Source organism: Pseudopodoces humilis, chromosome 10, assembly GCF_049639895.1.
Source record: "Pseudopodoces humilis isolate 2021_Gansu_Grassland_sample_001 chromosome 10, ASM4963989v1, whole genome shotgun sequence".
Taxonomy (NCBI): domain Eukaryota; kingdom Metazoa; phylum Chordata; class Aves; order Passeriformes; family Paridae; genus Pseudopodoces; species Pseudopodoces humilis.
In genome coordinates this window covers 13,222,381-13,286,999 of record NC_142209.1, presented here as the reverse complement: position 1 = coordinate 13,286,999, position 64,619 = coordinate 13,222,381, and the positions used below count along the sequence as shown (strand labels likewise).

At 38.1% G+C, this 64,619-nt stretch overlaps 1 protein-coding gene across 1 annotated transcript; it reads left to right on the top strand.

Moving 5' to 3' along the window:
* Nucleotides 1–12,171: 12,171 nt before the first annotated feature.
* PLPPR4 (phospholipid phosphatase related 4) lies at nt 12,172–43,780 on the top strand. The gene is made up of 7 exons (XM_005520953.3): nt 12,172–12,283; nt 25,903–26,088; nt 30,383–30,512; nt 32,198–32,393; nt 35,666–35,723; nt 37,010–37,183; nt 39,165–43,780. The coding sequence occupies exons 1-7, from the start codon at nt 12,206–12,208 to the stop codon at nt 40,500–40,502; spliced, it is 2,160 nt and encodes a 719-aa protein (XP_005521010.1). The 5' UTR covers nt 12,172–12,205; the 3' UTR covers nt 40,503–43,780.
* The last annotated feature ends 20,839 nt before the right edge of the window (nt 43,781–64,619 follow it).

The following is a 64,619-nucleotide window of genomic DNA, read 5'->3' as shown; positions in this document are numbered from 1 at the left end:
ATAAGCTTCTATATGTCCCATATTCAACAGTTTTCCAAAATAAAAAAAGCTGATCTTACTCAGAACTGATATCCAAGACATTTGATCACTACATTGCTAACACTACTGATTCACCATATCTTCATAACAGGAAAGAATTGGAAAAATAGCTGATGGATATAAAAAAAAGTCAGCATTTCTCTGCCAACCCTTATTTCTTGTCTTTCCTATTTTACATTTTAAAACACTCCTTAGAGATTCAGAATATATTGAGGAAAAAAGTACTTGAGAATTTAAGTATAGTAAAAGATGACAAATTATTACATACATATAATAATCTTATGTGTTATGTTTAAAAGGAAAATCTATGAGATAATTCAAAGAACAGTGTTAATAATAATAACTCCTGTTTCTTATTTTGTGAAATTTCCACATGAAAAATCATCCCATTGTGTCATTTAAAATGTGGCATTGCATTAAAAAAGACACTAGCCACAGAAAATACCCATTGGAAGTCACAACCTCAGGTTCATTTTTTCCTAGGAGAACTTTATATATTATTTGGAAATTCTTCTGGAGACACAGAGCTAAGAATTGCTGTGTTGTCATTCAGTGGCAGTGTGACTGGGAGAGATTAGACAGAGGAGGGGTTGGACCTCTTGTTACCACACCTGATCCTAAAAATTCTAGGGACAGGAGAGTCCAATAGCTCCTCTGGGAAGAGGACTCAGTCAATGTGGTTAGAAATTGTACCCAGCTGAGTATCTTTAGAGTTACAGAAACTCAAAATAAAAGCAACAGACTTTCTTCTAATGGCCTCACAGTACTTGATTAATTATGGTTTACATAACACTCATACCATCTCCTAACAGAGCAAAGGACATTATCTCCATTTTACAAAGGTTAAACTTCATCACAGAGAGTTTATGAGGGACAAAAAAAAAAAAAAAGTGTGGAAAAAAGTTGATGACAGAAACAACTTTTTTATATTCTGTGCCAATGTCACCCTTCTGCTTTTTAGAAGTTGAGTTTATAATCCTATTTTTCTAGGATTTGGGAAGATCCCTCCTGGAAAGAGCCACATAAATAGTGGAAAATTGAACCTCTTGAGAAACAAACTAAATACACACCATGAATTGACATATGTAAAAATTAAGCAAACTGAAAAACAGACAAACTTTCCTCTGTGTAGAGATGTTATTTCATCAAACTGATGATGAAAATATTCCAGACAAGAACTGAGCCTACTTAATTGAGAATGCCCATGAAAACAGACAATTGTTTTGAACAAGGAGAGGTGAAGGTTGATCCCTTGTACCTGTCAATACCTCTCACCACATCTTTGATACACCAGATATCCATTACATATATTCTAAATAAAAGGTTGGGTCAACAGACTGGAAAAGTGTGCTTAGGTGACAGTTCACAATATTGATAGCAATGCACAGAAGCACATTTTAAATGTATTTTCCCAGCACTTAAAAGCAATCAAATTGGATGGTATGAATTTGATGTAGAACAACATACCTGTATATCTGAGAAATCTAACTAAGCAAGGGATTAGGGAAGCAGGACACCGGTGATCTGTTTGAAATTCCATCTCCATGCATAAACTGCATGTTTCTTCTGCCAAACCTTGCAATAAGAGATACGGCTTTCCACTGTGTTCCTTATGTTACCCAGCTAAAGTGGTGTTTGAGCTGCCTGCACTGCAACATCCTACTGATTCCAGCACCCTGAGATTGCTATCCTGGATTCCATTAGCTGGTCACAGATAACAGATACCGCCCCACACACAGCACTGGAGTTACTAGGATGAAAGAGAGGCTTCCTGGCTACAACTTCAGTCACTTTCTTGAAAAGCTCCGTGCTACAATGCCAAAGGACAAAGAGATAGAAGTACAGGACAAAACAGGATGGGACAAGACAGATGGGACTGCAGCCATACCTTGGACAGCTCCTCAGCATCACTTCTGTTGGTGAACAGGGGACGGTGCCGCTGGACAGCCGTGACCTGGCTGCAGGTAATATTTCGAGGGCTATGGTAAACACAGGGCATGGGCCCAAGTAAAGAGAAGGGTGTCATATTGCTCCTCACCTGCAGGCTCAGTCTCCTGGTTTCTGCTTTCTGTCTCAAATAACCCCTGCCCTAAGCAGGGCTGGTTGGCTGGCAGTACACAGGAGACAGCACAGTAGAGAAAAACAAAGAACTGGAGCACTAGGGAGAAAGGTGCAGGGAGTTTGGAAACAGATATGCCGAAAGTATACAGAAGAGGGTGAAAACATTAAAATGGAAGAGTGGAAGAGCTGGATGACAGAAAACTACAAGCAAGGGAGGATGGGGAGGAGGCAAGAAAAGTAAGAAACTGTAGAGGAGGGAGCAAATAAGACATTGAGGTAGAAGAAAAGAAAACAAAAGGTTTATAGAAAATTGAGTGATAGAACTGGGATGGTGAAATGGCAAGGAAAATGGGGAAAATATATGAAAGAGATACAAACGAGACACACAAGCATCTAGAGAGCATAAAATAAAATGTGAACATACAAAAATATGTGGCAAGAACTGAACTACTGAAACATGTAATCCATATTATGGGCAGCAATACCTGCTTCTGGAACATCACATCAAATCTCCAAACCTCTCACCTATATCCCAAGACAAATCAATACTTATTATTCCAGCCACCAATCCATTAACAAGTAAATGGACACACTTCAAGTCCTGGGAAAATGTTAATATTTTTCCTCTTAACAATGATCACATTCTTGACATAAGAGTGATTTAAAATGTGGCATTTTAACCTGTTTCATTTAGAGGATAGGGGTATTCATTGCTTTTAATTTTGCTTTTGTGCTATAAATAAACTAGCTGATGACATCCAAGAGTCATAAACAATTCTGGTACCAAAGATGGTGACAGGGTTCATCTGCATATTCATCAAGTTGCGTGCACATAAACAAGAAAGTTTTGCTGATTACTTGCCTTACTTCTTCTACTATAGTGAAATTTATAACATTAGGATCTTTTTACAGCAGATCAGACTCCCTGAACTAAATTCCAATGTGAATGAAAGGAACTATTCCCACACTCTTATTTAATTATTATCAATTAAATATATTACAGATATTACATCGTATTAGAATTACATAATATTAGAATATTACATCAAAATGGTAAACTTTTCTGTTACCAGAGCAGTAAAAATGTAGAAAGAATAGTTGAAATAAATTATTGCCATTAGAGAGACAGATGAGCCCATTCAAAGAACGGTAAAACCAAGTATTAAGCAGTTACAAAAATAATACCTCCTTCATTTATTTTCCTTGGATTTAGATATATAATTTGTCACTGGTCACATTTCCCTATATATCACTAGAATTCGTATCCAGAAAGCATTCTACTGGAGCAGGAAGGCAAACCATAGTAATGAAAAACACATGAAAATTACATTCTACCAAATAAGTACTTATATTGATATTCTGTTATCAAAGTCATTTAAACTCCAAACAAATAAATCCCTCAATCAACCTAAATTAACTCTTGGGAAAGATGAATAAAGCTACACTATTGTGTGTTTGAATTAATCTGGAATTAATAATATTTTTGTAAGGTTTTGCTTTAAAAATTCAACAGTTTGCTTTTTATTTTGAGTTAGATTAAAGCTATCAATAATTATATTTCAGTGCAACTCAGGGGTACTGCTGAAAACTGGTCAGAGTGATGTCCCTTTGTCCACAACAGGAGAACAGATTTTAATGAATTTCTGGTCTCTAATTAAGCTGCCATTTGAAATCCTAGTATGTAAAAATGCTGTGGGCCTTTTAAGATAATATCTCCAAGAAGGAATGCCTTATTTTTCACGGATTTGCAAGTGTTTGGATGAAGTTACTTGTTCTTGAAGTTGTTTTAGCTCAACACAGTTTTACTAAAGCAAATCGCTAAGGGCTCCCTTAACCTGTTGCCTCAGGCAATGCACAGCTCCTTGCACCTCAGTTAACTGACAGCTGTTTGTCTGTCCATAAAAGCCATTTACTCCCACAGCATTCAAAAGGAACTTCTCCCCTTTTGTAGATCTCACCACCTAATTCATAAAGCGTCCCCTCAAGGTGGAACTCCCTGGAAATGGCAGCTGAATTTTGCCAAATTTGAGCTACACAGCTTCTACCCTCTACAATATCTATAAAATCAATGATAAAAACGAATTCCTCCTAAGTTATATGAGCAAAGCTTTAGCCCCTGATTTGGGGGTTTCTCACACTGATATTACAGAAGCCACAAAGATGTCAGATCACCCTTTGGAGGCATTTCACTAGGCTGAGGGACACAGTGCAGAAGTACAAAGCCAGCAGAAGAATTTTCCACCAGCCAGTCTACAAAGCAGAGTCCTGCAGGAGTTATGCTTACTGTAATATTTGGTCTTTCTGAATGCTTCCACGGGCTATTGTGCAAGCAATAAAGTTGAAGTGCACTTGAGCTAAGATAAACTTCAGTTTATCTTAGATAACACTTTGAGCCCTAATTTCCCATTATTTTATACCATTTTCTCTATAGAATGTGTCAAATTCAGGAGCAACTACACAGCCAGGTGCTGAGTGGAAGAACCTGAAGCTAAAGGCACTCATTAAGCCATCAGATATGTCTAGTTCTCTGTTTTCCCCCATTCATTTTTATCCTGTTTGTTTTTACTGGAGCAGCAGTAACAAAACAAGAACTTACTGCCACACTATGCCATGACCTGCACACAGCTCAAGCATACGCAGTCTACACTTCTGCTTGCCCTGTTGCAAAATCATCTTGTATCTTCCAAATAGCTTCATTTTTTTCTGCAAGTTACACCTAATTGTTACAATTCTTGAAACTCAGTGAGAACTCTTAATGGCTTGACAGTGTTTAAGATATTCCAGTCAGGAGAGATGAAGAACTGCACCAGAAGAATTACCCCTTTACATTATAGATATCTTATTATTATTACAGTTGTCACTACAACTCTGTTCAGGCTTTGCACTCTGAACTTTAGCAAGATAATTCTATGGTGAGACCTGTTGACTATTCACATCTACATTTCCATTCTTAATAGACTTTTCCACATTTAATTCAGTAATGGTTGATTTTAACAGCCTTCTAAGCATGATCACAAAGGGGCTGAAAGCCACCTGACAGCTCTTCACTCTCACATTACAGAACCAAGGTACAAAATTATTGTATAACCTCTTATATTTTTGCCCAAGTGTTAATTTTATAATGAACACTGTCTCTGGGAATATTCAATTAATTTTTATAATCCATGTATTTCTATTCAACTTATTCATAGGTCAGATTTTATTCACTTTTATTCTAACAAGATGATAGACTGATTCTTGTACCGTGCCATTTCTTCATTTATTCAACATCTACTGACAATGAGTTTTTCTGCTGCCTGATGATGTTGATTTTTTTCAAGGAAAATGTTATACAAATAATAAAATAAGTATTTCATGGTTTTCTCCTTTCTGTTAGTTCAGTCAGAGTTTTCTGGTGCTATACAATATAAATATTAATCCTGGTATATATTGAGTGCTATTGTGGAATTGCAGTCATTTTTAGCTGATGTGATTTCACTCAATTGTCACATTGCTTTAAGACCTAATAAATACAAAAACCCATATTTATGTACATATGTACGCATTGGGTAGGTTTTTATGCCTTGGTTTTACTAACTAACAGTGAAAATTAATATTTAATAGTGTGAGACAGGACTTTTCTTCACTTGTGACTCTACGTCATTTGTGTCCTTGACAACAAAGAGCACTATGATTACAGACATCCAAAATAATAGATGTGCTCATATGGAAGTTAATACTGGACTTCAATATTATAAAAATAAAATATTTTTGTCTCTTTTGAATTTGGAGCATTTAAGAACATTCTGAAAAATACAAGTTTTAGTACTTTAGATATTTTTCTGCTATCCCCTATGAATAAGACTATCTTGTGTTGTTACAATTCCCTTGCTAAATTTCCTTTTCAAAGTCATGCATGCAGTTTGCCTTTCTCAAGGAATTTGAAACATGCATTTTTAATTAAAATTCTCCATTTTGAGAAGGAGTTTATTTAAGCTGAAAAACATGACATCAGGATCTTGGATATGGCAAAACTGTGTTGAGAGGCAAGTATGTGCAGTGGTTAGAAAGGGATGGACTAATAAATATCAACAGGCTATTGCAGTCCTGAAAATGTCAGCCAAGTATACCAGTTCTTTTTGGACATGGTATTTCATATAGACTGCAGGGCAAAGAGAATTTCTGCTGCAATTCCAGCATTTCCATTTAGACAAATGGGTTCTACTGTAAATTGCATGACTGTAGTTTCTTACTCAAACTCTCTCTGCCTGAGCTCATGCACCAAATGGCTGATATCTAATTATCTGTCTGTAACCTGCCCAGATTCAAGCAAAATATTTGTGACAGCTCATTGCACAATAATCCAGATTCATTTTTTGTTGATATCTACACAAAGTTGCTTTAAAGAGGCATTGATATTCCAGAAATGGGCTGGGAATTTCACATTCTGACATTTTCATGCCTTCATGCCTGTAACTAAGATCTTAAATACAGATGTGCGCAGGTAACCAAGAGTCTACCATTATCAGCACAGAAATAAACACACACTGGGCACAGGCCATAGTGAACACAGACTCAACATCAGCCAGCCACAAGGCAGCTTCACTAAAAAGCCACATAATCACCCAGACTAAATCTGACTTAAGGGAAAGCAGCTCATACAAACCACAGTCCAACATTATGCTTCTGCAGCCACATGGCTTGCAACATATAACTTGCCTAAGGCCAGAAAATACGGGCATGTAAGTCTGAAAAATACTATGTGGATGTGTTCATAAATAATATTTAAAGCCACAGAAAAATGAACCTAGCATGAGTCATGAAAAATATGCAAAATTCATTTTTCAAAACAAACACTACAGTGTAAATGGCAGCAGGAAAGCCAGGAATCATTCAGAGTCATCTGCTACTTTAAAGCTGTGACCTATATCTAGCAGCCAAGGAAAAGACATTAGAAGACAGAGCTTTACAACAACAGGAGATTATTAGGCATAGCAGAGAAACAATTGCTTGTTGTAATTACAACTTCAAAGCAGAGTTTAACTCTCCCATCTGCACTGTGCATCTCTTTTGTATGTTTTGAACTAGTTCCACTATGAATCTCCCAGTGCTGTCACATGCCATCTATCCAAGAGTGCTGTGTGCTGTCAACACGGGATCTACAGATGGGTCAAAGAGGAAGATATTTCCCTAACATGAAAAAGCAAGGAAAAAGTCCTGCACTTGAAGAAAGATAACTCAAGTGCTGATAATTAAGGGGATGCCCTTGATACCATTCAGCTGTAATTTTTCCCTTTCATAGCATTTATCACGTTCATATGTAAGGTACCTTGTTTACCTCCTGGAAAAGATGCTGCCATGTTGTCTGACATGAGCTTTGTCCTGGGAGCCAGCAGTTTTTTTCCTCCAAACAACAGACTAGACTGAGGTAGTTGCATAAATGATTAGAAAGCCTGTTCATAAAATATCCATAAAAATGTATCTATCTTATGACCAAAACAATCTTTGAAATGAATGACTAAAACAAGCAACATCCCCTCACTTGCTCAGCCCAGATTTACCTATGGAATAACATGTGAATTCAATACACACAAGAAATTCCCCCAAACAGATTTTCTTGAGGGACTGGGGGAGTGGGGCGGGGTAGGGGAAAGAAAAATATATATATACAAACACACATTGCTGCATTTTTGAATTCTGATATGGCAAGCAAAGCAGAACAAAAAACATCTGTCAGTTCCACACAGCAAAGCCCAGCTCCCATATGCCACCCTTTCTCATGAGAGGATTACTGTTTTAATATGCTGAGTTCACATCATCTATTCTGCATTCAGTGGGAAAACCAAACAAACAAAAAAAATCATCTATATAATATGATTTAACCCTGATCCATGCACACAGCCTCAGAAGTGGCCTTTTGCAGGGGAAATTATGTGGTGACCAGAAGAAAGCAGGTTTCCTTAGGCTACTAAGCAATGGTAACTGCAACTGCAGCTGCTGCTGCAGCCTCTGGCCAAACTTCTGCTTGCTAGAAACCCCCAGAACCACTCTCTGACCAGGTAATCTGCATAGCCATAGACTCACCAGCTCCTCTAAATCTTTGTCATAATATTTCATACTGCTTTTTCAAGTGGGTTTATTCAGTGATGTAACATTGGTCCCTGCTTCTGCAGTATCCTTTCTGTTGCCATGGAAGCAGTGAAACCACAGCCATTGCCTGTGTCCAGCACTTACCAAAGCCTGGGAGCAAAGGCAGACTTTGCTGCAGAGGGAAGACAGAACCTGGACAAAGAGACAATGACCTGCAGTCACATTTAATGCAGTGCAACTTTGCCAGATTGTATTGGAAAATAATTTCAAATCATGTTTCTAACAACTGTGGCATCTTTTGTCTGCCTGACAAGCACAAAGAAAGGTGCTTTATTCACCTAAAGAAGTTTTACCAACAATGCTTCTTTAGGGGGCCAAGGACTTGGGTCCAACTGAACTCTAAAAAATCATCTTGCACTCTCCAGGAGCACCCACTGATTCTTAAGTTTTCTTTTTGTTGACGGAAGAATAAATCACTCCTAAAAACTCACTCTAGGTGAGTCAGAAGAGGCCTATAATCCACATCTATGAATTCCATCTTTTAGCTCTCCAGGTCCTTTAAATGCTTTTATGAACTTGATTTGTTTTGCTGAAGCAAAGCAAAAACATAAACAATTTTATGCTTTATGCTAAATGTTCCATGACACTTCTCTGAGTTTGCTGGAAGGTGGGTAGAAAAGCTGTCAGGAATAATGCAGATCCTGTTCATATGACTATCCAACACATAGATGCATTCGTAAGTCACACATCACCACACTTTCTTGTAAGACTATCACAATTGAAATGGACAGGAGGTGTTTCTGAATTAATTACCACTGACACGTTTTCCTTTAGGAGATCGTGTGGATGAGACTCATTGTGGTGGACTGCCCCTAGACAAACCCCAGGTGTCTACCAAAGCCTCTCTATCACTGCCCTCCTCAGCTTGAGAGGGGACAGAAAATATAACAAAAGGCTCATGGGTCAAGACAAGAACAGAGAGATATCACTCACTAGTTACTGTCTTGGCAAAACAGACTAGACCTGGGAACATGAGTTTAATTTAGTATCAATTTATTATCAGATTTATTGCCAATCCTATTGGCAGCAAGGAATCCATTGCTGGCAGCACACCAAGGCTGAAATGGTGAAGCGGTGCCTAATCTGTACTTTGGTTACTTATTCTTGAGAAAGCGGTTGTTGTAGCTGAGTCTCAAGTGAGATCTTACATGAAAGCCCAGAGAGAAGGTGAGAAATGCACCCTAGACATGTCCATACTTACCTATCAATGTCACCTTTAGAGCAGTGCGAGGCAGACCTGCCCCACGCTGGGACGCAGGCATGGGTGAGCCTTCTCTCTGACTAGAATCACATAGCTGCCAGTCACTGAGCCAGCCATGCCAGAGCACACTGACAGTAGATGTGGCAGCTGTCCAGGTCACAGGTTTCCAAGAGCACCTGATGCCTCTTTGTGAGGCTGGGGATGACGAACAGTTCTTTTGTAGAAGGTGTGCTGTGAGTGAGGAGCTGTGCCACCAGGTGAAGGAACTATAGGAAGTGGACAGGCTACTCAGTATTTGAGTGGGAGATAGATTGATTCTTTTCAGAGACACTACAGTCTCAAGATTTTTGGGGGTCTTGAACCTTCAGTGTAGTGGAGAAGCAGGTGGACTGAGAACCCTACAGGTAATTAGTCAAAGGACTGTTAGTCAAGGGTCTGTTAAAGATGAAGGCTGGAACTGGGTCACTGTGCATACCAGGAGGAAGGCTCATCTTCCTTCTCAGCTTTTGACTGGCTCAGGGAAGCTGTCAGAGCCCCAAGCCTGACAGAGTTCAAGAAGCATTTGAACAATCCTCTTGGGCACATGGTGTGACTTCTGGAGATGGTCCTTTGCAGGGCCAGGACTTGGTCTTGATAATCCTTGTGGGTCCCTCCCAACTCAACATGTTCTGTGATTCTGTGGCAAGGTCTATCACTGACAAAAAGCAACCACTTCAGCTAACTCACATATAACCCCTCTCCTAGCTCTATCAGAAAAAAACACAGAGAATTAGCACAACTCTTTCTGCCCTTCCAGCAGTCACACAGCTTGCATGGTATCCTTCCCACCGGACACAACTTTATAGGGAGTTTGTAGACTACAGGCTAGCTATTACCTTTTGTTTCACTGTACCTATCATAAATGCACTCTTAACAGGCCTTTAGGCAGTCCAATGATAAAATATAATTTATAGGAGGAATTTTTCCAGTTTCTAAAGTTACATCATAATATGAGTTTTTTTGGTTCATTTTACCAGAGAAGCACCTGATCCCCCTTATTTGCCCAGAATGAAGCAATTGTGTGTGAAACAGACAGAACAAGTACTCTTGAATAATTTTTATTAGAGTGTGCTGATCCTTTTCAAGCCAGATTCATGATTTCACAACAATCAAGGCTGATACAGTAAATGCAATTGAAATGGTATCACTCACTACCCACTGTTCCAAATAATATATTTGGCAAGAACAAAATCTTATAACAGCTCCTCAGCTCTTGGTATTTTACTTGGGATGACCCACCAGCAAAATTAACAAAAAGAGTCTTATTTTATTTAAAAGTTAGTCTTGCACTGATGAGTATGAACCACTACTGGACATCCCTACACCACTTAATTTCCTGGAATTTAGTGCTGATAGACAGGCACAAACAGCTCCTCTGTTCCCAGTAACCCCCCTGACTACCTCCACTACCTGCAGGCCCCTGACCTGCCTTTTACATGGCTACCAGCAATTGCCCTGACTCCTGAGCCAGCAGAAACTCTGTAAATCTTTCCTAACAGGCTTAAGACAAGAATATGTGTTGGTATGGCAACGTGTGTTGCAGCTCTGAAAAGTCTTTTTCAATGATTTGGAGTCAGACTACAGATTTGCCTTCCACACCTGCCTGCAGGCATGAAGCACATTTTTGATTTTTCCCTCTCATGTAGCTTGTCTACTCAGTGCAGAGCATGGATTGGCATATCCACTCTGGATAAATGAAAAGAGAACAGATAGAAAAGAAAAGGGGCTGATAAGAATCTTGCCATAGCAGCTAAAATACTAGCAACCATCTGAACAAGAACAGCAGGTAATTTCTATTTTCACCCAAAAGGAGAAAGACAGGAAATAAACAATGACTGCTTGAGTCACACTGTTCTCCTTGTACATTAAAGCTGAACACCACAATGCAAGAATCAGCTTTTAGGCATAAGACAACTTTTACAGACCTTATTAATGTGCTACATAGAATGAAAATGCTCTTTCACAAAGAATTTCCACAGGCTGTATCCAGGGTACCTCTCATTGACATCAACAGGAGCTTGCCTGAGAAAAGGCTGGAAACTTTGATCCATAAATAGGATCTTGGCACATTTCACCATGGAAACAATTGCTCAGGTTAATTCTGTTCTCTTCAAGACTGTAGCAGAAACTGCACCAGATACTTCACGGATCAGAGAAATCACATGCCTCAGTATTGCACATGGGGTTGAAGAGCTCAGTTTGGCTCAGTCCCCAGTCACACTACTCCCCCTGACTGGCACAAAGACTGAGGTGAGCTGTCATTAGCATCCTGATTTCCAAAAGAGAACACCTGCGAGAAGAGAACATTGGTTGTATAGGAATGCTATTCCCTGGAGCCTTCTACCACTCTGTTTCAGAAAACATATTTCCCAGAAACGAGATAAACGCAGCACACTCCTCAAGGTGCATCCCGACCACCCCGACGCCCGCAGGGATCCCGCTCAGAGCTCTCAAACCCGTACGTGCGCGCACAAATCTGCCGCAGGCCGAGCAGCCGGTGTGTGCGCGCTCGGCGCGGGGCTCCCCCGGGCGCGGTGCCGGCCGGCCCGGCACGAAGGAGTTAAGCTGGCCGGGACCCCCCCCCCCCCGCCGAGCGGCTCCTGCCGCCAGCCCCGCGCACGGCGCAGCGCTCGGCGCGGCGGCGGCGGCGGGCGGAGGAGACCCGCGGCGGGCGGGCGGCTGCGAGCGGCCGGGGCAGCGCTTGGCCGCGGGGCCGCCGGCCGCAGCCCCGCCAGCATGTCCGCGAAGGAGCGGCAAAAGGGCAAAGTGACCAAGGACAGCGTCACCCTTCTGCCCTGCTTCTACTTCGTGGAGGTGAGTGGCCGCTACGCCGAGCGGGCTGGCCGGGGGCTGGCGGCGGGCGCGGGGAGCGGAGCCGATCCGCCGGGAGCGCGGTGCGCCCGCGGACAGCGAGCTCGCCTCGCTGCTCTTTCCGCACCGTCTGATGCAAAACCCTTACGTGACGCTTTGGCTCACCGAAATCAGCATCGAAGCTCCCTATAAGGAGCAGGCATAAATTAAGCTCATCTTTCGAGCCTTTTGAAGCAGGAATTATTTCTAAGAATTACTCGGAACATGAAAGGGTTGCTCAACTAAATCAGGCTATGTGCATGGGAACCTCTCGGGAGGAAGACATGTTTCAAGATGGGCTGCCTTCCAGGCAAACGCCGCTCGCATTGCTTCGATAGAATAAAAACCACGTTCATAAGGGAACGCTTAGATAAATAGAAATGTCCTCAATAGGTAATCACTGATATATTTTTACTGACCCCTGAGATCCTCTATCAGAGCTGAAAATGTGTGTTTGGAAAACAGAATAAGGTTCCCGGCACATCTTCTAGGGCAAAACCTGCTATGGCTGCTCAGCTGGTAGCAGGTGGAGTTGCAGAGACACTGGCTGCTTGGTGTGTCTCTTGGAGTCACTTAACCTCCCTGGAAAGTACAGTCACTCAGGTACTTCTGGAAGACTATGATTAGACACAGTTTAAGCTTAAAGAAACCATTGTGATGTGGATTTGTTTAACGGCACAGCAGAAAGAGGAAGGTAAAAATGTTTTATGGGTTGAGTATGGTGTTTCATGTGACCCTACTCACAGGGAAATGAGCTTGAGGCACTTCGAGGTACCTAACTTAGATAGGAAACAGATTGTGAAAATAATGTGAAGAATCTAATGGTAAAACATGGTGTAAATTAACTATACCTGTCACTCAAAAGCAGAAAATATATATATATAATACTTAATATATAAAAAATATTGAAATATGAGCATAGGGTGAAATATGAAACACAATGTATTTTCTCTCAGATGCTCTTGAAGGGCTCTGAAGGTTCTCTAGAAGGTAGAAGGGGGTTGGGTTCAGAAGGAATTTTAGGTAACAGTGGGGTGTCTGTTCTGTAAGCACCTGGATATGGTCAGCAGCGAGCACTAAGCTGCACCAGCTGGAAAGCTTAACAGAGACTGGTTATATGGAAGCATCAAGCTCATCCTATCAATGTGATTAGGCCTGCTCAAGGAAAGCCCCTTGATGGAAGGCACTTGTACCATATATCTTATATTAGCTTTGCATTAGGAGGGAGACGTCAAGCTTGGAGAAGCCCCTAAGAAAGGGTAAGGGGCCTCTTCACTCTCTGTGCTCTCCTTGCTGCTTTGGGAATCCATGCAGGAAGGGAGGTTGCTGTACTTCAGCCTGAGCAGGACTCTAATGCTGGAAATGATATAGTGGTCCTGCAAGACACAACAGAACTTGTGCTGTTAGGTGGGCTGTGCTTTGGCCTGCAGCAAGATGGGATGAAATGCAGAGCAATAGTACAAAGCGTGTGCCTGCTGCTCTTAAGAATTGCCTTATGTAATACTGACTGCATACATACACTTTCCCTAGAAGCTCCCTGCAGCTGTTCCAAAGAATAAGGTAAAGGATTCTGTGAGCAGTGAAGAACCTACACTGAGCTCTGCTTACAGTTCCCACATGAGGTAGGAGAGTTCTCCACTTAGGTCTGGAATTTTAGGTCACTCAGCAAGACATTTCAAGCTTCATTTAAAAACAGGTGGAGATCTTTCCAACACCCAGTTGCTCTGAGGTAGTCAAAGTCCTCAATTAACAGAAAGGTCTCCTGATGAACTTTTAAAGCTTCTATGTTATTCAGTCACAGGAGCAGTCAAGAGCCTGTGTGAGCCCTTCCCCACCAAGAGTAATTTCTTATAATTGAAGTGCAGACTTACAGCCCCTCTTGAACTGAAAAGTAAAAACAAAAGAAACATCAAGAGAAAAGCTGACTGCAGTACACCTAAACCTAAAGGTTGATTAGGAAACTTTTTGGTCAGTTATCAGCCCTGTCCCATTACATAGCAGGAGGATTTGAAACCATTTCCCACTTTTCAGTTGAGTACTCAAATCATTTAGGTGAAAGATTAACAACAATCCATGTGATACTTGAAAGGAGCATGTAGCTTGTGTTCCCTGTGAACGCCCACTCTGCATTTGCACACATGCGCACTAATTCTAATCAGACTAACGAGAATGCCTTTATAAAGCTTTGGAGCACAGTAAATGCCAGCACTTCAACAGCATCAGGGAAAGGACATGATGACTTAAAATTTTCTGTTGTGATTGGCTCAAACAGAACCAGATTAAGTTGTACTCCATAAAGAGGGATTTATTCAGAGATCATTTAATTGCAGTGAGAAGTTTGCAAGTATAAGGGATAGAGGAGTCACCCAGTGTGGTCGATGGCCATTACCATGTAATAAGGATTTCTTTTGTAAGCAGGAGGTAAGGTCCTAATGCAATCCAACAGCAGTCAACTACTTAAACCCAAAACTTACCTACTTTAAATAAGGCTTTCTGAATTTAAATATTTTACTTTCATGGATGGTAAGAAGCAGGCTTTCAACATCTTGTCTTTGAATACTGTCAATTCTTTTATGCTTTTTTTTTTCTTTTAGCACTCACCCACTTTTATTCTCTCTCTCCTGTTCATAGCAGACAGTGCCTTCCCACTCTGAATTGCAACAAAAAAACCCATAGCCCATTAAGTTTCCACCTTCAAACAAGAGAAGTAGGGCTTGCTGACATCCACTTTCCAGCAAGACCTATTTAGGAGGTCTAGACCCAAGGAAAAACACGTTGTTTAGAAAATACATTTCTAAAAATGTGCTTGCTTTTTCCTTTTGAATGCTAGACAAAAGCATAGACTTGGGAAAAAAATGTTGAGTTGAAAGTAAATTTTTTTCAGGTAGGAAAGGGATGTATTCATGTTATACAAATGAAATATACTTTAAGGAGTGGAATGAGTGAAATAATACATGTAACAATCAATATAATGCAGGCATGCAGAACATTAGAAACAGCAACAAATACAGTTCTGACACTTAGGTTTTCAACTGTTAAGATCCTTAAGAATGTGTTATGAATGAGATTAACTCCAGTAAACAAATGTGTTTAGTGGCAGTGACTTTCAGGCTTAGATAAAAATATGATTACATAGAATGTAGGCAGGCCAACTGCCCTGGAGAAAAGGAGACTGAGGTAAGACCTCATAGCTGTCTGCAGCTTCCTCACAAGAGAAAAGATGAGGGGCAGATACCAATCTCCTCTCCGGTGGTAAGCAACAGGACCCAAGGTGGGAAATTTCGTCAGGGGAGGTTTAGGTTGGATATTACACAAAGGTTCCTCCCCTAGAGAGTGGTTGGGTTCTGGAACAGGCTCCCCAGGGCAGTGATCACAGCACGAGCCCAGCAGAGTTCAAGAAGTGTTTGGACAGTGCTGTCGGGCACATGGTGTGACTCTTGGGGATGGTGCTGTGCATGACCAGGAGCTGGACTTCAGTGGTCCTTGTGGGTCCCTTCCAACTCAGGATATATTCTATGGACTTACAAAGTCAAACTGGCAGGTGTTTACAACAAAAATAAAACTAACATGCTCCTCTTAAGATCATTGGAGGTAGTCTTTATTTCCGTGGGAAAAGCAAAAAGAGAATCAGGCTAGAGCTTTGAAAGACAGGGAAATGGAAAGAAAATGAAGAGACAACTTCTGAAAAATGTGGATGGGTCATTCTCTAAAAGCATTAGAGGCAAATAAACATTACGAAGTAAATCTCAACACATTTTTAATTACATGTTTTCAAGTTTCATTACTCATAAAGTAAAATAACTTGATAACTTATCCTGTGTCTCCTAAGAATGTTTTAGAGGTTATTTTAAAGGACTGGCAATAGTTCTGCTTAGCAGAACCTCTGATGAGCACGCACTCCCAAGAGCTGAATAATTTTAGATTGCCTTGTGCACACTTACCTGAAGGACATAGTAATCATCACCGTCAGGCAGTTAGGCCTCTTTTATTCCTAATTATGCTTACAGCATTTTGGGGTTCTGTATGGGTTATCTGAATTTCATTTGCATAGTTGAGAAAGACAAAGCTTTCCATGAAAATTCATAGTCCCTCTGGCCTAGTGGAAATTACTTTTCATGATAAAAAGTCTACATACCTCTGGGAGATCTTGAAAATAAGTATTCCTGGAATAAGTTTTGGGTTTTGTTAACTGACTTTGTTTTCAGCATATTCAGAGTATATCATTATTATATTCACTCAGAGAAGAAATATTGATGTCTTGAATTTTAATGTCAATCTGGAAGACTTCCAGAGTTACACAGTTTCCATTCCTGGCAGAGTGGTCACACTTTGGAGTCAGGAAAGACAGATTTCTCTCTGTGAAGGAAATAGACTGTCTTTACTCATGCTCTCCCATTTCAAAAACTCTTGGTTTAAATCCTGTTCTCATGGAAATTGCATAAATTTTGCCTTTGACTTCGGTGGCATTACTGCTTCATCCAGTGCCTAATATGTGGGAAAGCAAAAGGTCAAGGTGTTGTCAATCTGCATGACTCTATACATTTATTCTCCAGCTAAATTGTTTTGTTGTAGCACAGCCTTCATCTGCTTGTTGTGTAACTTCCAGGGATTAAAACTGGAGATATTCTAGATGCTGTCCCTTGTGCAGTTAAATTTTCTTCCTTATGTTGTCTTCTAGACTCTGTGTTACGAATGCATATGGATACAGCTTCTTTTTCTACATTTTCCAGAGTTCAGTCAGACCTTGATCAGTTTGGAAATACTTCTTCTAGTAGTAGAAGACCACTTACTTTCCTTGTTCCCCAAAGGAGTTGGAATTCTAGCCAGCAGAAAGCACAAAGATCTGCTATCATTGCAGAACTCCAGGCTGCAGAACGCAGGAGGTCATGAGACCCAATTGGAATAAATGCAAGGGGCAAGTGTCTCAGAAACAGGTGCTTTTCCTCCTTTTGTTTCTGACTTACACTGAGAGAGCTGGGCTTGAAACATCATTTGATACTCAGTAGCACTTCTGAATCACATCTGGAATGCTTTTCAGCTGTTCAGCCATGCATGACCCACAATATTCAAATTACAATGACCTGCAAGTCATGTATAGGTGTGACTGCAAATGACAAAAAAAATCAGGGGAGTGCAGTGATTAGAATAAGAGAGGGAACAGGAGGTAGGAATAAATCTTTCTTCCTAAGAATGGGATGTTTGGATCTAATGTAAAAATTAAACTCTAATGCTGTGCCTTGGAGGCACAGTGTAGTCATATTCCTCTCTAGATTGGCTTTCTGTTAAATAAACTGGGGGCTGCACCCAGCAAAGATCCCCAATGACAGAAGATGAAATTATTCCTTTGATACTGTCACAGTAGCATAATATATTCTAAATATATCTTTTTCTCTCAAAAGAGTCAACCATGTGTGAGAGAAGGAGAAATACACTTAGCTCTGTGCTCATTGAGCTGACCCAGACGTGTGGCTGACTCTCAGAGTATAGATGTCAGTTGTGTTTATAAAGCTACATTACAGACCAATATCCCCAAAATTAGGGGGCTGTCCGAGACCTGAAGAGGCTGCTATGCATTATGTTATGCATATACAGAGCAGCTGTATAATTCGTGGGCCAAGTGATCAATGTTGCATCCCTCCCGTCACTTCTGTGCTCATGGAAGAGCTATACAGTCTAAACAATACCAGCTTTTGGCAGGAGATGACCATAAAAGAGGAATGAAAAGGGAAGTGTAATACCTGTGCCAAGGCTGTCTTTGGAAAACAAATGCAAATACCACAAGATAGATGTACCTTCTGGTTTTGGCTGTGTGCTTGCCAAGTGTGGAGTTAGAGTAGTTCTCAGTGAAAGAAGGCCCTGCTTCCTTTTCAGTCCAGCAGCATCCTCTTGACCTAATACTTCCAGCAGTAAAAGAAAGCCTGACTATGTTAGATATTAATGGAGATACATTTTTCCAAATTACTACCTCTTCCAAAAATTTATTATCCTACCATCTGTGATCTTCTTTTATAGTTGTTAAAAGTATATTACCCTGTAGCCAAAGTTAATAAAAACCAGCATATTATGGAACCTTAACATGCACAGGAGCTGAGCTATTACAAACATGGTATCTTGTCTGATGATCCTGTCACTTAAAAGTTCAGTTTGTAGGGAGTTCAGAAGTGGCCGAACAGCATGGGAGAAAGCTGCTGGAGAAGGGCTGGCACCTACAGGATGAAATATTTTTTTGTATGCATGGAAATCAGCATGCTTTAGAGAGTACAATAAATTGTAGCATTGTGTAGGGACTGGCAGCTTTGTCCCTTAGAGACTGGGTTTTTGAAAAAATGTCTGGCTGAAATTTCATGGCACTGCCTTTTGTTGAAGTGCTGCTGTTCTTGATTTACCATAACATTGCAGCAAGAGCATAAAATAAATTTTGTAATCAGCAGTACATGTAATATCCTAAATATCATTGTATGTAGTTATTAATTGATTACAACAATAAATTATTAATTGATTGTTATTATAATTGATGCAATCAAACAATAATTAAGATAATTATCAATTATTATCAATAATCATCAATTATGTTTGAAGTCACACTGAAGAAAATGCATTACTGGTGTTTTTGTGTTTTAAACTTCTGCCTGAGAATTTACTTTAAACAAACATTTAATCTAATATATATATATAAAATATATAATATAGAAAATTTGTAAAGTATTTATAGATTATTCCTTCCCAAAATATTTTTGTTAAACAATTTTTATTTTGTTGGTTTCTCCTTGTGTAATTGCTGCTTCACATATATTTATAAAAACAGAAAAATAAAAACCACTTTTAGGGTTACTGTGCATTCAGCATGACTGAGATTTCTGAAATAAATAGGAATTGTATCACTGATATATCAGCTCTGTTTTTGGTCTTACATATACTGAGACCTTTCTATTAAGATCTGGTAAAAGATAAGACATTTGAAGAATTGCAAGATAGCTGTTGTATTTCCAAAACTAGACTGTAATTGGTAGTCACAAAACAAATTCTAGAACCAGTGCTGGAAATATAGATAATTTAATTTTCTAAAATGGTAATTATAATAGATTTCAAAGACATCTGGGATTTGAAATTCAGCTCCAGGTTGAAATTAAATCGAATAGCATTAAGTCTGGGAGAAGAAAGACCATTAGATCATCTATCTGTACATAACTTCCACAGAAGTTAGAAAATGGTGAGGCACAACTACTCTAGAGAAAAGACTAATTCCTTATAGCTTTCGGTCAGATGAAACCTTCATCCAGAAAAGGGACAAGGAGCAGCAGAAACTCAAGTTCAGGCAGAAAAGCAAAAAGCCTTTATACAGATGGAAGCATTAAATTTCTGAAAAGACTGAATGTCTTCTTTAATAAGCCTGAGACATTTAAGAATTAAGTTTAGAATATAAAAATAAATCTAAAAATCTCACTTTTCTCTCAAGCCAGTCCCCTGCTCTATATGCATCCCATGCTTAGTCCTCTCTCTTCAGAGTCATGGGTTCTCAAAAATGAGAAAATAGCAGAATTTGGCTGATGCCGCTTCTTAATACTGACCTATTCTGGAAGCTGTCCAATCACAGTAATGACCTCAGTATTCATACCTGTCCGGATAAGAGAAACTTATCCTCTTTCCATTCTCTCTTCCTGTCCGTTGTGAATCTCACAGAAAGTACAACAGGACAGCAACCAGGGAGGATTGAAAGCTGCAGTTGCTGTTAGTAGCTGGCTAAGGAACACCTTGTCTCCTCCAACCACTACAGCCCTCTTTCTTGTCTCATCCATCTGTTATACCTTGTCATTTAGACCATGAATTCCTTGGCACAAGGATTGACATTTATGATAAATATAATAGAATCTTCCACAATGCCACAGCCTTTTCATGGGAACTAAACATAGTTACTAATTAGACCATCCTTCTCTCAAAGACTTGGCTGATATTGTTTTGTGCTGGGAAAGCAATGGCATTAATTTGCTATCTCTTTGAGGCAATCCTGTTTATTTACTTTATTGCTTATAAAGATTCCCAGTTCCCAGAAAACAAGAGAAACATCAGGAGGCAGCTCCAATGCTCAGGAACCCCTTGCTTGCTGTGGAAGGGTTGCAGAACAACCTAAGAATCTGAGAAGTTCCTAGCCATCCAAGTCTAAAAATTATTTACAAAATATAAAATATCCCAACAGTGTATCAGGCATCCCATAACCCTTTCTTTTGACAGCTGGGTTAGTCATACCATCTTCAGTCTGCATCTGGCAAACCATGTCTTGACTTTCTGTGAAAGGTACATGCTGCTTCTCTGTTTTCTGCCTACCTCTTATACAGGCAACATCACCACAGGATCTGGGAGAGAATAAGTGAAAATGCCCAGACAGTTTAGCAAAGCAAAAGTCACATAACTGCAACCTACAAAACAGGTTCAGGTATCTGAGTATGTGACGTTCCATGTCTGAATTCACAAAAAGCCCATGAATTTTAAGATGTTATTTTCCTGAAGATAAATAGGGACTTTTTGCTTAGTTAAATGTTGATGTATACGAGTAGAATATAAAACTAGCAGTGTACAATTTTAGAGAATTTATAGAAGCCTGGTATTCCCAGGTTCTATCCACTCCAATAAGACTTCCCTACTAAGCCTTGACCTTCCACTGACCCATTTGCAAGACTGCTGCCATCACACCAGACCTGTAGCTCTACATTACAGAGAGTGCAATCTGGTGGAGTTGTAGGTGAGGGTAGGAGATGGGGCATGTACTGGAGACCTCAAGGTTATAAACAACTGACCCAATGGTCAGATAAAGAAATGCAGAACTGCAGCTGGCAAAACTGAAGGGTAACAGAGAGGTCAAAAACAAGAATCAAACCACATATAGGAGATTGGGATGTAATGTGGAAAGACAAATCAAGAGAGAGGAAGGTGTTAAACGTGCATTAGCAAACATAAAAATGAAACAAAGTGGTTCCTAAAGTGAGCAAGAATCCCCATCAACGTTGTACTGCTCCTGAGAAAGGATTTGGGATGTGCTACACTCCGGTTCATTTTATACTAAATAACTACTTGTTACTGTTAGATATAAATACAAAAATCATGCAGAGATGTACCATATAAAGATATGAAAATAAGACAAATTAGCCATAGCCTGATTTCTAAGGTTTAAGGACAAAGTCTGTTTGATGAGCCTCAGTCTTGAGTCCTCACATACTCAATACAAAACCCGTAGCTTGTTAGTAGAAGTGATGATACTGTATTTAGTGGGCTATAGCTCTACAGGTTCCTTGTTATATACATTCAAAGTCATGGAAAGCTAATCTTAGACAGGTTTTAACTGAAGCATTTCCATGTACCTGGGGGTGCCCCAGCAATTTTGGGTCCAGAGGTTAAGCAGTAACCAACTTCTGAGTTTTGGGCAGGACCAGCATGGCTTCCATGCATAGGCTGTGCCATATGATCTGTAGCAAATTGTGCCTGCACTGTGCATCCCGGACAATCTTAATCCTTGCAAGTAAACCAGAAGCACCCCAAAGTGACCCCCAGAGCAATCACAGCATGATCCACAGAAGAGATGAACAGCCTGGAGAACTGTTATCCTCCACCTCTGAACTCCTCTGCCAGTCATCTCTTCTTTCAGATTCTGTGATCTATCATTGTGGGGGCTGTCCTGTGGCTCTTGGCCCATATGAGGATTTGTTACATGCACCATCAGCTCAGAGAAGTTGTTGTGCTGCTGAATGCTGCCTTGGTTTGTCCTGCACTATGTAACACAGGAAGTTTTCTCCTTACAACATCTCTGGGTTGAACTCTTGGCAACAGAGAACATCTTTTCTGATACTTGGACTCAATACAGCAAAAGCTTTAAAATATTGATAAAGTTAATTATTATTAATAGATAAGTTCTGTGGTTTAATGAGGGCTTTTAACTTACAGTTTAAGAAAACAGCAAGGAGGGAAAAAACAAAAAATCTCACTTTAAAACTATGTTAAATAGTTTGTTAAATGTTAAAATAGACCACAAATCAAACTTTTTCAGTAGCTGTGCTGATTAACCTTCTGACTTTAAGACTCTAAGCCAAACAGGGTTTTACCATTTGGGTCAAGCTTTAAATTTACAGGTCTAAATTAAAAGCTAAACAGGCATCTTTCTCCATTATCCATCCAAGGAACTAAGAGTATAAAGGCTTATTAGTCAGGATTAGTCAAGAATTGACATTGGGGGTTTTATTATTCTAATTAGGCACAGGAAAATTCGTATTTCACTTTGTAATTAAAACAATACACATTCTACCACCTAATTATATTTGACATTTTCAAGGTGTTGGGCGCTGAAGTCTATAATTACAGAAATGCTGCTGCCTTAAGCAGAACACTCCATAAATATTCATATATTAAATAGCCAGTTATACTGTTTAGAAGACTTAAGAAACATTTGCCTTTTCCTTTTTAGAAATGTTAGACTTTTAGAAGTTTTATTTTTATATTTTATATTTGTATTTTAACATTTTATATTTGTATTTTTAAAAAGATGGGAAGAGAAATGTCATTTGGGATCTGACATCTGTATACAGCAAATTGACTACAGACCTACTCATTAGTACTGTAAGCAGTTATGCCAGAGATTCATAATCCTTTAGAATTATATCTTTTCTTTAGCAGAATAGATAATTACCATCAGAAATAATATGGGAGTCCTGTACTGAAGTCATAAGACACTAAAATGCAATTCCTAAAATTCCTTGATTTTTTTAACTAATAAAAGAGTTACAGTTTACATACAGGAGTTTAAAGAAAAAGCTATTCCCTGCTTTTATTTTACTGTTCCACAATAATACCACTTCAACTATTGCCTATTTTTGATAGTTGAATACTGCCATTTAAAACAGTTGCCTGCCTAAAAATGTTGTGATCCAAGTAGAGTTTGCCTTGTGGTTAATGCACAAGCTATTGTTCAAGGAAAGACTTTCCCTTCCTGGTATTGGAGAAATGGAAAAATACTGAAGATTAAACTCTGAATGCAAGGTGTTCCATGAGTGGTCCTGCTCTGTGTTTCCTTTCTGGGAAATTAACCTTTGGGCACATCCTGATAAAACGGCATAATTTCTCAAAAGAAGAGACAATAGGCATCTGCTTATTTTGTCTGTTTAGCCCACTGGAATAAGTTTGTGTCCTGTTGTAAGGTGCTTTGCCCAATGGGACATGGGCCCTGACTAAGTCATTCATTGCAAATGTTTTAAGAGTTAAATGTAGTGCAGAAGGGAAGTTGAGATTTCAAATGCTGTACAAAATTTCAGTGTCTTAGCAAGAGCAGCACAGAGTCAGTGCAAGCTCTCTGCACACCAGGACAGGGTCCACTGTGGCAGCCTTTGGGTCCAGAGGCCCCTAACCCCAACCAGCAGGGTCTCTGTGCAGGAAGATGTTGAGAGAAGGGCACCCAGTTGCATACTCTAAATTTTAATCTAAATTATTAATCTCAAGTATTCCCAGCGTATGGAGAGTTCAGGGAAGTCCTATTTCATCCTGCACATCTATAACGACTGGAAGCAGTCTAGCCTATGTTGACTAATCATGCATGCTTGCATTATGGTCAGTCAGGCTGCATCCAGCATGAAGTGAGGATTATATATTTTTATATATATATATAAAATATGTATTATATAATGCATCTTGCTAAAGAACTGGACTTCTTCCTGTGATGGGCAAGAAGCAGGACTTAATTTAGTGACATTGTATGTAATTATTCCATACATATTTCTGTCAGATTATATAATTGTTATCTATTGTGTATTCACATAATATATATTACATACTGTGTATGTTATCTGTTGTACATAATATGAATGGATGATATAATATGTAAGTGCAAATATGGATGTGTTTGGGTTATACATATATTTAATATACATATGCACACTATTTACTGAAGCAAACTTCCTAAATGCCTGATCTTATTTCTGTAATGCTCACAGCACTTAAGGATGCCAATCCACATTTTCTCCCTTTGTACACAATCATAGCCCCTATACTATGTGACCTTACAATGCAATCAACTTGAACACAGGTATAACCAGACAAGCAACATTCTTCTATTCACCACCCTCTTCATATTTTGCTTGGAACACTTTGAAAACTCACCATTTTCAAATCAGCACATCAAAGACAAGCTGTTCTTTTTAAACAAAAAGTCATATTAAAAGAAGTTTTGATTAAATTTAGCTAGAACCCTCCTTCTTTAATCATCCAGAGTTCCATTTTATACACAAAAACCTGAAACCTGAGTTTTATAAGCTCAATACTTAAAAATCAGAAAATTGCCTGTTAACTCAAGAAACCATTGTTCATCTGCCATGTAGAGTAGATTTTATTCATCATTTTCCCAAAATACATATGGATCCCATTTTATATTGCATTGTAGAATGGGATGAATTACATTGATTTTAAATAATCAGATGTTTTTGTAAATGTGAACTGAGCATTGCAAGAATGATATAATTTAAGTATGCCCATAATTCTTTTAGGACAGTCGCTGTTTCTCCTGCTCTCAGTTGCTGTTACCCACAGGTACCCTCACTGCAGGACAGACAGCAGGAAGGACTCTGCATCTCAGTGGAGGAGCAGCAAGCTGTTCTAATATTGCCTTGTTCCTGGAGGACTCTGGAAAAGATCAAACAGTTGTTTGTTTCTGAGTGTTTACTAAGGAGGATGCAGAGAGTATCACATCCTGCTGGTCACCTCTGAATGCCCCAATGCCCATCTTGGGAGTGGGGCTGCTCTTATTGTTCACTGATAAACCAATTGCATTAAATGCCCTTTTGCTATAGCTTCTTTTAAATTACTTCCTTCCACAGAGATTTAGTGTTTGATCCTGTGCTTTAAGGAGCTTGTGGTGAGCAGAGGTGAATTTGGGCTCCCAGAAAGGCCAACTCTGCTCTTAATAGATTAGTGGAAGTAATTGCAAATGGTTAGATAACTAAATAGCTAGAGGATAAAAGAATTGTGAACCATGGTCATGAAAGTTCTAAACAGACTGAGTCTTGCCAAAGTTAATTGCTTTTTTGATAGAATTGCAAAATGGATGTGCATTATCACATATATAGATTCCAGGGAAGAACTGGATACTGGTTTTCATTTGCAATTACTTTGAAACTTAATGCAAAATTACTTTGATGTAAAGACTGTCATACATGACAGAGAGTTGCTAAAGAACCAAAAAGGGTGATTGAAGAACAGCAGAGTGCTGAGGCCTCACATGGGAGACTGCAGTTCTGATACTTTCCTTAAAAAAAAAATTAAATCAAAGTTTTTCTAATTATGATTCATAGATGAAAAGGCTAAATTATATGTGCTAAAGATTGGGCTGGATGTTTTGACTAGCTTAGTATGCAGCAGGATTATTGATATCAAGTGAACAGTATCGTATCTCTAGAGAATTAATTATTTAGAGATAGTAAAATAGGCATGACAAGGAGCAGTTAGATATAAACAGCAAACATCAAAGAGATTTATTAACACACTATGTTGTCTTTGCAAAAGCATTGCTATTCCATTTCCAAACAGTAATTTGTTGCTTTCTTCTCTTCTAGTTGCCCATATTGGCATCTTCTGTTGTTAGCCTCTATTTTCTTGAACTTACTGATGTCTTCAAGCCAGTTCACTCTGGATTTAATTGCTATGACAAGAGTCTGAGTATGCCATACATTGAACCTACACAAGAGTCTGTTCCCTTCTTGATGTTGCTTAGTCTGGTTTTTGCTGGACCATCAATTACGGTAAGTTTGAAGTGCTACTGTCACTTAATAAAGAATTTGAACAGAATTTCAGTTAGTATAAAAAAAGTAACTCCTTTGATTTCAGTTAGGCTGTAGAGTGTCAACCAGGCTAGTTTCCTTAGGATTTTAAATCCATATTTCATTCTTCTGTAACAAAAGGAGATATACTCCTTAGAACATTCCTTGTAGCATTTCATCTACTCTCACTGTCTTGATGGTGTCTTTCTTCAATGTTAAGAAACAGCATCTACAGTTGGATGAGAATAGCTTGAATCATTCTGTTATGCTGTACAAATATTTGAACTTTTACAGACAGGGCATCTCCATACTCTCAGATACATCAAAAATTAAAGATTTTATTTTTTTTGAAATGCAAGCCTTTCACAGCCTTGCCACTTTTGTTAGAACTAGCTTCATTCAGAGAGACGGGGTATCAATCTTGTCAGTGAACTCAATTACATTTTCCCAAATAGCACTGAAACACCTCTAAATTGCAAGTTAGTCATTAAGAGCAGGCAAAAGTGGGCTGGTTTAATCATTCACCCGAAGGGAGGAGATGATTTCAACAGAACAGAAATATCCTGTCAGAATGAGCAGCTGGGTCACTATTTTACAGAAAAGAAATTGTCATACATGTATACATAGGAGAGAATTATTTTTTTCTGATTTTAAGGAGTTCAGATAGGAGCGCTATGCTCACAACACTCTTTCTCCATTTGCTAGACAAACTTTCCATTTATCTGGCAAGTGGACAGAGAAATTCACCTTGAGTGGGTGATTCTATGCACCTAAAAAACACGATCAACCTTTTGAAATGGTCTTTTCTCCCCCTGACAGCAATGACTACACATCTGTTAGGCACTTCTCGAAAGCCAGCTGCAAATATAACCCTGCTTCCAGCTCCTCTTAATTCCCTTAACTTCAACCAGTTAATTCATTTCATAATACTATCCAATTTACCATTATAAAATCTATAAAATATGATGCCTGTATAAAAATTATCAAGTGCTGTTCTCTCTTTGCTTTCCAGAATATTTTTTCATTTGTCCTTTTTTTTTAACCATTTAAAAAACTTTTTTTTTTTTTAACAGTTCTTACTGCATTTGGTTTTCGTTGCTTTAGAAACCATTTCTGAAGGATTTTGCACAACCACCAGGCTAAAAATTATACATTTAGAAACTGGGAGCTAAGACTATCAGTGATCCTGGTGCAAATGATTGCTGCAAATACCAAATACCATGATAAAAACAAAATGTTAGTACTGGGGTTTGGCTGGGTTTCCTAAGTGTTTCTGCTGACAAAAAATTTGACTTTTCTGAAACAGCTATCGAAGGAATCTATCTAGGCTCACTTGGGCCACAGTAGGTGGTAAAACCTGGCTTTTACTTCAGAGAGTTTATATTAAGCCTAGATAATATCAAACTCCTTAAATTGGGATAAAAGATGCTTCTGTCATTATATAGCGTTTGTTAAGGGCTTTGATTATAACTCAATTCTTTCAGCATTTCAGGAAATTTTGCAATAGAGAATGTTATTCTGCTTGAATCTTTCTACTAGTAGTACAGAAAATTAATCAGAAGCATGCCATGTGTGGAACTCAAATCCATACTTGAGCATGCTTATAAAAAAGAAAGTTTGATAAAGAAAGTAAATCCCAAAGCTTCAAAGCGCAACTGGCCAAAAGCTGCAAGCCTTAAAAAGTTGTAGTTCATTTGTATTTGTATGAGCATGAATGTGATGCCTGTGTTAGTTAGAGGCTGGGCAGTGACAGTGCAAAATACTCAAACTCCTTCAGTGAAAGCCCCAAAGGCATTGACTCATTATTCAATACCATTTTGGAAGTAAGGAACTAGGGGACATTTTTGTTCAATCCTTCCCTTTTTCATTGGAAAAATAGGCCGGTGAAGCTCAGTGTATAAAGATTGTAATTGTGCCATTGTCATATTGTGGAGTTTAGCATTTTGTAAGTTGGTTTTCATGAACATTTCAATAGATTGCACACTTTATGAAACCTATGAAAGATAGGAAAGAAAGCATGAGCTATGTGAGGAATTGAGGATCTCCAGAAATGTTGAATATCCTGGCCTCTGCCCACACTTCAGGGACTTACTACAGTATGAGGCAGAAGGTCATCAAGACTCAATAAAATACAACTGTGATTAAGCCACATTTCAAATATTACCAAAGAGTATATATAAGAAGAAAAAAAAAGAAAAAGTGTGCATGGGGAAGAAGACAAGTAAATTCTAGTATTAATCCCTCTTTTAAACCTTATATAAATACTAGAATAGAATTTTTTTCTGTTATTTTTGTTGGTATAATAATTTTCTCAAGACTTAAGAACATATATCAATCTACTCACTTTAGACTAATATTTTATTAAAAAAAATCTAACATTTTATGACTTATTTTCCTAAGCCATCATTACACAAGGATCTGTTTGGCTTTGAGGCTCTGCATTTTGGTTTTTCTCTTTGGGTTTTTTTTCTCGTTATTACTAAGTAGCAAATGCAATTAAACAGGTCTGTTCTGTAGCCCTGAAGGGTTATAGAAAATACCTACCTGTATTATTGACATATGTCTCATTGCTTGTGTTTTAGATGAAATTTTATGTATTTATTCAAAAACTGCAGGGGACTTCAGTGTGGAACACCTGGACCTGAAGAAATTATCAAGATGGATATTTTAGGTCTGGAACATGGATATACCTGAATTACAGCATGATTTCAGTTTGCTTCAAAGAACTCTGAATCTGATCCTCTGATAGATCTTCTCTCAAGTTGCTCATTCAGAAATGTTAGGACCTGTAATTTAATCATATCACTGAAGGTTCAAACTCTTATCAGCCACTGAATAAAAACCTGCTTAGAGGTAGCAATGTCCTTTCCAACAGAGATCGTTAGGACATTAGATCACATTGATATGGGAAATCATTCTCAAAGAGAGAAATTCACTGCTGGAAGTTTCACTCCTACTGCCCTCTCTACTCTGAGAGGTTTTTTTTATGTGGAAACACCAGCCTCTGAATTTTCCTTGACATAGGCCTTGTTGTTTTTTGCTCTATCACACAAGCTAATTCATCTATATGGTGTTTTCCCTGTACCAGAAATTCCCTAGAACTTGGCTAAAAACTATTGGAGTTTTTCAGAGTTTTAATTTTGGAATACTGGGTTTTTCTGGGAAGCTTCAGCAATAAACTGATCAAATGTGGACAGATAGTAGTGGCCATAGCTCTCAGCTAATTAGAATTCCTTAAATAATCCTTACCACTGGCTTTTCTATGTCATAGGAGAACCTTCACCACTTCAATCATCCTGGTCAAGAAATTTCAGTTTATTAAAACTTTAGCTAATAAAGAGTTAGACTAAGCTTTTCCACTTTACCTCCCTTTTCCTAGGGTGGAGGTGTTAGTATAGACAACCACCACTGGTAATTACAGCAGATTCAGCATAATTCAGATGCTTTGGCATCTCACTGCATTATATCTTTGTGAATTGCATGGACTCATTTTCCGTGCTGCTGTGGATAGACAAAGTGAATCCTCTTTTGCTGGTGAGAACTGCCTCATTAATTGCAATATTTCAATCCAGCCCTTACTCTGAACTCTGTACAAACCCTGTACAGAATTCCAAATAGTTGCATTATTGAACAAGGAAAATAATAAAATCTGAGACTACAAATGTATAAACGAGTCGGGATTTTCCAGCAAGTGGTGCAATTTTTTAATGATATTCTTCCTTTCATAAACTCTTGTCTAGGGTTTTGGTCATAATCTGTTTTGCTTGGTATGTTGTGAGGGACCATAAGGACAGAACTTTTTCAGCTGCTGTGGATCTGGTTAAAACCCAAGCCAAATTAAACAAATACAGAACAGGCTGTCACATAATTGGAAGCTGCTCGGGATTGCTAGGCTTGTGGCCAAGACTAAATGCTAAAACCACTTCAGGAGCACTAAGATATTGCAGTGGCTCTGGATTATTCTAGAGGTGATATTTTATAATTACTGTTTTATTATTGTAGAAGCATCAAGTTTCAGCTGTAGATCAAGGCCTGGATACCACTGAGCACTGTATACTGTATGCCATTTGCATTTAATTTCAGAACCATCTTCTTGGCTGCCCTCATTCAGGCTAAGTTGCATTTATGTTTACATATTGATATAAATCTTTTAAAGTTGAGTGCATGTCAGTGAATGACATTGGTTGTGTTACAGTTATATTACAGCCCTTTAAATTCAATCAGGATCTTCTGAGTAAGTGCTACATTCAATTTAATGGCTCCTTTGTCATTGCAGATAATGATAGGAGAAGGAATTCTCTACTGTTGCCTGTCCAAAAGAAGAAATGGGATTGGAACAGAGGCCAATATTAATGCAGGAGGATGCAACTTCAATTCTTTTCTTAGAAGAGCTGTCAGATTTGTTGGTGGGTTTTAATTGTTACTCACAAAAAAGAACTTTCCACATATACTCAGTTTTCACCATGCAGGTTTGCTTCTCTGAAACAGCCTTTCAGAACAGTGCAGAACTGTCAGTAGCACAGATTTTCTGCTAGAAAACGTGAGAAGAAACTCAGACTGCTACAAAGCAGGCTCATACTCAGTAATGTTGCATCTATACTCTCCATTTTCCCTTTCCTCTCCTGTACTACTGTCAGTATTTCTAAAAGAGTAATTTGTTTTTCCTTCCCTGCCTACCTCGAGCTGGCTGCTTTTTAATTATTTCAGTGTATAGCTTCCCATGCCTGTCTTCAGTGCATCATAAGGAGTCAACCCACCTGTCACAGTATTCAGCATGACAGTGAAAACTTGTCAGAAACTCTCAGTAGGTTTGACATTCTTTTTCTGGAATGTCTTTATCTGCCTCTCAAAAAGGGCTAGAATCTGGCAACTTAAATGATAGAGGAACATGTTGAATTCTTTCATTTTACTTTGTTTTAATTGTCATTTATGGAAAACTCTACTTTGAAAGGCAGCTGGACTTTGATCCCCTTCTTACTGTTAATTTCCCCTCCCAAGGAGTGGCTAAAGAAAAGGTTTCTTTTCAGAAATTTTTCATTAGACAAGGCAGCCTAGGCAAAGACAACCAGCAAGGCAGCAGATTGAAAACCTGGTAGGACAACCATTCCCTGGGTTTTGGTAGTCTGGCAAACAGGGAGGTAGTGACAAGTGAGCTTATGCAATCTGTGACCAGTAAAGCTTCATAAGAGCAGCAGGGAGGAAGTAAGCAGAGGGTTTGTAGATTACAGCATGAGCAAGAGGACTGTAAACATACCTCCACCTTCACTTCTTCTCCTGTTTGATATTCCATCACCAAAAAAAACAAGCTCAAGAACACATGAATTTCAACCCTAATTCCCACTCTGAATTTGAAGTATTTTCATATTTTAATGGCTTTAACATTCTTTCAATTTTAAGATGAAAAATAAATTTATCTCTATGAATAAAAGTAGGGAATTATAAGTAAATCTTTAGAAGAGCAGTTGAAAACGTTCAGTAAAGCAATGGCATTACTTCAATTGCCTTGTGAATTTGGCATTATTAATCAGTCTGAAGCATTGATCCCTTATGAAATAGACTTAAATATTTGGATTAGTGACAAGGACACAATACTCAAGAAACAACAGAGGTGTGAAGGTAGCCAAAGTTATCACCAGGTGGTGATTCTGTGGTGGCAAAAAGAGAACAGGTCTTCAGAGCAATGATCTAATGGGCAGTTGTCCATACTACTAAAAGTCTGTCTTTCAGTAGGAAACTCCAAGGACTGGATAAGCACATATGCTCTCCTCAAAGTTGGCTACTCTTTAGTCAATTCAGAAAACTTCTTTCCATGCTGAATCAGCTCCAGTTTTGGAGGACATCAAGCTATTAAAACAAAATTTTAAGTATCAACAGGAAGAAAACAAGCATAAACTATCAAAATTTCTTTATTAAAGAATTCAACTTTGCAATAAGCTTTTGTTCTGCATTTAAATTCTCTTATTTGGCATTTAAATTCTCTCAAGTCCAATAACAAAAGCCATCAGAGCTCTGTTGAATGTAGCTTGTATGATTAATCAACCTAATTATTGCATATAATAAAATTAACAAGCTCTGTTGATTTCTTTCCTAGGTGTTCATGTGTTTGGTCTTTGTGCAACTGCTCTTGTTACTGATATTATACAGCTATCAACAGGATATCAGGCACCATATTTCCTGACTGTTTGCAAGCCTAACTATACATCTTTAAATGTATCTTGCTCAGAGAATTCATATGTTGTGGAAGATATTTGCTCAGGAGCTGATCTCAATATCATCAACGCTGGAAGGTTGGTTCTGTTCTTCATTGTGTACATTTTTAAGCATTTATTTTCTTTTTTATTTTCTGTTCCAATTTCAAGATTTTTTTTCATAGTTAAAGTCTGAGTTAAAGGTGAACGCATAAATATCTTTTTAGTGATGTTCAGTTTTCTCCATTAAGATATTAATCTAGCAGTGAGCTTTGGAAAACTTTGTCAGGTTCCAAAGCACAGTCAGGGCAGCTGTTCTGCCCCTTCAAAGGAGGCAATTTCCTATACAGTTGTCACTATGTATAGCTTCTACTGCTTTTTGAAGTGATACGTGGGCAAGTTCCCTGTAACAGACAGGGGAGGAAGTCTCCTAAGTGCTTGGTCTGAGACCTCTGTATAACATACATTACAGTTCAGGTGTTTGGGAGTTGCTGGTCAAGTTTGTTTTCTGTTTCTGTGATTAATTTTTTTATATTAGCAACATTGAAAAGAATCTATTTTTAGAGGAAATACCACAACAGTATAAAGCTGTGTGTTCCCAAACCTGTCTTTTCTTGCATAGTACTTCTGACAGGTTTTTTATCTCTTTCCCCATAACCATTTGCTGTTACTGGGATATTTTCAGTGAAGCCTGATGCTTGCAAGCAGTGTCTTGCAGCTGCATGGTGTCCCAGGAAATCAGGACACGATTACATAGAAGCAGGCAGAAGCACTTTCACAATTACATCTCATTCATTTCATTATCTCAAATATGATGTCTACTGCTTTGAATTGACTGCCTGTAATCATTCCAAAACCACCAATCACTCCTAATTTTAAATACCATCACTTCTAAAAGACCAGTGAAATTAGTTGTAACATATTAAGACTAAGCAATCAGGTTTGGGGTGTTTCTGTTTCTCCAGAAAAAGCAGCCATATATTGATATCTCAAAGTTATTCTCATCATAGAGGATGCATTTGGCAATCTATAATATTCTGGCACCACCCACAATTTCTCTTTAATTCAATTTTATTGCATTTTTCCTTTATTATGTTGTTATTTCCTTATGCCAGTCTCAACTTTAACACAGCAAAGCAGGACTTGCTACTGGTTATTCAGTAGCATTTGTTACTTTCTTCAGTCACCTATACAGAAACTATGGTATAACTTCTACAGTACAGGAGCTTAATTTGACTTCAAAAATTTCAGTTTGGAAGGAACTTTTTCTGTGTTTGTTAATGGCATTCTGGGTACTTCCCAGAAACTTTGGGTCCAGAAATTTGCCTTTGGACTCCTGTATGAAAAGTATAGAGAGGAGCACATAATTATCCAACTGATTACATGAAATAATTTTTCTGCAACATCCCCAAATATCCAGTGGTTCCTATTGTCCATCTTTTCCTCTACTTTCTTGAAAGAGCCTTTTCAGCCACTTTTGTTCAGCTCTCCAGTGAGGTCTCTGTCCTCTGTCATCTCTGATGTTCTAACTCCGTATGACTCTCTCTCTCAGTGGGACTCTCTCATTGTTGTTCCCTCTCTACACATCCTCATGCATGAGCATTTAGAGTGATACACTGTCATCGGAGTTCAGGACATTTTTTCTTTGAGACCTTTGTTCACCTTTTCAATAAAGAGCCATACAAAAAGGCTACATATTTTTAGCTGGAGTTATTTTCATTTTAGATTAAAAGATAACAGAGGAACAAAAACAGTGACACCATTAGAGCGTACAGAGAGTGCATTTAGTCTGTGTTTGCCCTGAAAATCATGTGAATAGAAAAGAGAATAAAGAGAAAATTGACTGTGCCATTGTGGCACACCTTATATACTACAAAAATGCCATCAAATTAAGGTTAAGTGGTAGAAAAGTTCATAGACTCAAGTATACACATCAGATCCACAGAGACTCTAAGCAGATTTGTGCTTCATTAAAACCTGCACAAGGTAATGGAGTTGATTAGCTATTATAAATATTTACCTTTTTTTTCATGTCTTTATTCCTTGTCCTCAACCCTGAGCTTGTTCCACAGGAATACTATTTGTGAGACTTGTTCAGGGAGGTCAAAAATAAAATAAGATAAAGAAGGATTTAGAGCTGTCTTTAGAAATGCAAAAGGAACCATGTAGATTTCATCTTGGCCAGAGTCATGAACCTGCTGGCACCATAGGCTCAAATTCAGGTCAGCAGCATGGCATTCACACTGAACTACATGCACATTTTTAACTGCCAGTTAATTATGTAGAACAGACAAGGCAAAATGTGTAGGAAAGAAATTTAGACTCTTCTGCTTTGCAGAACATATGTCTGTCTAAAGTTAAAGGACCGTGTTTCAGTCTCTGCTATTTTAAACTAGCTCACTCAGGTGTTGCTAGGAAATTTGCTGTATGTGGAGCTCAGAGTGACAAGACCCATCTATGAAGCCGAATTATAGTTTAAGTATTTATCCCAAGCTGAGCTTTCTCAGGTGAAACTTGCTGTTGTGACTGCAAGGTAGACATACTCTTCTTCACTAAGACATGCAGTATGTTACATTACATATCTATACCATTGTAAAGAGAGAAATCCTCACTGTATCTGACTCATTCCTAGAGCTCAGAGGTCACAGACTTTTTTAGGATTTCTGTGATCTAGATGTCCACTGTGGAACAGGTATTACTGAATTCAAACCCAGCTTTTTTTCTCTCTACTATGTAAAAACCTCTTTTGCATCCACATCACTTTTCTTTAGTTCTTTTTAGAGAATTGAAATGGGTCTAGAATAATAATACTAAAATGTTAAAGAGCCTCATGTGATGGTTCTATGTAGCACCTCCTTGCACAAAACCTCCTTTTCTTGTCAGAGAAGTAGAAACTGAGCTGTCACTTTTAAATTTCATATTCAAAGTTTGTAACTTAAGACCCAGTCCACATCATTCAAGTCTCCAGGTTTTCAGAGGGAGTAGAAGGCCCTCAGCAATTTCAAGAGCAGACCTGATATTGCCTACTGTCTCAGAGTTTGGACATGTTTTCATTTATTGTCTTTCTCTGGCCATCAAGAAGGGGCCCAGTAATTCTTAAAATACCTTCCCCATCTTCTTGTGCTCCATTAGCTTCTGTCAGGATGTAAAGTGCTGAATTTTTTTAAAAAAAAATAAACCTATAGACATAGCAAATAAAGATGTAGTTTGCCTCTCTCTGAGAAAAATGTCACCTGATGACAAATGTTACTGATAGATCACATGTTGCTTAGGAAGTATAAGACGGCTGTACCACCCAGTGTTTTTTTCAATGAGCACTAACACTGTGCATTTAAACTGAGAAGTATAATTTGAGTGTCCTTCCTTGGCAGAAAGTCATTCCCCTCTCAGCATGCCACCCTGGCAGCCTTTGCAGCAGTGTACATTTCGGTGAGTAACCAACTCTGTTCAGTTTCATTTATACAAGACAAAAGTCAAAAAATAATTTGCTGTATATTGTAACATTATGTGTTGCCTGGATATCATGGATGGATGGATGGATGGATGGATGGATGGATGGATGTTTTTATCCTACCAATTTGAAAGCAAAATAAAATTACTAATAAAGCTGGTTTTATTTCAGCTGTTAAAGAATAAGGAAAATATTCAACTGCTTCATATCCTTTGTTAAGAAGCAAAAAAAAGTATTATGTTAAAGTATATTTGATGCCACACATTATCCTCATATAAAATGTTTATCTGTCTTACAGAGTGATATTTTAACTTACCAGTCAAATTAACTGTTATGTATGCTGCCTTTTCTTTGTTGCTGTCTTCACTTGATTTGCTGCTTTCAAATTTGAGGCATTAAGGGCCATGCATTGATGTGATGTAGTTTGGTTTCACCTCCAGAGATTTGCAGCATGGATGAAATGGCACAATCACTCCAAGAGGCCTTCAAGGTGTTACTGCAAAGCAAGTGAATAAAACCCATCAGTCACTAGCAGAGAACTGTGGGACATGCTGCAGCAATAACAGCTGATTTTGCACTTCCAAGCAGTAATATTTCTTCAGTATGGCCTGCAATGTTTGTACTATAGACAACTTACTTGAAGTTTAAAAAGTAATTCCATCACTCGTGCTGTAAAAATCAGAGGAGAACAACAGTAACGACCAGTTAATGGCATTAGATAATTGTATTGTGCATGTACTGAGAGCTTGCCAGTATTTATTCTGCCTAGAAAAAGGCCAGAATTTGGAATAACACTAATGAACCACCTCCACTTAATTTTTGTGACCTCCCTGATATTATGGCCCTCAGTTGAGAAATGGCTCTCTAAAGCATCTGGTGGTAGCTTTTGTTGGAAGAGGTTATTGCCTTCATCTGGCATGACATCTGGCTGCTGCATTTCACAAGCGGTGGCTCCTTAGTCACATTTATAGAACATTTAGGTGCTAATTTGGAACAGTATTGAGGCATAAAATACTTATCCTAATTGATGTCAATAAGCAACACTGCCTATGTTTTTGGAAATCCATTCCTTGTGATTTCAGATCTTTCTGCAGTAAGTGAGCAAATTTTAATAGGGCTGTAAAGTAAAATTAAATAGATTACTTGTAATATTACTGTGTACTAGTGGTCTATATATAAAAGAAACACTGAATGTGAGAAATTAAAATCCTCTTAGGTATATTTAAGTTTCTTCAATTGCTTCTTTATTTCTTTCTTTTTCAAGATGTACTTCAATTCTACATTAACAGACTCCTCAAAACTTCTTAAACCACTCTTGGTCTTTGCCTTTATCATCTGTGGAATTATATGCGGTCTGACTCGTATCACCCAGTATAAGAATCACCCAGTTGATGTTTACTGTGGCTTTCTCATAGGAGGAGGAATTGCTCTCTATTTGGTAAATACAATAGTCATGGTTAAGTTTTAGCAAATTAAACTTATAAGGCTGGAATAAGAGTACTGGTTGTTTTTATGAAAACTTTTCATCATGCTCACATGCCATAGGTTTAAATAAAGTCAATATGTGTTGAAGATGATGAATTAGAGATAATGACTTTAAAAGCAAAGAGGAAAAAGCAAACAAGTACTTCAATGTGAAGTTCCATAACAGTGCATAAAGTGGAATATAATCATCTGGCATTGTATACAGAAACAATTCTAACTTTATGTGCTTTATTAAACACTTAATATACTCATCTCTTCTAATCCACACTTAGAAGCATAGCACAAGAAAAATATTTGATTAATTGGTATTTGTTGCTGACCTGAGTTGATAATGACAGTGTTCACTTTATGATCTCAAAAAGTTATTGAAGTAGTATGAGCAACTCAGCTGAGTGAATTGCTGAACCTTCAAAAAATTTAAGGCAATATTACACACTTGAGATTCTTTGAAGTCCTTAGGGAAGCCATGAAGGGGAAAAAGGGTGGTCAAATCAGGTTATTCCTATGCTTTTGCTTTCTACTTTGTCAGAAGAGATGGAGCACCTTGGAAGGGTCCTGTAAGGAAGCATGTAGGTCAGGCCTGGTTGTACCTGTCAGGAGGAAGCTCATCAAGCACTTGCTTTTGCTCACTGCTCTCAGTATGTCTCCAGCAGGAATTCTCTGCCCTGGCTGTTCAGAGAGCAGCACAGGTGCCTGGGAGCAATCAGAGCTTCTGCTGACAATCACGCTTCTGCTTGAGTGTGGGCAGGTGAACAGAAGAGTCTTAACAGCCAGTGGCATGATTTTACCCCCAAGAAGTCTATGATGAATTTTAGTATAATACTAAAATTAGTTAATTTCCTGACCCCATTTTTCTGTGATAACATAACCTAAGGTATCTGCAGATGGTCTGCAGAGGCGACCAGGGAAAAATGGCTTTCACAGTGGCAGAAGAAACAGCAGACAGGGTAATAACAGAAACCCCATGAGCTACTGAAGTTAGCTTCTATGATTGCACTGCGAGCAGAAAGGCACTCTGTTGAGAATATTATTTCAAATTATTCCCTGTTGTAGATTTACCTAAATGGAGGTGTTGTTCCCATGTCTGAAATACCCAAAAAAGTGTGCTTTGTTACGTCTTCATACACTGTTGTGTGACATCATGCAGCAGAGAGTACGGTGTCCTGGATAGCCAGTCCTCAGTAAATCTGCCCTCAAAACTACACACCAGCAGGAGGATGGGGAGGGGTGTGAAACTACAAATAATTCTGAAAGGAGTGTAAAGAACAAGTAACTCAAGTGATCAAGTCAGATATTTGACCCTCTCACAGAATGCCCTCAGTGGAGTCTCTTTTAAATGACAGCATTTTACAGCAAGTCTACTAATTAGGAAAATGTTTTATAACTAAATCTTATTAAAGCTCTGCACAGTTTGGAAAGCAATTGATTTAAAGTTGATAAATTTTTCTATGATGTAGATATTGTATTAAATGGTTATTGTGCAGCAGAAAGGGCATAATCTGCTAACAGCTGAGAACAACTCTAGCTGTAACAAGGTTTGGTAAATCAGAGTAGACAGTAGTATAGTTGTAAAATAGTTTTGCCTAAGAGACTACAAACATCTATTTTGCCATTTATCTAAGACATTATTTCTGTAGCTGTATCTGTTCCTTGGTAAAAAGAAGAAAGCTCATGACTGTTTATTGCCATGAATAGTATGCTTTAGTTATCCTAGTGAGACTACTTCCTACATACGTAGAGGTACCAGACTGAGGACAGAACTGGGACTGAGGCTATACTAGTGAGGAAGGGAAATTAAGCACATCCATCAGTTTAGCTGAAGTAATTATGTCACTGAATTCTATTTAAAAGCAAAATAATGCAATGAAAGTACCTTAAAATGTGTCCTTTACAACTTTCTTAACTGAGTGTTGATGCTTCTGTCCAAATATCAGGGCCTGTATGCTGTGGGGAACTTCTTACCAAGTGACGAGAATGCGTTCCACCAAAATTTTCACAGAGAACCTCTAAGGTCATTGACAGACCTCAGTCAAGATGCCAGCAGAATCCTGCCAGGTAAAAACGGCGGCAGCAGCGATGGCATTGTCTCTCACCGTACAGAAGGTATCCTGAATAGAAACCACAGAGATTCAGGCTCTCTGACCAATCTCAAGAGAGCAAATGCTGATGTAGAAATAATAACACCACGAAGCCCAATGGGAAAGGAGAACATGGTCACTTTCAGCAACACTTTGCCAAGAGTCAACACACCATCCTTGGAAGATCCAGCAAGACGAAATGCAACAATACACGCATCAATGGATTCTGCCCGTTCCAAACAGCTGCTGTCCCAGTGGAAGAACAAGAATGAAAGTCGAAAGTTGTCACTGCAGGTAATAGAGACTGAATCTGGCCAGTCACCACCAAGGGCTATCGAAATGAGGTCAAGCTCAGAGCCCTCCAGAGTGGGTGTAAATGGTGATCATCATGGCCCAACTACCCAATACCTGAAAATCCAACCTGGCAGTGTACCAGGTTGTAACAACTCAGGTCTTACTGGTGGGCCAAGGGTCTCTATTCAGTCCCGTCCTGGCTCATCTCAGCTAGTACACATTCCTGAAGAGACTCAGGAGAACGTGAACACATCACCTAAAACTAGTTCAGCTAGAGCTAAATGGCTGAAAGCTGCTGAGAAGAGTGTTGCATGCAGGAGTAATAGCCAGCCAAGAATCATGCAAGTAATAGCCATGTCTAAGCAGCAAGGGGTTCTTCAGGGCAGTCCAAAGAGTTCAGAGGGAAGCACAGTGACCTGTACAGGAGCCATCAGATATAAAACCTTGACAGACCATGAGCCAAGCAGCATTGTTAGAGTTGAGGCCCATCCAGAAAATAACAGACCTGTAATTCAGATGCCATCAGAAGGTGAAGGAAGTGGGTCATGGAAATGGAAAGGTCCTGAAAAAGTCACTCTTCGTCAAACGTACGAGCTAAATGATCTTAACAGAGACTCTGAGAGCTGTGACTCCTTAAAAGACAGTTATGGGTCAGGTGACAGGAAAAGAAGCAACATAGACAACACAGAGCATCACCATCACGGAATCACTACGATAAGAGTCACACCAGTGGAAGGAAGTGAGATTGGCTCAGAGACTCTGTCCATTTCTTCTAGCCGGGACTCAACACTTCGAAGAAAAGGTAACATCATTTTAATCCCTGAGAGAGGGAGCAGTCCAGAGAACACCAGAAACATCTTCTATAAAGGCACATCCCCCACACGAGCATACAAGGATTGAGAGGAGACATATCAACTGGTCCATACCACCACAAAGTAAACACATCTTGACACAGGTTCTGCTCCCTTTGTTTTGAGCTGATATTTACCTTTATGTGCCAAATTATTGACCAGCAGCCCTGCATTGCTGATGTGCAATGTGCATGAGCCTGTGAACAGCATGTGGTGGGGGGAAAAGCACAATGCCAGAACTAATGTGAAGCGTTTTCATGCAACTTGTTTCTTCAGATTCAAAACATATATCTGAGGGTGATGATGTCAATTAAAAGAATGGTCTTGAACACAGACACTGTATTTCCTGAATGTGCCAACCTTTTATTTTATATTTGTGTCCAAAATTTACTGACTTTTTCACAGCAAAGGTTGTATCAGTGGTATATATTCATCTTGGCAGAATTTGCACCAAATCTTTAATACAGGATGGTGCTGATGATAACTTTACATGTTTTAAAAAATTGCATAATTATTAGATTCTGCAAACATGACATATTGATGTGCAGTTACTTTACAAGTAATATTGCTAATACTATGATGATGCTGGCTGCATTCATTTAGCGTAGGAAATATTTACAGCTTTGTTATAGTGGATCTGTCACATTCAAAGATTGCAAAGGTTTTGTGTAGTTCTTTAAGATGTCTACTGCAACAAAAAATGTGTGGGTGACATTCCATTAGAATGGAATGACTATCTATTTTGAATAGTTTTGCTGCTACTGCTCAACTTTTGTTTAAGAACAGGTGCTACTAATGAAGAGGCTGCTTCTTAGTGGGCTAACTTGTAGAATGTTTTAAATTACGTTTTTTAAGGGGTCTTATCAAGTACTACAAGTCATTCAGATTTTACATTTTTAAACTTCTTATTCTGTCCTTCAGCAACCCTTCCATTTTTCTATTAGTTTTTCAACAAATAATAGGCAGGACACCAATAATTGCAAGATGTGCAAATGTGAAATGTGAGCCATGAATAAATAAAAATAGATGGCAACTTTCCTGACCAGCTTCCAAGGAGACAGGAATTAATATCATAGCTCACACTTAGAAGCAGTCATTCACCTCACTTGCTTAGTATGCCACAAGAACAATCACAAGTTTCACCCCAATCACCATCACGTAGGGGATTTGTGCTTCGCTTTAAAGAATGGAATGCCTTGGTATTGCAGAATCACTGAACAAGTGTTGCATTGTGCCACTACTACAGTTCACCTCCCTTGAGACACCCTCCAGAGCCTTCTTAAGCATGATATTTTTCCCACCACTGACACTTAAGAATATAGAAGGTCTCTGCAACTGAGAGAACATGAATTATTTTAACAAACTGAGCTTTGGATATAATGAAAAAACTTGCTTGCTAAAAATCTCCATTGCCAAAAAAATATTGAAAGGATAAGCTCTGAAAGGAATAAACATGGCATGTCCTAGAATGGGCCTGCTAGAAGAAATGTTTCATTTCATTTGGGTCTGACTTAAACCCTGAAGGAAGCCAGGGGCAGTGCTCACACACTGCAGCTCTTCATTCTCTCCTATTTCTATCTGAAAGAGAACTACTCTCAGCTCCCCTGCCAGCTCCCCTGCTAGGAGGGGAAGGGAATGCCTTAGCAGTCCTCTCACTGAATAAGAAGTAGCAGATCAGGTCTGTTCTCTGGCTTCTTGAGAGAGGTTTTGGTCTAAATCCTCTTCTCATTTAGGGTATCAGAGAACCAGATACATTCTCTATACTTAAAACCTGTCTACAAACCCTACCCCACAGAACTCTAAGGAAAAGCCCACCCTACCCCAGCCAACTCGGAGGTAGAAGGAAGAATCATCCTGTTCAAGGAGATAAACAGCACAACACAAACAGAGACCAAAAAAAAAACCAAACAAAAAACAACCAAACCAACCAAACATCAAAACAAAAACCCAAAAAAAGACCTCCAAACCAAAACAAAATCCCAAACCCAGCCCCAAACCTAAGTAATTTCACAAGTATGAGGATGGTGTTTGCGAGTCAATGGAAAGCTTTATATGTACTTCCCAGTTTTACAGGTGCTCCAGGCTTAGCTGAATGCTTCCTGTCAAGCCAACTGTGCCAAGCAATGCTTCCCTCACCTGCCCATCACCCAGTGCTGTGGAAGAGTGTCAGTCCTTAAGGAAATGACCACACTCTTTCTGCTATTGATTGACAAAATTTCCCCATCATACTTAGGATGATTGGGAGAAAGTATTCTGCAGGTTGCATGTAAGAAGCTACCCAGTAGGGTTGCAGCATATTGTGTATGTTAAAGGCATTGTATGTTGAAGACACACTTTAAGGCACATCAGCTGGGAAAAATAATTATAGATACCAGGAGAAAAAGAAAAAAAAAGTATTTTTAGAAATAAGTTCTCAGATGCTAGTATTTACGAGTCAGGATTTGTTTTTTCTTTTAAAAAGGATGTCTCTTTAGTCCTTGGTATTTAATATGAAATTTTGTACAAGATTCCTAGGAATTACAAACACTTGGACTGTCATGAACAAAACCCTTTGGATTTAGTTTAGTCTAGGTAAAGGATAAAGCAGGTAGGATTAGCTTTAAAGGAATGGGTAAGACACAAACACTGTTGGCCTATCAGTGCAGGGAAATAAGATGCAATCATTTGTTAGTTTGTAAGTGCAGGGGAAAAGAACATAAGTAGATGAACCTGGAAATAAAGGAAAATTGAAATGGAGAATAATGGCAATAAAGCAAAGATTAGAAAATGTTCCCTCTGGCAATTTAGCTGTTTTGGAAACAGCAGGATTCCTGGTGGGAGTGTTTGTTCTTTATTCCTTGGTTTTAGTCAGATATATATTGGCATATATGTTGCTTTTATTACTCTAAAACTTGCTGCACTATTTCAAGTGCAGCGTGATATTTTTCCTAAAGTTTCCTATTTCTTAAGAAAAGATTTTAAAGCTCTTGTGTAATCATTGAAATTATGTTCTATACATAAATATTGATATATTCTTTTTTACTCAAAGTGCCAAAGGCTACTGTTTTTAATAATGGCTTATCAAATTATATTACGTTAGAAAGCAGAAATGTAATAATATATACATTGGAACTCAGACCTCTGCATGTATATTTGATAAGGAGCCTTTTGTAAAATTACTCTTTGTTTACATTCCACTGGTACCTTAATTTAAAATTAATCAAATAAATTGACAGGTGACATCTTCTTAGTGTTCTGATTTTCTTACTTGCTAACAGGCACGAATTTCTTTGTTAGGCTGTGCTTTACTGAGAAAAGAAAATACTTAAAAATAAAATATGTTTTTAAATGAGAATTCTATATATAAAGTATTGTGTTTAATAAAATGTTATGCCATGTTTTCAAATGGAAAATAATTTGTAAATTGCTATAAATGTATTTTGTTAAATAAGTACAGATCAATGCTACTGTGTGAGTTTATTGTGCTAACATCATGAAATAAAGATAAAATTCCTCATTCGTGTTTGTTTGTATCTGTGGTGAAGCAAAGTCTCATCCCCCCCCCCAGATTATTATTCAATATTAGCTATCTTATGATGTGTAAAAGTGGTCATCAGTGAGAAACCTCGAGACCTTGCACAGTGGTAAGAATTTATAAAGAACAGTGTCCAAACAAACTTTAACCACAAAACATTTTACAAAAAACCCCAAGTGAATTGGGAACTTTAAGTCATCTGGAGACGTGCCTGCTCAATCATTCCACAGCACCAGCTGCATTGCTAAGCCCCTAATGCCCCTAAACCACCTTGCTAGTGTTGGGTAGAGCTGCCAGACATGGTGAGGTCAGCCTTGGATTTGTGAATGAGAACAGGACAAATGTCAGAGGCAAACAGAGAGCAGGCTCTCCCCAGGGGAAGAAGTTAGGATGCAGGAGTCAACTGGTGCTGTACACCCTTTGCTGGCAACAGTGAAAAACCTTATGTGTAACAGCACACTTTAAAAAGCAGTCTTACCTAGAAGGCACACAAGGTAGTGTGGTAAGCAAACAGCAAAAACTGTCTCCAAGCCTGTCTTGAAACACCCTGAAAGCAACAGCAGGACCAAAGTGCCTGGGGTGGAAGACACAGCAGTAACTGAGAATTGCAAATGGCCTAGGATGGACCACGGGGAGTAGCAGAGTCCCTGCAATACATGGCAGTGCAGCAAGCTGACTCTGAGAAGCTTTCCCAAGTGTGCCTGGGCCTTTGTGCAGGCTGCCCCTTTGTACTTGTGTGTCCTTGGAGCAGATAACATGCTGTGGCTGGGGGCACTGGGCAGCTGCTGTCACTGCAGACTCCAGTCGGGCAGCACAGTGCTGTGTGGTACAACATCACACGTGTGCCGTGCTCCATGCCAAGGCACGCAGGCTGCACTGACATCGCCTCAAGCTGTGGTGCAAATCTGGGTCACTTGGCAATCCCTGTCCCATGACCTTCATGAGAAGTTAAGATGGGAGCCCTCAGGCAAAAGAGAATCAAAAACCAGTATGTTGTCTCTCAAAGAAAGGGAAGTGTCTGTACAGTTGTGATACTGTTCTCTCTGTGGTGACAGAAGGCACTTTCTTCTTGAGGATGTCCTCCCTCACGGTGTGAGCAGGCAGTTTCAGGAGAGGCCTCTCCTTTGGCCAGCAGCAGATGGACTGTGGCAATCCATGATATGCCTGGAGTGAGGCTGTGTGAAGCATAAGGGTTGTGGCCCAAGGTTATGGTGTCCCATCATCTGGGACACATGTTGGTAGCCTGGGAAAGCTACAGACAGTGATGGCTGGTATGGCTGAGAGAGACCCTGTGAAGGACGCAAGAGAGAAAAACAGACTAGGGTAGGACTGCTGAAAGCTGACATGTAATGCAAATCTGATGAGCTCTCCCTTGGGGATGGCCCTTTCCATGGATCACAAAGGGGCCAAAACAATTAGTTCGAACATTTTAAAGGGCACATTATAAACATCTGAATTTAGGATAAAAAAAAAGTCCCCCTCTGAAGGGTATCTTTGATGTAGACATTATATTACAGAACTTCATCTAAGATGAGAAAGCACCTCTACTGACAAACCTTGTCACATTCTCTTAGACCATTCTGGCTACAGCAAAAGTGTCACTAATTTAAGAGAGTTCACTGTGATCCAGATTGATGACTAATGTGATCACACAAGGTATGATTGATTAAACTGAAACTTAAATCTACTGTGTACTGGATTTTATAAGAGCTTCAGAGGCCTTGGTATAAGAAGTCACATAAGACGAGACTGTACCGGAATCAGTTTGGTACAGATTTTTGAAGACCTTTTGTGTGACAGATCCATGCACACCTAATTTGGCAGGAACATTTTAAGGGCATTAGAATCCTTGTGCATAAAGTCATGAATAAAATCTTTTCACAAACCTTAAAGCCCAGAATGTATCAAACATGGGATAAAATTTGAAAGTCTCCATGCTCCACATTCAAAATGAAAGTAAGGGAAAGCCAGCTGCATACATGCGCATACAAACACACAACACAAAGTTAACATGTTCAAGGCACGGTTTAGAAGGAGAAAGCTAAACCTACAATTTAAATCAAGGAAAAAATTGTGGCAAGGCTGCAAATACTGTCTCTAAAATTTCTCTGCTTTGCCTGCAGTAATGTCTTCATGCATTCCAAATATGCAAATAGACATAATTTAATTATACCTCCCATATATGAAATCTGTGATATTGCCATAAAAGATAACATAAATCTTCACATTCAGTTGCCTTATAAGCACATTCCTGTTTAAAAAAAAAAAAAAAAAAGAGCTAAGAACTTATCCCTAGCTAAAGCAATTCTGCTCAGTCCTAGAAAGCACTTCTAGCACTTCTCACGTTTGAGGGGAAAAAAAAATATCCCCCCTCCAAACCTCTCCCTACCTTCAAAGGCCAGGTATCATTCATTTTTTCCATACTCTGTTACTTTTCCAGGGCTGCCCAGAAAGAAATGGGAGTCATGGGCATTTGTGGATCTGTCAAATCTCTGTAGGTACTAAATTATGCATAAAAAAAAGCTCTGCTCTCTCACCAAATCATTTAGAGGAGACTAGAGCATATCTGAGTGCAATGTGATCCTGTTTCTGCTCCTACTTCAAAAAGAGTTAGTGGACTATGATGTCTGTTCCTACCATGTGCCAGGGCCAGAACACCATCTCTGCTATGTGAATAATATCACACAACTGGGAGCAATAGCTTTGCTCATTTTCACCTGTAAACTATATGACTACACTTTGTAAACAATAGCCATATTTGAATTTTCTCTAAAATTAGCCATAATGTGTTCAATTAGTACAGGCTAGGTCTATCAAAGTTCTCTGTATGCACTGTTTTGGTGTTCTTTCATGTACGTATTGATGTGAAATTTTTCGCCTGAGCTACATAATTGATCCTGTGGGCCAGTCACCCTGAAATTTGTTTGTTTCAGTCAAGGAGAGGTGTGGATAATTACCAGAGTCCAGGTGTACACCTTTTTCATAGAGCATCAGCAGGGGCTGAAAACTTGTGCATGGTATAGTTGCAGTCTCCTCTGATACTTCTTGTCTTCCTGTAGCATGTAAGACAATTATCTTTGCTCTTGTAAGAGAAAAGAGTTTTCACAGAAGTGGTTCCAGCATCCTGTATCTCCCAACACTGATTATGAACCAGCCCGGCACGGAATAGTTTCAGGCTGTGGCCACTTCTAGGCTTTAGTTTCCTGAGAACTACTAAATAGTACGATGGGTATGATGACAAGCTAGTGCCTTGGTTTACTACCAAAGAATGAGCAGAAAAACTGAAGAGAAGCATGCAGTTTAAATGATCAGGACAGCTTCATATAGCACATTCAGACTGGTAACACAAAACAAATGTGCTGTGAGCTCTGTGTGCCTAACAGATTGCAGACTTGTCTAACCTGCTAAACCAAGGCAGACGGTGGAAAAAGGTTTCTTAAAACACTTGTATTTTTAATGAAATGTATGAAAGAGTTCTCCATTCACCAACTTTTATGATGCAAGTGGAAGAATTCAGATAAAAGCCCCGAAACTTATGCCTTACCCAAGAAAAAAAGTGAGTCAAGAGAAAGTTGAAGATGCTATACAAAATGGAAGAGTAAGCAGTACTAAAAGAACAAAATAATAATTTTTAAATTTGCATGTGATTTTTATCAAGCAGTGTAGGCAGCTAATTAGTACAATCAGTACTTTCTTAATTCCTCTTCAGTTATTCATCAAATAAATGGAGACTGGGTCACTGCAACACAATTCATTTCCTCCATACTTAATATATAAAATGTGACTAGTTTAAAAAGCCCTGAGCTCTTGTCTTTGAGAAGGGTAAGGGGAGGAGCCAAAGGAATTGATGAGAGTAATCTTAATCTGTGAAGTGATGCAGAAGCTACATGGATACTTCATGATATTCAAGATCAAAATTTTTGAAAATTACAACAAGAGTAGCTCACCTACCACTGGACATGCAGCTAACACAACCAAAATACTTCAGAACCTCTGAAGGAACATATTACCAGTGAAGCTCACTGGGTGGATTTGTAGCAAGGCTGGTTAGTTGGACAGTATCAGTTGTATGCCACTAAACCATGTTAGACTGTACAAACAGTCTGTTGTTATAAAGGAAAACATGTAGAGAGACACAGCAAGAGATCTGCTGCCATAGAAACAGATGTAGCTGCTAGATGTGCTGCATCATTGCTACACTGAGGAAAAACATGGATCAGCAGTACACCACAGACTGCATCTAACTTGCTTTGTTCAATCAGAATTTAAAATCTGAAACATAAATTATAATCAGTTATTATTTATAATATAATGTAGCTGCACAGGCTTATCATTCTTTCTACCAGGACCTAATAAATAGTGGAAAACTGGAATGAAAACTAAAAATGAAGGAATAAAAATAATTCAGAAGTTTTAATCTGATGTGGTTTGCATTCTCAGAAAAATTAAAAAAGTTATAGTGCCTCATAGTTCATTTCTTATCCAGACATTGCTCCTATACCAGTTAAAGAGTGCTTTACTTTTGCAGTGTTTGCTCCTATATGCTAGAAAATGAAGTTGAAATTACAGATTTCTAATCCATCTTTCCTATTCCAGTTGATGGTATTTTCTTGTACATGAGGAATCTAACTGCCAGAAACATACTCTGCAAGAGTGCCCATTCCATCTTGTATTACACACAGTCTTGTTCCAGCCTTGTAGTGAGCTAAGAAAATTAAGAAATTAAGATTTTAACTAAAATAAGAGCAGCTTATGAGAAAAAATAAAGTAAAAGAAAAAGAATTTAAGATAGAAGCAATGTAGGACTAAGTGATTAGTTAAGGCAAGCCTATACAGGTCCTGCTTGCAAAGGGAATACAATGTAGCCAACAATTGCCAAAATGAAGTGAATGGTCCAAGAATGTATATTTCATTCCACTTGTGTTAAACTGTATTTGTAGGAGACAAGAAGGCTGGACTATTGTGAAAAAGAAAGAACCGTGTCTACACCTGAGAGCAAGGGATCTGAACTATGTGCAAGAGAACCAGGACAGCTGCCAATAGAACACAGCTGAAAAGTTCAAGCCAGAGGAAAAGGAAGATTTCATTAAAAAGACCCCAGACCCATGTCAAAAGAAGAACAGAGCATGCCCAGAGAGGTGTGGAGCTCATTACCATACGAGACGAGAGCAGGGGGAGTCAGGCAATGACTATAGTATGAGTATACTATATTATTATATACAATGAGTATAGCTGTACTGTGTTATCCTATGCATATGTAATACTTTGGGGAATAAATAGGGAATGAGGGGCAGTGGGGGGCATGCACGTTTTTGAGGGATGACTCCATCATGTCAGCTGGCCATAATAAACATATCCTCCTTAACTTAAAATAGTTAGAGAGTCCTTTGCCCTTGATTTTATTGCTTCAGTAGAGACTTAACCAGTCTGTTTCACCTACAGTGCAACTGCTTTATGCAGATTCAATGAACATTTTTAACAAAAAAAAATAAGCTGCTGTCTAAATCACTGTAGAAACAGGACTTTATAGTTTACTTTTAGAAAAATGACGATGACAACAGTTCAAGGCTGAAATGTTATTTCTCAGTAGTCAGTATCTCATTATTCATAATTCCCTAGAAAAGTGCAAATGTATTTTAGCTTTTAAATTACGGCAACATGGAGCTTTGGATTATCCAGAAAGAGTTTAGCACTGATATATAGCTGATAAATTGAATTCTGAGTCCACCTGATTCTCACTTCTTAAAAGACTGGACTACATAAAACAAAGTAGTCATATAATAAATTACAGGCAGAGATGTAATATCTGTTATGTGTATAATATTTAGGGCACAAGGATGACATTTGGTAGATGCCATAATCTGCAACTGTATTAATCTTTACTGAGTGCTGCCAGTTCCTGGTAGAATTGTGATGTTATCATATAAATAGGAAAAAAATTGTATGTTGGAAAATTATTCAATTTTTCTCTCTTCTGTGAGACAAAAATAAAGTGCTCCATTTAAATGCACTCCTACATGGTTTTCACTGCATAATGGTACTCTGTGGCAGCAGCTTGCATAGTAATGCTGCTTTCTACTAAAAAGTATGAATTGACCTTATGTAAACTGCAGTAATTGTTTCCTGCAAAATGAAAAGATCCTTCATTTTTCCAGAAGAGGAAATTCAATTGAATTGAGGTGCTGTGAATCCCTAAGTTCAGATATTTGCACTATTTACATGTCTCTGGTGCCAATACCATGGAACAACCTATGCAAGCAGAAGCTTCTGGATATGCACATCACAGATCTATCACTTAAGCATAAAAGTGTTGAAAGTACTTTATGTCTTTTTAGCATATACTTTCCAAATACATATTTTTAGATGTTTTACTGAGCATCTAGTCGATTATATTGTCTCTTCACTGAACACAAAGTTCAAATCTATGTCTTCTACTACCAAGTGCCTGAAAGGGGTCTTAAGATAAAAACACTTTTATTCAGATTGACCTTGTTTTTGCTCCTCGAGAGCACTTGATATATATGAGTAATGAGTGCTAGTGCTTATTAAGAAGATGAGACAAAAGGACTGAGGATTTTTATATTGTATGCTTTTTCTTTTCAAACTGTGATATACATCACCTTAAAAAATATTTGAAACCTAGACGTTTTTTGGGACAGTGAAGAGTCAGTTACAATAAACAAGATCCTTTAGCTGTCATAGCGAATATTAAAAATTTCTGGAACTCTGTGTGCTAACTAACATAATCAGTCAGTCTTTTCAGTATCTGAAGTCCACTGGAACCAAATCAATCTTCAGGAAATTTATACCATCAAGATGAAATAACCTTGTATGTTTGAAAACTAGCAGAAAATTTTCTAACTGTTGCTACGACTTCCCAGCCCAGGTAAGCAATCATAATTTCAAAATATGGTACACACATAGATACATATATGATTGATGGGAGGATTAAATTAATTTCTAAACAATTTTTAAAAATAGAAAGAAATGTTCCCTTGAAATTGCCAGAATTATTTGGTAACTGCCAGTAAGAAACTGGTTGCATTATCCTTAGTATGACTGTATGCATAGTATGTAGCCCTGGCTATCCTTGGTCCAGCATAAATAGCCTGTGTGAGGCTTTGGACTTTGAAAATTGTTAGCAGTAAAAGCCTGGGAAATCATAAACCTGGAATAGTAATAGCAGCGGGGTCCGTGATTAACCAGCATGACAAGAATATGGACAGAACATGAACAAGAGGGGAAGACAATGAGTTGTGGAAACCTTTGCTGTCTCCAGTTTTTTCCATTCTCCTTTAATGCTCTTAGAAAAGTGGAAATCCAGGTATTTTTAGATTTTATAACACCTATTATTCCTCACGCTAGTATTAATGCCATGTCCTGGTACCCTCCCTTATTTCCTCACAAAAACTACTTTCATTCAACCATTCAACAGGTTGTGTTCACCCACTTCTTCCTTTTTACCACACCATTACTTTTCTTTCTCCTTAGATTGTGTGTGTCCTGGGAAGTACAATCTCTTCCTGTGTTTGCCATTACACAGTGAGAAAGATCATGACAGAAAGCTGTATAGATGGCCAAAATATGGATGTTCAAAGGTGACCCCAGAGGCTAATCCTGGCAGCCAGGACTCCAGGGAGGGTTCTGCATCACCCAACACAAACTGCTACACCACAGCCCATGGAGACAGTCGCAGGACCTGCTGTATTGGCAGCATGAATCACTGACAGCATTGTGCCCCTTTTTTTTCTTTTTCTACAGAAACAAAAGCTGACTGACACACACTTCTAGAGTTCTCATACTTTTTCAAGGTACCTATTTTTATTGCTCTTCATTCCTTCTCTCTCCTAAGAAAGAGCAAAAATATTCTACAGGAGCAAAGTGCACAGTGCAGTACCACCACATTTAGCTTTCAGAACAGGAGTGTCTTCCAAAGCAAATCAAATAATCAGCACTAACAAAACCATCAAATCAAGCAGTAGCTAATTATTAACCCACACCAACAAATTAAGCAGAAGCATTTCAGCTCTCCCCTTAGTGTAAAAATTCAAAACTGTGGAAAGAGAAATGTTCTAGCTGGAACCTCACAAATGTCCTAACCCCATTGCTCACCAATCTGTCTTTCCTGCCTGTCAAATCCAATTGACTGACAAGCAATTTGTATAAGCCTTTGTACTATGAAAGCTCCAGTAATTCCTTCTTTAAAAAGCATTTCACTCCTGCTCACTGCAAGAGGTGAAAAAACGTGTCTGTGAAGAAAAAAAGCAAATTTGTCAGAAAGGAACCCATCAACTCCCATTAGCACTACTCTTGGGTATGGCAGCTGGGATGGACCAAATGCCATAACTGGCAACTTACTCATTGTTTTACTTCATCTCTCAAGAGATAGTGATGAGATCTTATTGGCCCAATTAGCATCCAAGTCTTATCAGACTCTTTTAGATCAGATTAATCAAGATTGTTTGCTTAGATGAAGATACAGAGCTAAAGAATACTGAGAATGACACACTTCATGACATGAATTGGTCATTTCTTCAAGGAAGAGGAAGGATTATTTCTCTCTCCCCTTTTCCCTAGCAACCATGAAAATTTTGGGTTCTTTTTCACTTATAGAAGAGCCTTGATTTCAGGATTGCCAGAAAATAGAAGCATCTGCTTGTAACCAAGGCATTTTCTGAATAGCACAAGACCTTCAGTTAAAGCTTTTTAGACCTTATGTCTTATTATGGCAATTATTTCAGCTATAAGGAATTTACAAAGCCTGAGGTATGGGAAGGCTTTCATCACACCATGGAATGCTCATATTGTAATCCATCCCTAGGACAGAACTTGCTTGACAAATACTATAAATGGGAGCCTCTATAAGAGGATAAATAATTACTCATCTGCTAATAAATTCTGACAGATCATCTTTCCTATGCAGCTTGAGTGAAAGACATAATCAGAAAGTCCTTGATCTGTTAATGGGCTAATAGCACTCTAAATCCAAACTACCTTGAAAAACAGTGACAGCTTTAAAATGCTATTTTACAGTTTTTCCTTTTTCTGTGAAGAAGTATCACTGAACTCTATGCATCATAATGGTATTGTACTGGGGGTGTTGTAGTTTGGCTGTGTGTTTTTTTATAATTTTTCACTTAATTAATGTTTAACAGGTTATTTTCATTCCCACTAACTTCAGCCTAAATTCTCAAGTAGTGCTTATTGTCAGGGTGGTTGACCAATGTGTTAGATTGAGTTAAACAAACAAACATTTGTTACCTAAATTAATATACAAAATTTCTTACCAACTGCTACATTCGTTCTTTAAGTCAGTCATTTTGTGTCAAAAGGACAAACAGGTAATAAGAAGGAAAAAGGAAAAAAAAACTCTCCAACCTCCAACAATAATCCCATCACGCAATCATTGCTGGAGACTTCAAACCAAGAATGTCAGCCAGTCACATTCCTAAGAGAGACTGAAGAAATTTCTAGGCAAGGCACTCAGGTGACTATACAAGTACATGCTGTTAAAAAGAACCCAGAAGTAGAAACAGATACAATCTCCACAGCTTCTTTACTTCTGTCCAGAAAACTTGCAGAGACAGGTGGTGACTAGTGCTGAAGAGGAATGAGAGAAGTATTCCTCCTTTTCTGCCAGACCAATTATTTTATAGCCATTGTGCTGCTGAGAGTTTGGGGCCTGCTGTGGTAGTACATCTGAAAAATCAGAATAACACATCTCTAGTGTGCAAAGGGGTAATAATTTTCAAAAGACTTAAAAATGCATGAATGTCTAACAACCTGTATCCTGAAAATCTTCCACTGAATCCATGGGGGGAGGTAGCAGCAAAGTAATAAAAATTTTAACCATGCATGATAGTCACATTTTTTTAAGATATTTATAGACATTCTGTGGAAAAGACTATGGATTGGGTTTTTTACCATTTTACCATGAAATGAAACATATAAAATAAAATTAAAATGAACCCTCCATGACAGATCTCTGAAGCATAATGATGCTAAAAATAAGATGTTACCAGGGAAACTGAATGGAACTGAAATTAGCGATAGGACCTGATCTAAAGACACTGAAATAAATTGAGAACAGGATCAAATTCCACTGAAGAAAATAAATCAGAAGTAAAACAGTCCTTCAACAGCAAAAGCTTTATTCTGATAGTATCTCTGGTTATAAACTAAAACCAATATAAGACTCCTAGAATGGCTTTTTTCAATGGTCTGAGTGTCCTCATACAGGGCTCTGTGTGTGTGTGTACAAGACTCTGCATCTACAAGACAACATCTTCTGAGCACCAATAGACTACAAGGGGTCCCCTGCCTGCACTGCACTGATTTCTGCCTTAGCATAAGAGCTAGTAACTTGAGTCAGCTTTACATAACTAAAATTTCATCTGTTCTATCACTTATGTTGGCAACTCTTCCATCTTATGTTTTTAAACTCCTTTGTGAGAAACTTAAAAGGTGGAAAATTATTCAAGATACATTTCATTAAGAGTCTAGATACTCTAATTTCAGCATACAGACACATGCATTCATAAGGAGCATAGAGTCACCTACCACAAAGTAAAAATCTCTGAACTTCTCTATTTCTGAAAATGTTAGTCTACTGCTGTAAAATGGCCAAATAGCTATTTTCACACAGAATACATTACTTCAGGACTAAATTATTTACAGAGAAGTACAATGACTCCAGACTTGACATCTCCATCCTACATTTGTTAATTTTATCACCAAGCTCGAGTTTATTTCCTCACTTCACCCACAACTTCACTGCGGTATTGATATCATATGTCTCTGCCACAATGTCCATTCTTACCCAGTGATGGCAGGAAGGCTCCCCTGTTTGTATTATTGCCCTTCAACTACAGAAATCTTAATGTTGACATCCCACTTCAAAAGAGAAAAATATTAATTCTCACCAAAGCAACTACCTGGCAGCTGAGCATTATTTTCCCTAAGGTATTATTGTTTTTTTCTGAAATGGGACAGTCTCACAGTATAGGTGATAATCAGTGATTTTTAATGGCTATTAATTTTACTGATTTTTGGTTCTTGGTCCAGATTTATACTGGATATACATATATATATATCTCAAACCCAAAGATAGATCAATATTATTTGTAATATTAATAATCTGTTCAGGGTTGTAATTGGGAGCTAAAACTTTTCAAGTTGATGCCCCAGGGTTCATAAAAAATTTGCAAACTCAAGGATGGATACTTGACTGCAGAAAATTATAATGACCCATAGTTCACATTTACACAGGGAAACACATATATATATATATATATGTATAAATGGAAATTTTACAGTTATTTGTAGTCTATATCAAATTAAATTAAGTTATTGAATGTCATCAGCCTTTTTTTTTTTTTTTCTTCTATATATTAAACTTATTGCAGATGACTACAGGGCATTTCCTTTGAGTGGTAACTCCCATCTATATGCCCTGGTCCAACATATAAAAACTACATAAAAATAGATGGTCTTAGATTAATTTTAATAATTTCAAGACCTCCCCCAAAACAGTGCATATGTAAAACTGTAAGGCCTATAACCGCCTAAAATCTTTTAAGAATACTGTAAGCTTACCTTCTCATTAGCTTATTGCTCATAATTGTAATGCAAACTTTTATTTTTACTCACTCTTACATAACACTGGCTTTTCAATAAACAGTGCTGTTGAGCAATGTCAAAGTTTGAGGACCTGGCCTAGATTCAGCCTCTCTAAGAACAGGTCATAGAAGGAGAGCACATCAAACTGGGTTCCCATGACTTTTTTTGGGAAATATAAGCAGTTCCACCTGGCTCGGGTTCATTTTTGTACAGAGTAGCAGGTCACCTGCCTCAAATTCATAAAATCAGCCTTTAATTTTCAAGGGCACACAAGGATCTGCATTTGAAAGTAGTCATCTGATGTTTGGCTTCCTGACTCCACTGCAAGTGGTTGTGTTGAATAAAAAACCCCAGAGAGATACAACTCACTGATATCCAATGTTTAGCTTTTTCTGACAGAGATATACCTGAATTTCCCAAACTTATTATTACAAGTAGGATTACACCAACTGAAACAAAGTCCTTCATTGACTCATTTAGACTGGAAAGCACATCTAAGATTGAGTCCAAGCATTAACCCCTCACTGCCAAAGCCACTAACCAAACCATATCCATAAGTGCCACATCTATACATCTTTTAAATATTTCCAGGGATGGTGCCACAACCACTGCCCTAGACAGTTAGTTCCAACCCCTTCAGTGAAGAAATTTTTCCAAATATCAACTCTAAACCTCCTCTGGAGCAATTTGAGTCCATTTCCTGTCATCCTATTGCTTGTTACTTGGGACAAGTGACAGACACCTACCCAGCTCCATTCAGGTACTTGTAGAGAGCAATAAGGTCTCCCATGAACCTCCTTTTCCTCCAGCCTGAACAGCTGCAATTCCCTCTGCTGCTTATCATCAGACTTGCGCTTCCCTAGCTCTGTTATCCTTCTGTGGATGCTCTCCAGCACCTCGATGCCTTTCTTGAAGTGATGGGCCCAAAATTGGAACAACAGTCGAGGTGTGGCCTCGCCAATGCCATTTCCAAGGGGACAATCCCCGCCCTGGTCCTGCTGACCACACTATGCCTGACACAAGCCAGGATGTCCCTGGCCTTCTTGGCCACCTGGGCACACTGCTAGCTGTTACAGAGACTTCTTGCCCCATGATGCTCCCAGATCTGGTGTCCACACTGGGCACCTGAACAGCAAAGGTCCATCACACCACCTTTCTTTTAAGTGACCCCCTGTCCTTTTAGTTATATGCTGAACCCAAAAAAGGAGTGGCCTTGATGGCAGACACCCAGGTCTGCCATTGTCACAAGGAAAGTTAATATGTCATCTTCATGACAAGGCATATTAAAAAAGAAAATGTACACCTTTGTTTTTGATGATTTTTGATGTGTAAATGAGTATAGCAGTGACACATCTATGTTTTATTTATAAGACATAAACAGAATTAATCTTGAGAGTTATTCTAAAGCATTTTGTTGAAGTGGGCGGTCTACTATCATGTTATAGAACACAGAACAGCAACATTTACCTTAAAAAGTTCACTTGAAATGGCATCAGGATTTAAAATAGCAAACCTCTGGCTCAAATGATTCCACTAACAGCTCTTTTGTTATTTCAGTGTGAACTGAGTTAATTTCTCTTGTAAAAACTTTATTTAGAAAAATAAATGGTCAGAGAAGAAGAATTGATTCAAAATAGAAACATTCCCAGTTGTAGTTCAGAGCTTAGATGTTTACTAGTTTTCTTGTTACTCATTTATTATTATTTTTAGATATTATTTTATATATATAATCTTCACTATTTCAAACCTTAACTCAGTCTAGATGATGTTCAAACATCTTGCAGACTTTTACTACCCTGAATGTGAATGCAGCTGTTGAATATGTTAACGAAGCCAAGTGGCAGCAGCTGTCTAGACTCCACTCCTGGAAAAGGCTACTGGAAAAGGTGGTTTATCAGAAAGAAAGAGAAAATCCCATGATACCCAGGTTTCATTCTCCAAATGATTTTTTTTAAAATCCTACACTTGTGGAGTGGAAAAAGAAAGCTTACTGAACCTGATAAAAGCGGATTTCTGATTGAGATCCAAGCAAATGTACAGTCAGAGTTGGAAGAGCTTTTCCTCTGCTAATGAGCTCACTTGATAATGGAAATATCTCCTGTATGTTCACAAAATCTGAAGAAAAAGAGCTGATTTCTGAAACAGACTGGACAGTTTGAGAAAGGCATTGGTTGCTCATTGAAAATGATCTCTTTCTATGCAGCACTGTAGCAGCAGCCTGGCTAGTTGCAGGACAGACAGATAGCTGGACATCCACCTGCAGACTTAAATTATATCACCAAGGATTTCTGAGTTACAGACAACAGCACAATACAAAAAAACATAAACAAAATGTACCCTCCTACAGTTGTACCAACACATTTTCATAGATGCTTTAACTGAAACGTAAGCCTGGCAATAAAGCACCCCCAGTGTTTGTGATTACCAGCTGCCTATTACCAGAGACATACATGACTCAACATTTCTGCAAATCCAGGACTCACCACCGCTTCTCAGTGTTCTCAATCTTGTAACTTGGTAAAACAAAGCCTATGAAACTCTACCTTTGCCATCAGCTATGGCTGATACACTCCTCACACATCTAATGTACCATATTCAGATTTCCTGACATTCATCAAGTTCTTTGAGACTAAATAATCCTGTGTGTTTGTGTATCTTGAAATCAGGACTGACGGGAGCTTCAAAATGAAAATTAAAAGCGGTACAAGAATGCTTGTGATGCTAGAATGGCTTGATGGAGAAAAATATCTCACGATATGGAAGACGAAGCAGAAATATCAATACAATGATGTAAGAAAAATCTCAACTGCTGAACGGTTCAGAGGGCTATCAAACAACACCTTTGTGGTAATACACAAGGCCTGTTGCAAACTGGGTTTAATGCAGCCATGTTAAAGGATTGTGATTTCCTAAACCAGAGCCATCTTTAACAAGTATCTGATTTGAACCCTTGCAAAAACATCTACTCTGCAATTTTCTGACATTTTTTATGCAATTTATTATCATCTACATTTTGGTCATGGATAAAACCTTTCTTCTTCAAAACATACAGCTCTGCTGCTCTTCCATTCTTGCTATTCTTTTCTAAAAAAAGTGCAGCTGCCACTATGAATACATTAAGGCTTCATGAAACAGCTGTCCTTAAATACCTCGTCACACCTCTCCATAGACAAGTATGGCATAAAGCCATATTTCTGTTTTTGTTCTTTTCATCCATGTCAGTTACAGATTAGCAAATTCAGACAGACATTTTGTGATAAACCTGATGAATCTTGTTACTCTTGCAATAACTTTCACTTCAAAGTGCAATTGCAAAGCACCCAAAAGAGAGAAACTAGAAATAAAAATTAGCAAAGCAGACATATTTCTGTATGGTTCCTAATGGTTAAAAATGCAGACTCCTTTAGGATTGCATCAAAAATATTAATAATAACTCCTCTTTTTTATTTCCAGATGAGACCTTGTTTACAGATTCTCCTGAAGAAAGCCTCTGAAAGGCAAGTTGGGAAACACAAAATACTAAAAGGCTGAGTTTTATGTCTCATTTGAAGCAGTAACACAATACTAAAAGCATCCAAGTGCCTGAAAAATTAAGGATTTACAAGAAAATTTTGTTTAAAAGACAAAGAATGATCAAAACATAAAATAGATTAAAAGCAAATATAATCTGTCCATTTCTATGACTGCTAACATATAAAACTTACACAAATTGAAGAAATAGAGCAAATTTTTCTGCAAAAACAAAGCAGATCTTTCTAAATCCTGTCTAGTATTTATCCATTCAGGGAATTTTCCCAAATTAGACAGATTTGACAGGAATCCAATCAGTTCCATTAGGAAAACATTAATGTGCCTGAAAATGTCCAAGAGAAACTATCCTAATCACAAATTTATAGCACATGTCGCTATTCCAAATATCCATTTAAAATACACCAACAAATAATTTCATTGTTCATGACAATGTGTCAACTAAATTACACTTAGTAACAGATAAAAACACAGACTGCAGCTGAAGGGGAATGCATCTGAATTCACCATTAGGAGGATGTGGCATATGCCCACCACAGGCCTCATCCCACCCACAAGGTAGGATGACCTTCAGATTCAGCTTTAACATATCCCTAATTAAATAAACTTAGAAATAAGGGAAGGGGGCAGAAAAGGGAAATGGGGGTTGCGGGTTACCCACAGATCTTTAAAACTTAATAGAAGGTAGGGAAGGTAATGGACACAAAATCTTCCAGTCTCCTGCTCAGATCCAGTACGAAGACAACTAAAACAGGAATTTCCAAATGCATTTACAGCAACCCTGTAGGCATCTTTGTATTAAAGAAAATGAAACAAATAAAACAAAACAAAACAAAAAAAGGATTACAAAGAGAACATACAAAGATATGGAGATTTGAAGTTCTTACAGAAGTAATCTTTTAGTAACCTTCTACCTTGCTCTAGCTGACATAATCACTATTAGCTATTGTCAGTGCAGAATACTGATTTCATGTGGGTTAACATGTCCTGCATCAATGTTATTTATGTCCTCTTTCTTCCTTTTAATTTTTTGATGATGTTTCAGAATTGATTACACATGGCAAGAATTTAATGAGACACTTTGTATCTTTATCATAGGTTTGTACCTTAAAATCACATCTGTCATGGGACTAATTTCAGCTGTTATAACTACAAAACTCAACATTTGTCATCTTTTAACTGACCTTGGTTATGATTAAAATGGTTTCTAACTGTAATTAGATAGTGATAAAAATATTTTATGTTTGTATTTTATGTGTTTTCACAACGGATTGATTGAAAATACACTTGCTTTGTCCTCTGCATAGCAGAAAAACCAAAGCAAGGCACCAATCTTATACAACTGCTGAAAAAGTTTCTCTCCTAGACTTTTTTACTTCTCTGTCCATCTATTCCATCATCATGGCCACCAGGTTCATCCTAACCCCTTGCTTATGCTGGTAATGTTGATTACAAGAGTCAGAACTTTAATTTCCAGAATATAGTTTTCAGATGGGTTGCCATTCAATAGAAGGAACCAGCTATCATTTATGGTTCCCACTTCCTAGCAGAATATCCTCACACCATAAGGTGAGAATGAAGATTTCTGTCTCTTTCTCTTCAACACACTACATTTTTTCTTGCTTTCCAACAGTTAATGTCACACTCAATCCACTAAAAGCTTCAGACAAAACTATTCCAAACACTTCTTTGTTTGGCAAAAAATTAATCAAATTTAACTCATGCTGGTCACCTACATTATGTATTACAAAAAATCCCCAAGACAACAAGTGTAATATATTGGGGGATGGGGAGAAGATGGGCAGGTTCACTGAAAACTTTTTCATTGTTTACTTGGGGTAATTTCTTGTGTTCTTTTGCAGTTAGAATAACACATATTCTGTTCAGTTCTAAATAAAACAGGCAGTAAGGTTAGTTATTTCTTTGGCAGATCAGATGGCTAATTTATATACGAAATGTAATTTGTAAAGCTTTTTAAGCACTTCCAGAAGCTTACATAGATTCCATAATGTATTTCCATGGATATCAACCATAAAGGACAGACTAGGGCCCACATACAGGTATAAACAGGATACTGTGAAATTATATACAGAGGTAGTCAGGCATAACCAGAAAATTATTCATAGATACAATTTTCTTCCATCAGTATTAAAACTCCAAGTAGCTTCAGTTAAAGCAGCATGTCTGGAAAATTAGGACCAGAAGAGTACTGAACATCATTTAGATATGTCTCCATCCATACTTTTCCCTTGAAAAATGGAAGTGCAGGTATGATTTGAGTATTTTGAACTGCTGTAGTCTGTTGTTCACTGTCCTTTGTCAGAGCATGCGAGTTATTCATGGGTACAACAGTATCTCACCTAAAATTTAGAATTTACTCAGTTAACAAGAAACTGTAGTGCCCAGGATGTAGGTGCTGATAACCAACATTCAGCTGTAAAGTGATTTACATTAAGAAAAAAAATAAATTCAAATATAATTTTGTATATCACCAATGTTTTCTGTATTGCTAAAATGGGGAAGTAATAATAATTATAATACACAGCCTCTAAACAACAAGTTAAGTGATTATCCTTTTTCCTACACTTTGTACAGATCCTTTCACTGTCACACAGAAGCCATCAATAGTAACTGACACAGATTTTGTATAAAATTTTTACAAATGACCCCAAAAATTACATTAGAAATCCAGATGCAATGTCTGTGGGAACATCAAGATTTTCAATACTTCAGTATTCCTCTCCAAAAATTTACATTCAAAATTGTGTCCAGTACTTTATGCATGCAGTTATTTAAACTGTCATATGAAACCTCAGATTTGCTGGAAGAGATCTTTAATACCTCTCTTCAGCCTTCTACAGTAAAGAAGTATTATTTGCAGTCTTTCCTGCAAACAATAACACTAAAAGCACAGGGCTGACAGCTCGATAAGAGTAGGTGCCTGTCATATGCAATGACAGATAGTCATCCATCCACCCATCTATAATGATGGAGCCTAAAATTATTATTTTTAAAAATCATTTGGTGTTCTTAAAATGTCTTACAGAGAAGGAACCATAATTTCAAGAAACCCTTAATGTTAAGGACCAATTGAAACAGAATTCTTTACAGAATACAACTTTTTTCAATTTCATTTGAAAAGCCAGAACTTCAAGAAAGCAGACATTTCCCGTTTGCTTTTATGAGCCTGAAATGTGTTTTTTTCTTCTTCATAACCACAGGAGTGATCAGAGCTAAAGTAATATTATATTATGTTGGCCTGTCTAAAGAACCTTGATTATTTCCATCAAAGTCACTGTGAAAAGGTACATGTAATTAACAGCCAAGCTGTTCAACATTAATATTAAGCTACAGTGGTTTTGATCTGATTCTTTGCCCATAAAAGAACTAACAATAGGCCCCCCAAAGGGCACAGGATCACCCTAATAAAATAAGAAAAACTTTTAAGGAAGTGTGCTGTGTTCAGTCTAAATTGTCACAGACAAAGTATCTGATCCTAAAATATAATTGTGTTTGGGATATTGTCTTTATGACAATGGATGGATAAACTCAAAAATTCTCTCTGTGAGGGGAATAAATATTCTGATCATGACTTTAATAACATTAAAAAATAACATTTCTTTTAGAAGAAGTGAGAGCATTAACACAAAGAATAATATAAGCCAAATTTTAGGAGCAAGACTGAAGAGGAGAGTACTTGGGCACTTAAAGGCCAAGGTTTGAATCTCAGTTCCCTAGGAAAAAAATACTGTCCTAAAAAAGCCACCAATCTATAAATGATTTCACTTACCACTGCTATCTTTCAACACAGCTTCACCAGAAACATACGTAAAGAATATTATAAATAATATATGTGAAAAGTGGAGAGGGCAATTTAGATACATCAGAAAGAAGAAAATCCACAGCATTAGGAAAATTATTTGACCAGTTAAAGTCCTGAAGTCTTATTTTTCATTAACAGATACATCTAATACACACTAGGATGCATAAACTAATATGGAGATGCTGATTTTCATTGGAATAAAGGAAAGATTACTATATTTTAGTCTAAAATTAAAATAAAATTTGGGGTTTCTGCAAATACTAGAAAATGCTCTGTGTGTGTGTGTGTCTGTGTGTCTGTGTGTGTCTGTGTGTACTACCCTTGGTGTCTCAAGTCAGGAATAAATGCACATTTAAACTAACCATAAATGGGATTGTAGCAATGACACTCCTATTTCAGTGTACTACCTTGCCATAAGATGGCCATGACTATACTTACACCTCACTGTGTGTAGAAAGATATCATTCTTTAACATTTCAGTATCATTAATGTTGTTTTAATACTGATACAACTTTGTACCAAAGCTCTGATATCTTAATATAGAAGCCCACTTCCAGATATTTGACTAAGCTGAGTCTAGCTTCCCAGCTGAGAACACTCTCCACATTGTCAGACATGGTTTTTGGCTGTGAGGCCAAAATTGTAGAGCACAAATGCTACATAGACACCTGGTGTCCAGCCTCTATTTAATTATCTAGTTCGGTTTCATGGTGCAACTAAAGGTATTACATTTTAGCTACTAATTCTCATGAAGCATAATTTCATTTTCTAGAGCACTGGTTGCTTACACTTTCTATTGAATTTTATGAAAGCATTGAATAATACTTAGTTATTTTTTAGATACCTGAATTTTCATTAACTTCAAAAATAAAGAACTTCAACTAAAGAACAACAAAAAAGGATTATCTGAGTTGGGAAAGATCAAACAAAGAAAGATTAGAATTATTTTACAAGACTTCATTATTACAGCACCTTCCTAGCACTTAGCAAATGCACAATGATTCTAATTCCCTGCTCAAGGAACCATATAGCCTGAAGTCATGGCAGATTTGCTTTTCACAGTCGGCTGTCCCAACAAGTTCCGTTGAATTAAGAAAATCTCTCTGTGCTGTTTCTTAAAGAAGGTACCTATGCACAGCTGTTCTGAGTATGCTCAGTCCAGGGAACTGGGACTGAGATTTATGCTAATAAAAACTCACTTTAATCTTTAACACCCTTAAGTGAGGATTTACATGAAATCTTCTCCTTAATGTTTTAATTCTAAGCCAGGAGGAACAAATTCTGATCCATGGTGTCCATGACACAAATTTAATCCATTCAGAGATCAGGATTTATCACACCTACAAAACATTAACCATGTTATGGTGTGAAACAGCAAAACTTTCATTAAATGCCATTCTTTGGCAGAAAATTTGACAACAGTCTGTCTGGGATCCTTTAAGGCTTTATACTAGTTTAGTATATTTTGAAGAGACCTCATTGAAAATCTAGCCAATGGAGCCTGACAAATTGCTGATCTGCAATAACTTCTGTTATTCCAAAAAGACAATAAAGCTCTTCTTGAAAAAATCATCTCCTTGTCACAAGCAACATGGCCTTAGCATGGCATAGTGCCCAAGGGAGCTGGGAGAAATTAGTCAGGAGGAGACTGCCAGAACTCAACATTGCTACATAAACAGAGC

Bases quoted from the DNA above. Each gene is read 5' to 3' on its own strand.
- PLPPR4 (XM_005520953.3), top strand. From the start codon at position 12,206: ATGTCCGCGAAGGAGCGGCAAAAGGGCAAAGTGACCAAGGACAGCGTC. The intron at 12,284-25,902 runs GTGAGTGGCCGC...CTTCTCTTCTAG, and splicing joins CCTGCTTCTACTTCGTGGAG to TTGCCCATATTGGCATCTTC. The intron at 26,089-30,382 runs GTAAGTTTGAAG...TTGTCATTGCAG, and splicing joins TTGCTGGACCATCAATTACG to ATAATGATAGGAGAAGGAAT.